Genomic DNA, 60,948 nt, shown 5'->3' with positions numbered 1-60,948 from the left:
TAGCTAAATGTGTTGACAGTGGACATCCGTTTACATGCATGTTTCAAAGCTGCCGCACACATTTGTTAAGCGCTGCTCATTTGTGTTGGATAAATATTTATAGGAGCTGTGCAATAATTATGAGCCCCAGGTCAAAAAATGCTTGACCCCCCTGGCCTGCCAAAAATTGCTCCCCACCCCTCGGCCTGCAAAAAAATCTTTGCCCCCCCCCCTTGCACTTTTTAATACCAAATTTTTGGTCTAGATATATATTGTGAATGCAGCAAGCAGGACATTTTGCATATTTTTAAAACACTTAAAAGCGTTTTCGTACAGTTTTCTGAAGTCTATTAGAGCGTTTTTAATTAAAAGAACCTCCTTGAATATCCGTCTCAGCTTGAATCATTTGTGCCCAGGTTTGTGCCCAAAATTACTTGCCACCCCCTCTCGGCTTGGCAAAAATTGCTTTTCGCCCTCCCCCCTTTCAGCTGGCCAAAAAATTCTTGCCCCCAATTTTGGGAATTTTACCCTCCACTAGGGCTCATAATTGTTGCACAGCCCCTTTATTGACCAACTATTTATTTTTTTAATTGGGAGGAATAAGATTTGGTGGTGTGCGCCCTACCCTCAATAAGTGACGGGCTGTTTGTAGCAGGTTGTAGCTGCTTCCAGTGCCGAATTCGGAAACTCTGTCCTGCTTTGCATTGCCATTGCTTTTTCACAAGTTTGCAGCAAAATGTTGAAAATAGCAGCACTGCACTAAAAAAAAAGGTACGTACCTATAAAGTAATTAAGTTAATCATGACATGTTTAGTTGCCATGCATGCATGGGATCATGATCAGACCCCAGGCAGGGCACTAAATCCAGTAATCAGTATTCAGTAAGCTTAACTATAACTTAACTATAATCAAATGCAGCAAACATTTGACGAGCGCGACTACCGCGATGTTGCAAATTCGGAGCTATCAACGCGTACGCGAACAGTTCATTCATAAATATTTACTCGGCAACAGCAGATTGCCTCAGCAGCCAATCAGAGACAAGTGCGTTCAACGCAGTAAATACGCGATGTATACTTAAAATACGCGCTCGTCAAAGGTTTGCTGAATTTGATTATAGTAACACTGCGTATATTGACATCTGTTTAACATGAAACATCACAATATGTGGGCTCATTTGGCTCCATCTCCAAGGATGTAGCTGAGGAACTGTCTAATAGACTAATTGGCTCATGTCATGGACTTATAAAAACCCCAAATAAACTGTGACCTTTGTATGGATTAAACCAGTTTACCGCCTCTTAGAACCCGATAGACGGTGACCAACACTATGGACCACAATAGCCTAATCTCAATGGCATAGTCCAATAACCTCAAATAAACAATCATAGTGCAAAATTTGACCTAAGTTGCAGAGTATGAGTTTTTGTACCCTAAGTTTCAAAGTCATTCAATGAATGCACAAATGTACTGGGGTTAAAGAACCGTGTGCCTATTTTGACTATACAATGTAAACAAGAGCAAGGCCATCAGCAGGTAGTACTGATAATGATAATTGCACGCGAATTAAATCTGAATATGCAATTAAAAAACCGCTTATTTTGTAAACAGATAATACTCTGTGATTATTTATGGAAGAACGTTAATGGAAATCATTGAAATAATTAATATAGTAAACATACATTTTGTTTTGTCAACAATGAAAATCCATTCACAAATAAAGTTTTTAGGAGATTATTTGACAATTCAATTAATTTGCTTTCAACATAAAAATTCTTGAGAATTTCCTGTAGTATGTCATTGGTGGTAACAACATTTCCCACCCGGTTAGCTGTGCATGTGCTACACACAAATTTTTTTACTAGCAATAGCCTTCCAAGTACTTGTCAATGTAAAATTGTGAAACATGAATTGCATCCATGGCGTTGTCTGTTCCTTTGGTTAACATAAGCGTACATCCCGGGTGGGGGGATAACCACCCCATATTTTGCCAGGGGGGAGCTTACTTATTTGTGTCTTCTATACTATTCATATACCCCTGCTTAACGAAATTCAACAATATTCAATATCCAAAGCAATATCCTCACTACAATAGGCCTCAAAACAGAACTCCCCACCCCACATAATCATAAATTGACACTTAAAGCTTCATTCCCATTTATTTCATCCAAAAGCGGTCCTGTCATACAACTTCCCCAATCAAACACATTTCTCTTGCATTTGATCATCTTCTACTCTTCTCTAGAAAAATCATTATAATACCAAATCTACACACCATGGAATTCACCATATCACCAGGCCGTTGCAACTCATATATGGCTCAAAATAAGCTAAGGTGTCATAAAAGTGTAACACACAATTATTTTTCCAGCTCTTTTCTTTTGGTCTCCAACCAGGTTTAAATTATAGTATGCACATATATCGTTCATAATACACTAAAAGAAAGATAAGTTATAGACCATTTACTTCACAAATTTAATTTTCTAGCCCTTGCGTAGGTTATATTTGACAGACACAATTTTGATGATTTTCTGAAATAAAATAAAAATTTATAAAGTATTACATAAGGTATTTTGTGGTTATTTAGGTGTAGGACCTACAGCAACTGATTGTGGAAAAAAAGGTGTCCAAATATTACAATAAGGAGGAGAAAGGGTTATAAATAAAATATGTGTGTCTGTCAAGCCACAACAGACGCAAGATGTCTGTCAAATGTAACATACAGAATAATAATTTGGCAAAAACAGTAGTTCAAGATGGGAAATTGAATAAAGATCACATGCAGTTTATAAATCACATGTTTTAAAACACTTTTATAAACTCTAAACTATCATCATAATGTGAACATCAAGTGATTTTTAATTTTTTAAGCGTATTGCGTATGTTACTTTTGACAGACACATACAAATCTAGCGTATGTTACTTTGCGTACAAATGTTTGACAGACAACACTTAACAATGGATTGTGTCATCAAAAAGCTTCTCCTCACAAAGTGATAGTGCCACAAAGCTAGGTGGAGCTAAATGCTATGTCATGTAGCATAATTAGCTGTATCACCCTAGTTTAGCAGGAATTACAGCACCGTCTTGCGTATGTTACTATTTGACAGACATTTCAAGAAACATTTTAAAATTGTTATATGTTCAAAAAAGATGGCAGCCACTTACAAATTGATTATAATATGGAGAAATGAAGTTATTTACAATAGATTTACCCTTTAGTTTATGCTTCAAGTCTTTGTTTATAAAAAACTGAGGGACTTCAAAATCAATCAAAAGTTTGACAGACAATAGTAACATACATAAAGGCAAACTTTTAAATCCTTTTTTGATCTGTTAACTTATAATTCATAATGCCTCTTTCTGTTTTTTTGATTGGTTTACTGCACCATTTTGGGAAACAGGTCACATGAATTTCTATAAGGATCCATAAAAAAATTAAAAGCTGTTGAAAAAAGGCGTCTCTTGGCATGTTACAAATAAAAGTGTAAAATAGGCATTTTTACAGCTATTTTTTTTTTTATTATTATTTAGAGTGAAAGGATTTTACTTAAATTGTGTATGCTATGTCTTTACTACCTAAACTTGCCACTAAACTAGCAAATATTCCATTTCTATAATTATTATTTTTAAAAAAAGATGTCAAAATATATGGCTATAATATGACACCTTAGCATATTTTGAGCCATATACCAGCGCAATGCAAAAAGGTGGCGACACCGTCGGCTTCCCCCATGTATTACCCGCCAGCGCCATTGATAAGTCACGGCGCTGCCATTAATATTGAATATTGCTACAATTCATTTGTTTATGTTTCTTATATTCTTTCTTTTATAACTATGACCATTTATACATGTACTTTAAATATTAACTGTCATGACTGTATCCGTTTGTTTGGTAAATTTTCATGAAATATTGATAAATTGAAGAATTTGTAATTAAATCCTGGGCGTCGCCATTTTAGAAAAGTGAAGAAAAATGCTGCTGCCACCACGACAGTACTAAAAGCTACCTAAAAAAATATGCGTAGTGCTGTGGAGACTTACGTTAACATGACATCACGAATATGCTAATTAAAGAAAAATGCTGCTGCCATCTACGTCCACATGTTGCAAGTGTTGATGTCGCTGACCTCACATCGACGATCGGAGTTGCAATTCCATCGCACTTCGTGCTCTATTCTTCTTCCATGATATCACGTCCAAGCTCACATTGGGCCCAATTCCTTTTTAAAAGGAATTTTTATTAATTTTCTGTTGCAAATCTGGATGATAGTTCAGTCGGGGTTAAGCTCTCGATAGGGCGACCTCGCTCAGCTCAACCAGGTGACCTCGCCGAACAGGGCGAAAATGTAATATGGTAATATACAGGTTTAACCCTCACTTAAAGCCATAATGTACGATCTTATAATATGAAATTGGTAAATTTTTGATTTTTTTGCACATTTTGTAATGTTTACACATGTTACAACTTGCACCTAAATGGAATCGGCCAAATTTGTTGTCTTCGTAAGACAACAGAAGAAAGTTCGACATAAAGTCATAATTTTTTTATTATGACTTTATGTCCTCCCATAGAACTATAAAATTAGACTCGTTAAATCTATTCAACTGGACTCACGGTTTTGAGAGGCAATGGTTTCACACCTTATCCTAGGTGCATCTTCAGGCCGTCTTCAGCTGGTCTTTGTTTATCTTCACCCAGGTATCGTCGACAGTGTTGGAGGACTCGGGACTCGGACTCGGACTCGAGGCCGGACTCGAGTCCTTTTTTCAAAGGACTCGGACTCGGACTCGGAAGCTAAGGACTTGGACTCGGACTCGGACTCGGACCCTGAGGACTCGGGGACTCGGCTTCGAGCCCTCCTCGAGTCCGGCAAAATAGGGTCTTTTTAGGTCTTTTATTTTCATTCATTGTAAACTTCTTATGCTTGATCAATGATCACATCACATGATTATAATTTAAGTAATTTTGAATGCAAATAAATTCAGTTTGTAAATAAAAGTACTACCAAAAAGCAAGAATGCTTTCAGTTATATCTTTAATTGGTTAAATGGATTTTAATCATAAAAACCTGAAAAGTTTGAAAAAGCCTGAAAAAGTGCAAGAAATGAGGCTAAAAAGGCCAAAAAAGGACTGAAATTAAAAAAAAGTACGGAAATTTGGACCACAAAAAAGCAGGAAAATGATCATGCCTGATTTAAGGTTTGTAAATTGGGATCCCCAAAATATGGCATGTGCAAAGGGGGGTGCAAAGATTTTTGGCAGGGTGGGGGGGGGGGGCAAGAGATTTTTGGCAGGACGAGAGGGGATAAGCATTTTTTTCAATTTCACCCCTCCCCGGGCTCCGCATAATTATTGCACGGCTCCAAAACAATACCTGGCATGCTAGGTATGACTTGCAAATTATATATTTACAAGAATATAATATAGAACTAAAATTCTGGTTAAGTATAGGCCTTCGTTGATAAAGTATCGGTGAAAACACTGGGGCTTGAATTTGATACATAAGGACTCGGACTCGGACTCGAACATTGAGGACTCGGACTGGGACTCGGACTCGGACATCAGAAATTGGCAGGGACTCGGACTCGGACACCAAGGACTCGGACTCGGACTCGGATGATGAGGACTCGACTACAACACTGATCGTCGACGTAACGATACCAGTGCGTCGGTGGCGTACCGGTGAATGAATCTATATAAGGCTGTGCGTTCAAATTGTTCCATAAACAGATTCACCACAATTGGAGATACTGGCGAACCCATCGCGCAACCATGGCGCTGTCTATAAAATTTGCCATCATAGACAAAATATGTAGTGTTCAAGCACAGTTCCAGTAATCCGTACACCCAAAAGACAAGCCACCCAAAGACAAACAGAGCAATATTGTCTATGCTATTGAATGCAAGGTCAACAATTGCCAGGACTTGTACATTGGTGAAACAAAACAGACCTTGGCTAAGCGTATGTACCAACACAGACGTGCCAGCACCAGTTGTGGGGATTCTGCAGTATACGCATTTCGACAGCACGAATCACACCTTCGACAACAAGGACGTTGTGATCTTAGACAGGGAGCGCAGGTGGTATGAAAGAGGAGTAAAAGAAGTGATCTTTGTCAAGAAAGAACAGCCTTCACTCAACAGGGGAGGCGGCCTGCGTCACAACTTGGCGGGGGCCTACAATTCCGTTATTAAGAACATTCCAAAGAAGTTTGGCTCTAAATCTACGACCTCTGGCAACACCATCTCGCCACTGGTCAGTGACCAATTGCCGATAGACCAACAGACGGCCTGAAGATGCACCTAGGATAAGGTGTGAAACCGTTGCCTCTCAAAACCGTGAGTCCAGTTGAATAGATTTAACGAGTCTAATTTTATATTTGATTATACCTGGATGAATGACAACCTTCACAAACGCTCCCATAGAACTGCATGTTAAATGGCCAAAGTAGTGTAAGATGTCCCTGGCCGACCTATTTTTCGCGTGGTGCCGCGGTGCCTGTATGACGTCACCACACTCAAGGCTATTTTGAACCTAGAATTTCCCATATTGCATAATGACCAGCCTTTTGCGTCAGTGTTATTTTTAGAAATCATGATTTCATCCTGGAATTTCCCAATATCTTATAGGCCCTACATGTAACGCATCATGACCTACGGGATGCGCAATTCATTTATTCACCATGGAACCCGCCCTCGAGACTCGGCACGCATGAAACAAAGTACTAATACGACTATATGAGTATATTTTTCGGTATATTTTATTCAGTATTATCAATTAACTTGTAGTAAACTGTGCTTCATTGAAGTAAGACATGCTTATTTTGCTCTGAGCTTATCTTGTTTGCTACTGAGTTCTATTTGAACTTGCCTTCAGTTTTTGACTTGAATTTGTTTTTAAATTACAGCATGTGACCCATTCCATGTCAACTCCAGGGATGTGCACGCAGCACCTCTTCAATTTTTCTTTTTCTGTGTGGTGGTAGATATTGATGAGAAAGTAAAATCCTGAATAATAGAGCTTCATACTCCATTTCGTTTTCCCGTGGCATCAATTTGAAATTTAGGGGGGTCAGCGTAAAAATACAACTCTGCATGAGAATGCAAAACAACGTTGGAGGTCCATAAATGTATAAAGAAACCATTTACAACTTTGAAAACTATGTATTCTGGGGTACTTATTTGTGTAGAATTCAAATCTGGCATCAGAAAACTTGTAACTCCTTTACTTTAAAAGATATAGGGGGCCCTCAAAATGCAACCGTCCATCCAGGACCAACTTTGGGGGTCAAAACTCCAAAAGTAAAAATAATTTTTTAGTCCATTTTTTGCCAGTCAGAGCCCTTTGGTAGGACATTACTCTTATCAATATTGAGCCTATTAGAATACTTTTAGCTGAGATATTACCCATACAAAACCCCAATTGTACATTTTTGTACATTTTGACCCCCCTGAAAACCAATGTCAGACATTTTGCCCTGATGCCATCAACTTCAGGTATGTTGAAGATATGTCCTTGGACAACATTTCTAAGAGATATTGGCTTTGGGACTCGATGGCTTCAACACATCAGTAAGGTTTGCATTCTCCATAGAGTTGTACACATTTTTGATTTACATGGAAAAATGAAATGAGTATGAAGCTCAAATTTGGGAATTTACTTTGTCATCAATATCTACCACCACACAGAAAAAGAAAAAATTGAAGAGGTGCTGCTATGTGCACATCCCTGGAGTTGTCATCAATATCAAAAAAAAAAATGGAATGGGCCATGTAGTTTTGTTGTTTGCTTTTATATTTTGTTGTCTGTCCCTGAAGAAGAGCAGTTTATCTGCTCGAAGCGTCGGTTGTTTTTGTCCGTTTAGTGTTTGACTGCTATGTACACAGTGATTTTCATCACTTCCAGTGTACTGTTTTCCTGACACTTTTGTGGGCTCTGGAATTGACATTTTTGGCCATCGAACTTTGCTTATTTTGTGCCTACTCTGGATGTTTGGTTTAGCGTGTCTGTTTATATGCACAGTGATTTTCATCACATGTTCTAGTGCAGTTTTGTATTACCATTGATCCTTGTTGTTTTTGCAGGTTTAGCACTTTTGTGAGCCTTGGAACTGGTAATTTTTGGCTATCGAACTTTGCTTACTTCCTATGCCTACATTTGCTGGTTTTGCCCCCCCTGCATAATTAATAGTCTGTATTTTACTTGTTTCCCCACATCAAGTTGGTGTACCTTGCTCGTTTTCCTTTCTGTTGTTTATATTCAAGGTATCCTCTTGTATCATTTATTGATCCTTGATGTGTTTTGTGTCCTCGTCCGTTGGATTCACCATTACCCACTTTTTTGTTTAAACACTTTATTTACATATTGTCAAAGATATGCAAGAAAAAAACCAGCTTTTTTTGTTTAATATATTATGAAGTCTCTATGTCTTTGAATTATTCGTCGCTATCTCCGCTCGTGTCTTCCATGTTTTCATCCTCCTCCTCCTCATCATCATCGTACTGGAACAGACCATCGAATTTGGATCGATATTTAGCCATCACTCTTTTGATAGCTTTGTTAATATCCACGCCTTTTGCCCTTTTGTCTTCAAGTTCATCCGTGATTTCTTGATACAAGTCATCATCTTTCAAATGTGCAAAACTCCACAAAAATGTGGTAAAATGGTTGAAAAAGATACGTTTTACAGCCCACAGGATCTTCATGTAGGCTTTTTCCTTAGCCTGCTCTTGGTCCAAGCCCTCGGCAATGTATTTTCATATTTTTCAGCTCTCATTTCTTCAGCGGCTTCCATGGCTTGTGCGTACCATTCTCGATAGGTAGCGTTGTCTTCCAGTTCATCGCTTGTCTCTTCATCCGATGACGACTCCTCAGATTCAGAATCATCTACTTCAGAATCTTCGGATTCGGGGTTGTCATTTACTCGTGAATCATCCGAGTCCATATCATCTACTTCTGAACTGTCGACGCTGCGTAACGCATTTTAGACACACTGGGTATGCAGCGTCGATAGTGCGTCAAAGAGCGTTGCACACTTAATAACGCATTCAAAAGCGTTACCCAGCGTTAAGGGGGCACTGAACAGTAAGCGTCGCCATTGAAAATACATGCGCCGAGGGCCTAAAAGAACGAGCTATTGCCAAGTCCGTGCAATAGATGGGGTTATTTGAACTGTTTGGTGATGGAGCAACACTCTTTAAATTTAATATATCTTTTTTGCACATAGATCGACAGTGTCAGTTTTTCACAAATTTCACTTTTTAACTCAACCCGTATTTTGTAAGCGTTTCACCTCTCAAAATCGGGTTCTTGACGATTGCATTGTGGGATATCTTACATCACGAAACAAAATTCAAGTGATTTTTTCGCATTCATGGGCAACAAGAACATGTCAGCTTTAACATAACACCCTACAATGATGTCATACATGTACATTTTGGTGGAAATCATTATATTTGGCCTAAATTTTGTGTTTTTAAGGTACTATACAGGCGTTACACTTCCGGTCGCGGAAGGTTACTGTTCAGTGCCCCCTTTGAAGAGCCAATATTTTTTCACAAAAGTGAAAAAATACTATTTTTAAAAAGAATGAAGTGTTTCATGATGAATGCTTTTTATTTGAGCTCTTTTACGACTATCATTTTCCGAGTTATGACCTTTCTTGTGAAATGTTCTTTGTCCAAAACTTTTTGAAAATACGCATAATATTCACTAACCTAAATGCCCAGGGATGGGTTTCTTGTTCAATTTCATCTTAAACAAAAAATGGATGTAAAGGCTATATTCCTCATCAAAAGTCATCAAAACCCTAGGACATTTTCGTTTCTGATACCAGAAAATGTATTGAGAGTGTCTTTTTGTGTAGCATGTCGCTTTATTTGTGATAAAATTACGAAAAACAACTAATATTTTAAGTCAAAACAATCAAAGCATGCATGTTATGATATAAGCACTTTCGGGGGTCAACAGCTAAAAGCGTGTTCTATAAGTTCAGCGAGCATGTATTTTTATTTTGTGTTGTGTACCATGATTTTAATCAGTTTCTATAGCAGGTGCAGGTTGCCAGTATCATTCATAGATGCAAATTACACAGCATTGATCTGATGATGAGATCCACTGGATGCACTTAAAAAATTAGCACTTCAGTCGATAGTCCGTACCCATGATGATGCGTCCGCGTCAACACGTGGCCTTTTACCGTGAGATATACGCAAGCGACAAGATACCCGATGATGAACAATTCCTACCAACTTTCTACCTTAAAATGATGTGATAATGTAAACTTTTCATGATACGGATGTCCGTTTTCCATAACCGGGATCGCCTATCAAAATTGCATGCATGCAGCTCAAAGTGGCACGTATGTACGATAGACACTGCGAAATTCTTGCTCATTATTCATATCTCAAGTACTTAGATATTATTATACACTCCATCTTCATTATAATTCCTTTTAATTTATAAAGTTTTAAAATCCCGTGCAACATTAAAAAGTCGTGAAATCTACTTGATTGTGGAACAGTGTGATTTCAGCCTTAAAATGTCGCTTAAAGTTGGAAAATTCATACGCAGGCCCCGTATTAACGAAAACAGGCTTTCTGAAATTCCTACTAGCCAGATCCCAGTAGTAAAATGTTTTTATGGACGTCATCTTCATATATGTACCTTCTTATTTACAGTGTATTAATATTCCCTGCAACATTTAAAAGTCAAGAAATCTACTTGATTTCGCAACAGTCTGATTTCGGCCTGAAATCGTCGGGATACCGGGAAATATACAAATTGCTCGTTCAGTACATGATATGGCATAATAATTATGTTATACCGGCGCACCGTATGTGTTATAGGGTTAGAGTTAGGGTTAGGGTTGAGGTTAGGGTTAGGGTTAAGGTTAGGAGTAGGAGTAGGATTATGGGCCTATCTAGACATAGGATCATGCATGGTTATGATTAGGGGCTAGGGTTAGGATATAGGATGGATTAAGGTATGATCAGGGTTATGATCGTGGTTATAGTGTTGACCAGGGCCGGCTTAGGATTAGGGTTAGGATCATCGATTAGGGTTAGGATCAAGGCTAGGGTTAAAGGGCCTAGGGTTAAGGTAAGCAAGTGGTGCACAGAGCTGCGGAGTAGGCCTATTCAGAATTATGCCGATTTATTGGTTAAAAAGTGCTTTACAGGTGGTTATTTTAATCAGCCTAGGTGATGTTGGTGTAGGCCTATGGTTTAAGGGTCATGCAAATCAGATTTAATTTTAAAGCTAGGGTTATCATGTTAGAGTTAGATTCGCTTTGTGGCCAAAAACTCACCGAAGGACTAAAGGCCCTGTATACAAGCTTTAATAGGACTATATTTGTCGTTTTGTTTGTTATAATGTATGCAAAAACCATTCTCTAAGCAGCCGATGGACACAACATGTAGGCTTTGCATTTTGAAGCATCTTTTAAGCTTTTATCCGACCGACACACGTACTCATAGCCAGCCGCCATGATTTCTAATGCATCAAAACTTGACTCGGTTGCATGACTGGCTGCAAAGTTTTGATCAAATAATACGCACATCATACCTATCATATAGCTAAATAGCCTCTAAATTTCACCAAAGCACTTCCAACAAACACAGAAAATCACACAGAAAACAAACAAATTAATTACCGATCAAAATGAATGAAAGAAACACGTTTAAATGATCACAATACTGGCAAAAATAACGTGAATTTCGGGCAAGACTGATCTGGTACCCATATGCATCACGGCATCCAATTTACCTTTATAATACGTTAAGTGAAAAGATAACGAACATCAGCAAGTGCTGTTATAAGGGGGCACTGAACAGTAAGCGTCGCCATTGAAAATACATGCACCGAGGGCCTAAAAGAACGAGCTATTGCCAAGTCCGTGCAATAGATGGGGTTATTTGAACTGTTTGGTGATGGAGCAACACTCTTTAAATTTAATATATCTTTTTTTGCACATAGATCGACAGTGTCAGTTTTTCACAAATTTCACTTTTTTACTCAACCCGTATTTTGTAAGCGTTTCACCTCTCAAAATCGGGTTCTTGACGCATTGCATTGTGGGATATCTTACACATCACGAAACAAAATTCAAGTGATTTTTTTCGCATTCATGGGCAACAAGAACATGTCAGCTTTAACATAATACCCTACAATGATGTCATACGTACATTTTGGTGGAAATACGCACATATTTGGCCTAAATTTTGTGTTTTTAAGGTACTATACAGACGTTACACTTCCGGTCGCGGAAGGTTACTGTTCAGTGCCCCCTTAAGAGTGCGTCTAAAAGCGTTGCGCAGCGTCAATAGTGCGTCCAAAAGCGTTGTGCGCAGCGTCAATAGTGCATCCAAAATGCGTTTTAGCCTCGCTTGAATCATGGGTTAATTTATACTAATGTCAGTCAATTTTCTCGCCATTTGTACACAATCCTTCAATGGGTGAACATGAATGTTCTTGCTGCTAAACCTCATTGGTGTTCCCTATGTGATAGAGGGTTTACTCGCAATTATGATCTAAAACGACATGAGAAAAATGTACATCCTGAAGAAGATTCTGAGCAGGAGGAAGACAATTCAGAAGTAGATGATATGGACTCGGATGATTCACGAGTAAATGACAACCCCGAATCAGAAGATTCTGAAGTAGATGATTCTGAATCTGAGGAGTCGTCATCGGATGAAGAGACAAGCGATGAACTGGAAGACAACGCTACCTATCGAGAATGGTACGCACAAGCCATGGAAGCCGCTGAAGAAATGAGAGCTGAAAAATATGAAAAATACATTGCCGAGGGCTTGGACCAAGAGCAGGCTAAGGAAAAAGCCTACATGAAGATCCTGTGGGCTGTAAAACGTATCTTTTTCAACCATTTTACCACATTTTTGTGGAGTTTTGCACATTTGAAAGATGATGACTTGTATCAAGAAATCACGGATGAACTTGAAGACAAAAGGGCAAAAGGCGTGGATATTAACAAAGCTATCAAAAGAGTGATGGCTAAATATCGATCCAAATTCGATGGTCTGTTCCAGTACGATGATGATGAGGAGGAGGAGGATGAAAACATGGAAGACACGAGCGGAGATAGCGACGAATAATTCAAAGACATAGAGACTTCATAATATATTAAACAAAAAAGCTGTGTTTTTTTCTTGCATATCTTTGACAATATGTAAATAAAGTGTTTAAACAAGTTAATTGATAATACTGAATAAAATATACCGAAAAATATACTTGTATAATCGTATTAGTACTTTGTTTCATGCGTGCCGAGTCTCGAGGGCGGGTTCCATGGTCAATAAATGAATTGCGCATCCCGTAGGTCATGATGCGTTACATGTAGGGCCTATAAGATATTGGGAAATTCCAGGATGAAATCATGATTTCTAAAAATAACACTGACGCAAAAGGCTGGTCATTATGCAATATGGGAAATTCTAGGTTCAAAATAGCCTTGAGTGTGGTGACGTCATACAGGCACCGCGGCACCACACGAAAAATAGGTCGGCCAGGGACATCTTACACTACTGGCCAAAATAACCAGTGGCCGGGATTTCTTTCACTTTACCTGGTTGTTTCAGCTTAAAATGGACAGTAACCCTTACCGGCAGTTATTACTAATATTATTTCAACATTTGAACAAAGAATAACAATTAAAATTTGATGGAAATCGTACATTAAGACTTTAAGGTGGCTGTGTACTCTCAGACATGCAAACATAAAAATTTAAAGTGAAGGATAGTCAAAAACCTGTATTTACATGTATAAATGACAGCAAAATTAAATAACTCGTCAAATTCAGAGTATAAATTGTTCTTGAATCTTTAATGTCTTGAATGCTTGACCAGATGAGAACATAAGATATTAACTACAATACCCATGATAACAACATAGTTCTCCAAGTTATAATTTACATGTACATTTATAAACTAGTTAATTTTGTTAGCCAAATCCAAAATTTATTACTCAAGGAACTACAACAACAACAACAACAACAAAAATTTATAAAGCGCCAATATACAAAAAAGTCAATTGTTCAAAGGCACTGAAAGGCAGACACAACTAGAGTCAACAGACGCTGAATACAAGCCGCAATTTGACCCCTATAACTTGACCCCTGGGTTACGGATGGGGTCAACTGCTCTTACACTGTGCTTAGGATGTCATAAGAAATATTCCTGGTGAATTTCAGCTTAATCGGAACTTATACATGGATTTTGATTTTTGAAAATTTTGATTGACCTTTTGACCCCTTTAATGACCTTTGACCTCAATGTAAAAAAAACCTTATGTACACCGACAAAATGCATTGTTCCAATTTTAATTAAAAATTCTAACATGTTCAGTTCTTGAGATAAAAATTCTTGAAGTTATTCAGCTAAAAACAGGAAGTGACCCTTAATGACCTTTGACCCCCAAAATAAAAAATACCATGCATACATCAGGGAACACTAATTCATGTATGTTGGTTATATTATTCTGGTCTGTTTACATTTTGAGATAAAATTTTTTGAACATTTTGGTTTTTGACCGAAGTAACCCCTTAATGACCTTTGACCCCAAACCTGTAGGCATCCTAAAGACCCTGGCTAGTAGCAATGCATGTGTGCTAATGGCGACTCTCTGCTATATATTTTGTAAAGACAGTGATTTTTTGAATATTTTTAGCTTTCAGACCGGAAATGACCCCCTTAATGACCTTTGACCTCAATTCTTTTTAGGAAGTTTTAAGCACTGCCACATGTTGATTCATATGCATGAGTCACATGATCATTGCATGAAATTTGTGGAAGGAGTAGCATTTTTGTGAAATCACACTTTTGACCATTATAGCTAGGTCAAAGGTCACAGCAAGGTCAAAGTCAAATGGAAGGTTTGGCCTAGTCCAGTGGTCATTTGGCTCAAGTATGGTTGAAATCTGTTGAAGCATAAGAGAGCTAGGGCTAAACGTGGCAATTCACGCAAAATGTCACGAGGTTGCCAGAAGAAGAAAGAAGAAGAAAGAATTGAGAAGAGACAGAACAAGCCGACATCCGTCGTCGGCTTGTAAGAATTCAAGTCTGATAGGCTTGTTGGAACAGATGGCATTTTAGCAGCTTTTTGAAAATGCCAACTGAGCTTTAACCATCTTGTCTGATGGCTTGATCACAGGTGAACTGGTCCACTGCTTTTCCTGCGAAACTTGGTTACTAAATAACTAACGATGCATCCTCGTTACCCTGAAGTGATGTTGATTTTAGCAGTGGGTCATAATACATGATCTAAAAAGTACCGTATGCACCCTTGTCTCAGTTGAATGAGTTTCTTTTTAACATAAAAAAAAAAATAGGGTTAGTAGGTATTTTTTTTAACTTTTAAAACTGTAAATTGCATTTGATAAAGGCCTTTGTTTCTTCTTTTTTTTAAATTAAATTTTTTTTAAATGTTTTTGCAAGAAAAAAGTCGGGGTCAGGGCCTACTTTTAGTGTCGGTCAGGTTACGTAATTAAACAATTAAGCCTTGAACTTTTGTTTGCGCAAAATGTTCACATTATTTTTTTCTGATTTTCAAGGAAGGTTTCTGTGATTTCTTTTAAGGATCGATCATTTAGCTTCTCCCGACCGTAGAACAGTTTTGGGGTTTATTGTCCCCTAAATAAAAAACTTCGCACACATTTTTTTTAAAAGCTCATTATGCTAAACCTCTTGAATGCACTTAAAAGAAATATTAAAACAGTTCAATGCAATTAAGTATTATAAAATGTTACATGTGTAATAGAACAAACAGTATAAAAAGTACAAATTCTAGTATGAAGAAATTCCAACTAAAAATCAAATTTTAAACACAAAAATTGCAATAAATATGAAAATACAATCATTTAAAGGCCCTTTCAGTGATTTCACAGGAACATTAAAAAAAAATGGAAATTTGTCAGAGTTGCTTAGAAATAAAGAATAAGTCTACAGAATTTCATTAAACCACTTTTCCCTGAATACATCGACAAATTAGTCAAAAAACAGAAGTTTTAGAAAGGTTTTCTATTTCAACTCGAATCGACTCGAGAAAATCGAGATTTTCAGTACAGTGCGCCACCAATCGACTGGAAAAACTTCCTAGTCCAGTGTTTCTAACACGGGGAAGTAGAGTCTAAATTGATTTAAAACAGACGCTTAATTTTTGTAGTAGAAAACAAAATAAGCAATTAAAGGTCACCGAGGCAAACTAACGGTCAATTCAAATATGAAAAACAGTTAAAATTGTGTATTTTGTTTAAAATAGTAGCTACTGATGTAATAAGTAGTAGAAACAATACATAGCAGCGTGTTGGTGCGTGGAGAGTGAGCTTCTTTCGATCTCGAGTCGGACTTTTTGTACTGTCAGTATCAAAAGTCCAGAATCATGCAAATGCTTTATTTTGTCTAAAATACACGGCTTTCGACCGAACCACTAGCAGGCTATGTTAGCACATCTATGCCAATTACAAAGGTACCAAAATCTGAATTTTGATGATTTTTACGATCGTCGGATGAGCAAATCACTGAATGGGCCTTTAAAAGTACCGTAATATAAAATTACACATTTGACAACATCAAATATTACAATACCAAAAGTGATGGAGGGTATCATTTTGGCATGATTTTACTGGGAAAATTGTGCACAAAATTCATCAATTACATGTACATGTTTATACTGAAATTAGGTTTAAGGGGTACTACACCCTGGGCAATTTTGTGCCTATTTTTGCATTTTCTCAAAAATTATAGCGCATTGGTGACAAGTAAGATATGTATATTATAGGGGCAAGGACTACAACTACTGCACTGAAAATTCAGCAACTCCCAGGGCAAGAAGTTATTGATTTATTGATCAAATATTGGTTTTCCCTCATTTTTGACTGTAACTCCACAACTGTTGTTTGTGCTGAAATAAAGTTTCCAGTGCAGTAGTTGTAGTCCTTGGCCCTATAATATACATATCTTACTTGTCACCAATGCACTGTAATATTTGAGAAAAATGCAAAAATAGGCACAAAATTGGGCAGGGGTGTAGTACCCCCTTAATTGTTCCAATTTGTAATTTTACACTATTTTATAGTAGCCCCTAAATAAGGGTGTTTATCGGGCTTTAAGTAAGATTTCACAGGGCAAATTTCAGGTCGATTTCTGTCCGGTAGATGGGGCTGCCAAGCCTTTTTGTTTGTTGGTTTGTTTGTTTTATTTCTTCTTTAACCTGGGACACTCAATCAATTGAAAACACAATTAATCATCTGTTCTTCCTTGAGGCCCAGGGATCAATACAACATTTACATAATTATTCAAAAAGAATTTTAAAAATACTATATATACATTTAAGTATGGTACACAATATTAAAATTGCAAAAATTACCTACAGTAAAAGCTGTCTGGGGGTACACTGCCTCCTCTGCCCCACCCACCCACCCCACCCCTCAATACGCTACTGATCACATATATGCAAAACAAGTTGACTGACAAGGGCTTTACTGGAGAGGAGAGGTTGCGTGTAGCAGGACCTCACTCTCAGTGACTTAGGAGACATCCTCAGGCAACTTACTATAGGTAACAGTGACCCCCCTCTCGATACACTACTGATCACATACGCAAACAAGTTGACTGACAAGGGTTCTGCTGGAGAGGAGAGGTTGCGTGTACCAGGACCTCACTCTCAGCGACTTAGGAGACATCCTCAGACAACTTACTATAGGTAACAGTGACCCACCTTTCGATACACTACTGATCACATACGCCAACAAGTTGACTGACAAGGGTTCTGCTGGAGAGGAGAGGTTGCGTGTACCAGGACCTCACTCTCAGCAACTTAGGAGACATCCTCAGACAACTTACTTTAGGTAACAGTGAACCCCCCTCTATACGCTATTGATCACATACGCAAAACAAGTTGACTGACAAGGGTTCTGCTGGAGAGGAGCGGTTGCGTGTACCAGGACCTCACTCTCAGCGACTTAGGAGACATCCTCAGGCAACTTACTTTAGGTAACAGTGAACCCCCCTCGATATGCTACTGATCACATACGCAAAACAAGTTGACTGACAAGGGCTCTGCTGGAGAGGAGGAGAGGTTGCGTGTACTAGGACCTCACTCTCAGACATCCTCAGGCAACTTAACTTAAACAGTGATGGTGCCAGATTTTTTTTTTTTTTGGGGGGGCAAAGTGAATTTCAGGGGAGCAAAAATCAACCAATTTTGTGTGAATATTGCCACAAAAATGTAGGCGTTTTACTGGGGGGGGGGGGCATCTGGGGGGGGCAAGAGTTTTGACGGGGGACATCCCGCATGGTGCTGCCACTGAACTTAAGCTATAAAGGACTTGTTGTTTGTACCAGTATCTTTGAGTAGAGTGACATCCCGCTATCTCTAAGGTTCGCTATCTCTAAGATTCGCTATCTCTAAGGTTCGCTATCTCTAAGGTTCGCTATCTCTAAGATTCGCTATCTCTAAGGTTCGCTATCTCTAAGGTTCGTTATCTCTAAGGTTCGCTATCACTAACGTGTTAAGTCTATGGAGATCAGAATCCCGCTATCTCTAATAGAAAAAAGGGTTCGCTATACCTAAAAAAAGTCCGCTACTTCTAAGGTTCGATATCGCTAATTTAGAATAAGGTTCGCTAGTTCTAAGGTTCGATATCACTAATTTTAAATAAGGTTCGATATCACTAATTTAAAATAAGGTTCGCTATCACCAATTTTGAATAAGGTCAGCTATCACTAATTTATTGAAGGTTCGCTATCTTTAAGGTTCGCTATCACTAATTGCAATAAAGGTCCGCTATACCTAAGGTTCGCTATCACTAATTTTGTTTAAGGTTTGCTATCCCTAATTAATTCAGCCGCTATCTCTAAGGTTCGCTATCACTAATTTCGATTAGGGTTCAAGCTATACCTAAGGTTAGTTATCACTAATCTTAAATAAGGTCCACTATCTCTAATTTTAAATAAGGTCCAATATCTCTAATTTTAAATAAGGTCCACTATCTCTAATTTCAAATAAGGACCGCTATCTAAATTAGAGATAGCGAACCTTATTTTAAATTAGTGATATCGAACCTTAGAAATCCCGAACCTTATTCAGAATTAGTGACATCGAACCTTAGGTATAGTGGACCTTTTTCGTAATTAGTGATAACGAACCTTAGGGCTAGCGAACCTTAGAGATAGTGGTCCTTAGAGATAGCGAACCGTCGCCTGAGTTTTCACTCAGGTTTTCAATATTATCGTACTATGAAACATGCCCACATTGGATTATGAGCAGACTTTAGAGTCATTCACATAGCAAATGATTTGTTTGCATAGACGAGTACCCTATCAATACATGCCACCAGTAGTTTATCGTTTGCAATGGTCACACTTCGTGGTCTATTTCTAACAGTAATAGATCCTATGTATTTAGCGGACATAGAGAAGCATGAGATCTCATGAGTGTTACCCAAATCACTGTTACACACCAATATGATGTCATTATAGCAGTACACTCCATAAGAATTCCAGAATGACAGTTGTCCTTTATGCACATATCAAATGCAGCCCGGCCCCTGGGGACCCGGGGATGGTCCGGGACTTGACCCCATGTGACCCGGGATTTGACTCAAAATGTGTCCCGGGGAGCCGGGTGTTGGCCGGGACTGGTATAAGACTTGACGTCGGCCAAAACCCCGGAAATTGGGCTGGGACTTTACCCGGGAGGGCCGGGATTATGTCGTAACTTACCCGGGGTTTTCCAACCAGTAAAATGGGCTGTGAACATGGCCGAGGTTTGCTATTAAGCAAAGTATAATCCACTGAGTCGCCACATTAATGTTAGTGTTCATGTAAATCCATTCCAAAAACAAAATCTTGGCTGTTGTTTCCAAATTTTGCAGTAGGCCATGTATCTGCTATTTAGCGGGGCTCTAAAGTTATCATGTTTAACCAGACCACACTGGCTTCTTGACATGCACGTGCAAACGAGAGCCCGCGCTATACGCTTATTTATGTATTGGGTTTTTTTTTATGTTATTGTTTTAAAGTTTTAACCACCCGTCGATGGTAAAGTTTTAAATTATTAGGCCTACACTCAAAAACAAAACTGACCGTGATAATAAAAGAATCCATGATACTTTTGTGACATCTGCGATCGACTGCTACATGGCCATAATACTTAACAGAAGACTATACTACAGGTAATGTACATGTACTTTATAAATTCTCGAGCTGTATTTTTCTTCTTATAAAAATAATTAAAGGTGTATGATATAAAAATTGAATTCAATGTCTTGTGTTAATCCCGGGGTGTTAATATACAGATTTTCAAAACTAATATATTTCCATGTTGGCGCGTTTAACAACATCATTAATCAAAAATCGTTGAAAGGATGTTTTAAATAATATCCCAAATGGCAACATCGTGAAACAAAATATTAATAACTTGCGCCAAAAGTTTGATAGATGGTCATTTGATTTTAAACAAGGTAGGCCTATTTGGATGGGGTATGAGCCTTTACAGAATAGCCTCATTATCATTGAAGTTGCATTTTGGATTGACATCAAAAAGGCCTATAATATTAAGTGGGAACGTCGGGTGACTGGGGTCCGACTATGCAACGTAAAATTCCTTCGACCGGTGTAAAAAAAAAAAAAAAAGGGTCGCTAGACATAATAGACGTTATTCCGAAAGTGGAAACAGTAGGCCTATAGCAGTCTGACATTTGAATGTGAGACACACTTCAATATAGTTCGAATATGAAAAACACTCAAGTCCGAATCTGAAACATGGATCTACTTTCCTTCTAACTTACTTTACGTGTGTTCATAATCGGACTTACGCTGCGTCGGATTAAGCAGCGTTTTTGCTAAACCATTAATGCTCTCAGCCTATATTATTTGTCTTTCTCAGTTCCTTACATACTCAGCAACATTTTAGTCTTAAATGGGCATCCAGTTGGGTTCATTAGTGTCCACTGAAAACCCACCCAATGATACACCAAAATCACTGAAATGTACCCCAAAACTGTGGCAAAATAGAGGGGTATATCAAATTGTTTGATTCCATGCTATGTAAACTGTGCACGCCGAGGCCCGTGCGTTGATACTCAAACAATAAAACAAGTAGGCCTAGACCTATACATATAGGAAGGAAAGAAAAGAATTACGCTGCTCTGCGCTAGTGACGAGAATCTAGGTAGCCTAAATTCGTTTATCGTTTTTTTGATGTTCCGCAACAAGGTGAGTATTTGCAATGGAACACAAATATAGGCCTATATTTGAAGCGTTTTAATCCACCCAGCATGTCCAGAGCTCCGCAGTCCATTGAAGACATAGGCTACCTGCCGAGTTTTGAGCCCGCATGACAAGATTGTCGCGATAATAAAACCATGTTAAGATCCAGACCTATATCCGATGCTCAGGGCCGGGAACTTGGGCGAGGAATACCCGGGTTCGTGATCGGTTTGCATCGGATTTTCGCCCGGGGCGGGAGTGGCTGAGAGTTTTGTTCGGTGGGTCCGGGACTGGCCAGGTGTTTACGCGGGACTTGAACTTTTAAACCCAAAATCCACGGCCCACGACCCGGCCATCCCCGGGTCCCCAGGGGCCGGGGTTGCATTTGATATACATTAGTGGTAAGAGTATGCAACACTTGTCCTGTGTTGTCTACTATCTGTACTGCATTACCAAAATCACTGATGACAATTGTGTCATGTGTTGTAGCAGCCAAGTACCAGGGGGAAATGTTTACCTCGATACTGGCAATGTGAGATCCATCTTGTCTATGTTTGCTGATATACATAGGGCTAGTATTCATTTGACCTACCAGCAGGTGACCATTGCTATCTATTGTCAGACCATGCAGCTCTGTGTTCCAAAAGTCACAGGGTTTGTTATCAGGAGACATGGTTAACCATCTACCTTTGTACACACATTGTGCATTATACATCAACACATATTTATTACAAGTCACAAAGATAATACCATCAGCATTGACAACGACATTATAAGAATAGGGTTTACTTCAGGATTCATCCCTTGCTTGAGTTCCAGATGGGATTTGTATAACCCTTCATTACTATAGATACATACATTGAGGGAGGACATTACTGCAATGTCCGCATTGGGACACACTGCAATATCTTTTGCTACCTTCAGCTTCCCAGGACCATCTTGATGACCAAACTCATTCTCAAGCTCCCAGGGTCCAGCAATGAATTGAGAGTGTTCAGCAGATGCCAGCTAAGAGAGAAGGGAGAAAGGAGTAAATAAAGGAATGAATAAAAAAAAAAAAAAAAAAAAAAAAAATTATAAAAAATAAATAAATAAGTAAATAAATAAAACCAATTCACTATCATAGTTTTCTGTTTGTGAACAATCAATACATTTATTTTGTATTGTGTGAACTATGTTCGGTGGGAGACATGTATACTCCAGAATCAGATTCCAGTCAAATACGGTGCTAATGTTTTGGGATTAAAAGAATATTATCCTGTTTTGTCAAATAAAACATAGCTCAATCATAATCCTTTATTTATATAAACTGGTAATTAAAGTGAAATTTTAGCATGTGGTCATTTTTTGGAAATAAAGGCCAAAAACATGCATTCTATGGTGTCTTTTGTATGCTGTAACAATGTCTAATATCAGTCTATGCATTCTCATTTTTAACAAACATATTTTATTTTCTATTTTATAACCAATTATCAAAAATTAACATAAAATAGTATTGTAACAGATTTTAATCTTGAGTATTTGCCATTACTCTTATGTTGGTTTCATACTCTTGCCGTTTGCTGCTGGGGGCATAATAGACTCTTTATCATGCCACTTTCACTTTCCTACAAGCAGAGCAGCATGCCGCTGAGCGACAACAGCATGACTCTGAAAGCCAATGTTGCCACTCAGCTCCTCCTCTGTGCTCCATCCACCAGCTGAGTACACATGCCGTTTAGTTCCAGGCTGAGGGCTAGAAAACTACTCCCAGGGAGGAGGTTCGGTCAACCAAACAACTCAAGCAATGATCATGCAAGGACAATTTTAAAATAAATATTGGGGCGACTATCATATTAGCATTTTATAACTGACTGATTTACTGATAAGAGGACAAACCTGAAGAAAGATGGAGCCAAACATATAATCACATTTTACCTTCATGTGATCCTGTCTTGTCATCATTCCTTGTCCTTTAAATTTCTTCTCAACTTTTTTCTCTTTCCGTCGTTTATTTCCCGTTGTTGGTTTCCCTTTTGTACCCTGTTTCTTCTCTTTCTTCCATTTCTTTCCAGTCGTTGGTTTCCCTTTTGTTCCCTGTCTGTTCCCCTTCTTCTTTCCATCTGATTTCATTCCTAAAAATTGAGAGAATAAAAAATAGTAAACACAGGTCTACATGCATGTACGTAGTATTGGTTTGAAAGAACAGCAGCAGCTGGTAACGTTATATCTTCTGGACTTTCTCAAAATTTGGTGAGGGAGGCCCGTAGTATTTGATCATTTATTTATTACGTATTTACTATTCATTTCTGTGTAAATGGCTTTGTCAACACATCAAAATGGGGAGGCCCCTAACATTTTTGTTATTTCTCCAAAGCGCTACCCCTAGCTTGAAGAAAGTTTTGGCAATGTGTTTATATAAATGATAACCGGGAACTTCCTAACATGTCTTTTCATCACAACAATTTTAGAAACAAAGTAACAGCAAACTAGAAAAATAACAAAAGATTTGAAAATCTCCAAAAATCGGTGAGGGCGTGGATGATATGGATCATGTTATTTATTTTACTTGGCCTTAGTAGGTTCTTGTTACTGCACACATCTCGCCAACAAAGTCCCAACTTACACATGCGGAAATCCACAAAAGCACATCTGTCAAGAAATACGCTACAAGCGGTTTGCATAGGTGGTGTGCCTTGATTGAGAAATCTATCCTCAATCCAAGGGGGTCACTGATAACTGACAAAACGTACAAAATGTATCATTCGATCAGAACTATTGAAGCATGACACCATGTAAAGCAATGGAGATTCGAAAGTAAACAATGCCCATCACGACTGCTATAGCGCCCGAAAAAGTTGCTCAAATAACATATTGGCGAATTGTTAGCTTGGTTAATCTCTTAAAAAATAGCAAACTTTGCTCTGAAGATACAAAATAAGTCATGAAAATAAATTTCAATAACATTATACTTCACAAAGAATTGTTTTATTGCGTTTGCAAATTGGCGACGATAATTTCCCCCCCTTTATTACGAGACAAAACTCAAAGTCTATGCTTCAAATTTAAAAACTGAAATAACTGAAACAAACCCAGGTTAATTCTGCAAATACCTCATTTGTCTGGATAGCTAAAACTTTGTAGCCATGGTGACTCCTTGAATGAAAATGATGTAATTTTGCACTCTAGCACCAAAAGCAACATTTTCAATGGGTTTAGGTGCAACTTTTGAATAGGCATCTTTTTTCATTCAAAGGGTCACCATGGCAAGTTGGCAACAAATTGGGCTATTAAGACAAATGAGGCATCAAAATTTGCAAAACAAAACTGGGTTTCCTGTTGCTATTTCAGTTTTAAAATTTGATGCATATATTTTGAGTTATTATCTCAGGGGAGTAATTACTTTTTGGTAGATGTTTAGTTCCATGCTGTATCTTTATCCACACAGTAGATAAAGAGCTGTTTGTATGCTATATCAATCCTTGATGTTATGAATCCCATCTATTATTACGAGCTGAGGACTGTTACATACTAGTAAGATATAACAAAAAGCAAATGAGACAAGATATTTTAGTCTTAATAGAAAGAGCGAATCATTCCCTATTATAAACAAAATCTTACTTATTCTCTTTAACGCTGATATGCCAGTAGAAGTACTTGGTATTTCACGGATGTCAGTTGTCACACTAGCACTGGAGCTGCTGGCGTCAGTGGATGTAATTGCCGGCGTAGCCTTATTGGCTCTTGGTTTGGTTGTTGATGTGATCATCTCCTCACTAGTGAACCATGATGGTTGTTTGGATTCCCTTTTGGGTCTATCCATTATAATTTATTCCACTAGAACTAGGAGATTCTGCTAACGATGACAGCGGACAGATACAGAACAAAGAAATCATAAGTCAACGGATTGTGGACAACTAATGAAAAAAGTAACTGATTGATTCAACCAAAAATCATATGACTCAGTCAAATATTGATCAACAATATAAAGTCTGTGATACAGGTCATAAATTGTTGACTCATATTGATATGAATTTACCATTATGTATTGTACAATATTGTGTACTTTGTACTCTATACTGGTGTTGTAAGATTGCCAGGCATTTTTGTGTTACCTTTATTTTTGCACTTTACTCTAATTAGCTACTACCAAAATAACAACCCAGGAATATCCCCAGGGAGGAACATATTCTTTTGTGTGTAGGTTCATTTTATAAAGCTTATAATGTAAGCGTAATTAAAAAAAAAAAAAAGGATTTATAGGCGCTACCGCCCCAAAAGCAACACATTTTGATGTATAGTCCAATTTTTTCACATTTTCCGCCCTTTTATCTTTACTAATTCGTTTTGCCGCCCCTTCTTCTTCCGCCGCCCCTCTTTTTCCCGCCCCTTCTTCTTCCCATCGCCCCTTCGATTTTGCCGCCCCCTGCTTTGACCCCGGGGGGCTGGTGCCCCCAAAGCCCCCCAAAATACGCGCATGTGAGTGATAAGTCAATCAATTTATTATCTGATGGGGGCACTGGGACTGATTGATAGGGCACCGTCGGTCATTTTGGTATCTGATCTGGGGCATGTGAGTGAGTGATAAGTCAATCAATTGATTATCTGATGGGGGCACTGGGACTGATTGATAGGGCACCGTTGGTCATTTTGGTATCTGATCTGGGGCATGTGAGTGAGTGATAAGTCAAACAATTGATTATCTGATGGGGGCACTGGGACTACTAGTAATTGATATTGAGAGGGCACTGGTCATAAACACAGCCAAAAAAGAAAGTCTCCAGTAGTTCCATCCCCCTGTCTCATTACTTATTTTGAAGTCTGCGCAAACTGTTTAGAACTTGAACTCAATAAATCTCCCGGTAAAGAACTTTACAACAACGCCGAAATGTGTGTAGGCCTAACAGCTACACATACAACCCGACATGTTATACCCCATTTGAAATTCCCGCAGTCACAAACAGTCACGCTTTATCGATTAACCTGCCGGCCTATTCAGGCGACGTAATTCTTGGCACACACGCTAGCTCCGCCGCGTGATACAACTCCCTATGTCATTTTAAAAATTGCACAAATTTCCAAAGAACGGTTCCCCCCAGCGGTTCCCATGCTCACGATGATTAAACTTTTGATATCAAATTTGGTATCAATCTTCGAAGGAGAGTGTATAGAAAATTATTATAAATTATTTTGCCATAAACGCATCAGAATCTGATTAAATGGGGATGGAACTACTGGAGACCTATGGCGTTACTTTTCGTCGTTCAGTATTCCATAGTGGCGTATAGGTCCGATCGCGTGACGCCACTATGACATACGATGTTTTTCATTTTGCCGATATTTCATAATTATAAATGTGTATAAAAAGTGGCGTATGGTCAATAGAGGCCGTCAGCCTTTCGCCATCTTGTGGGTACAAATGATACGCGTGATTCTGCGTCGGACACTACGTGCAGGGCGCAGCTTGCCACGCAGCTGTTATCACGCATCACCACGGTGATTTTGCTGTTCACGCATGGAGATCGAGCGACCATCATGGCGTGTACCCACAAGATGGCGGCATATGACGCCACGCTGACGGCCTCTATCGCCACTATGGAATACAAAAATGTCACTTTGTAACTATCGCCACATTTAATTAATTAATTAATTACTAATTAATTAGCTAATTATGACTGATGAGACTTGGAAAAAATGAAAGAGAACATCATTAAAAACATATGTGCCAATTTTCAAAAAAATGACCAAAAATCACTATACGCCACTTGGCACTATGGAATACAGCCGACGAATTGTAGAAAGATGTAAGATTTGCAAATGAAAATGATTTGACAATTTGAAATGCTTTCTCTTTTCTATGATTTCAGATGCACGGCCAGTCAGGATAATTATATATTGCTTGATTGTACACAGACTGGATTAATGCACCAAGTTTGATCAATTACCACGGATCTCTGGAAGATTTTTATTGTATTCTGTGAACTTCACATATTAAGTAGCATTTTACAGCCAAAGGTGGCACTCTAGACAGGTGGTATCAAGATACGTAGAGAGTTTCATTAAGAATGACTTAATGCAGAGGATATGGCTGACTTTCATAAACTTGGGTACAGAATTTCTGCACAGCTGATATATCGATGTTACATATTTTTGTTTCTTGAACACTGATAGAAAAAGGAATCCATGCTAGTTCAGTCACTATACTATTCAGCAAATTCCTTCAGCGGTGTCCGACTGCTCTGATTATTGCGTAAATCGGATTAGGTCATGCAATGCTACGCAGCTTGACCAGTGAATGAGGTGCTGATTTGATGATGAAGTGATTCAATTAGCCAATCAAAACCCCACTTCTATATATGCCATAAACTGCGCCAAATTGGCAGACCGCTGAAGAACCGTGCTGAAAACTATATAGATTTAACACAATGAATTCTACCTGCTAATTGGCTACAAGAAGGCTATGATATATTGAGCCAATAAGAGACATGGTAAGATGCAGTTGTACAGGTGAAAAGGATTGAGCTTAAATATTTTAGAAGCTGCATTTTGATTGGTCACTCACATGAATTAATCATATAATTAACCAATTAAAAATGTTGTAAGAAAAGGTATATCACATTATTAACCAATGAACAATACTGTTAGAAAGATATATTACATATTTAACCAATAAGGAATGCTGTTAGAAAGCCTACAGGGTAAAAAGTTCATGTCAAGATGCCCACTCAGGAAAAAAGTACTACGCTACTACAATGCCAGTATTGTCCAAAAGCGTTCTCACAAAAGAGCTTTCTACAAATGCATGAATGGGGTCATGAATTAAACCAATCTTATCAGTGTAAAAGTTGTGAGAAAATTTTTGCAAGAAAAAACACCTTAATCGCCCATGTCAGAAGTTGTCAACAGAAGTATGCAGATTGTGCAGAAGAAATTTTAGAAAGCGATGAAGAGAAGCCCGGAGATTGTGCAGAAGAAACTTTAGAAAGCGCTGAAGAGGAGCCGGGAGATCTTGCAGAAGAAACTGTAGAAAGCGATGAAGAAAAGCCAGCAGATAGTGCAGAAGAAACTTTCGAAAGCGACATTGTTACAGATGACAAAGGCTTTAAATCAGCAATACATGTGGGAAAGAGTGTGAAAGCAAACAATGTCAAGAATAAAAGACATGTCAAAGAAAATCTGTACAAGAGAGTGACAACCAAAGATGTCAAGAGGAAGAGATTTCTCAAAACCAATGTCAAAGAAAGACCATTTCAATGTGATGTTTGTCATAAGCGGTTTCTAAACAGGCATCATCTACAAGATCATGTTGCTATTCATGCAGAAGTTAAGGCTTTCCACTGTGAGACATGTCAGAGGGAGTTTGCCTGCGAGGCATATCTTAATAAACATGTTCAAAATTTGCATTCCAAAAAGAAGCAAAACAAGAAACCAGAGCGCACCAAAGATACTTTGAAAATTCCAATCAAGACAGAAAAGAAAGAAGAAACTTCCAAAGCTAAAGTTTGCAGATTGAATCACCCAAAGAATGATAGTGTCAGGTGTCCTACTTGCAAGGATGAATTTTCATCACAGCATCTGTTGGAAAGACATCTCAAATCTCATGCCAAAGAAAGACCATTTCAGTGTGATATATGTCAAAAACAGTTTAAACAAAAGCATCACCTGGAAGACCATGTTGCTATACATTCAGAGGAAAAGGCTTTCCATTGTGAGACATGTCAGAGGGAGTTTGCCTGCGAGGCATATCTTAATAAGCATATTAAAAATTTGCATTCTAAGAAGCAAGTGAAGAAACAGAATCACACAGAAGATACTTCAAAAGACCAGATGAAAACTTACAATCAAGGAGTTACTTCCCAACACAAGCAGAAGAAATCGAATGACGCTGATAATACATCAGAAATTCAGATCAAAACTTATGATCAAGGAGACATTTCCAACAGTGAAGTCTGTGAAGACGTATTTGAATCAGAGAGCAGTTGGGAAATTTTCCATTCGCAGCAGGTATTGGAAAAACACCTTCAAACTCACATCAAGGAAAGGTTACATGAATGCGATGTTTGTCACAAATGGTTTATGCAAAAGCATCATCTGCAAGGTCATCTTGCTGTCCACGCTGAGAAAAAAGCATTCCAATGTGAGCACTGTGAAAGAGACTTCTCATGCAAGGCTTATCTTAATAAACATATGAAAGCAATGCATGCTCAAGGAATACAAACAAATGATGAACATATGAAAGCGATGAATGCCAAAGAAAAACAAACAAATGTGGATCACCCTGAAGAAACTTTAGGAGATCAAGTTGAAAGTCTCCCCAAAGATAGACCATTTCAGTGTCATATTTGTCTGAAACGATTTATCCGAAAGGACCATCTGAAAGAGCACCAAGTTGTTCATCCAAAGCAAAATGTGTTCCGTTTCAAATGCAACGTTTGTCAGCTAGGTTTTGTACGAGAATATCGTCTCAGAATACACCGATTACGTCACACGGGACAAAAACCGTACCAGTGCAAGTTTTGTAATAAATGTTTTTTGATGAAGAGTTATGTTACAAAGCATATATTAAAGAATCACTCCACCAACAAGATGTTTCAATGTGACATTTGCCAGAAAACTTTTGCCAGATTGGGTTTCTTGAATTATCACATTAAAACCATCCACAGGAGAGATTATCAATGTGAATTATGCGGCAAATGTTACGCAACAAATCGCAGGCTGAAGTATCATGTATCAAGAACGCATGCAAACTTGAAGCCTTTTAAGTGTAAGATTTGTAACATAAGTTACGCCACCAAATATTCACTTATAAAACACAATGTCTTAATACACAATAAAGACTCTTCATATCAGTGCTGTGGAAAAGTATATTCATCCAAGCAGTTTCTGAAAGCTCACTTGGTAACTCATAGCAAAGGAAAAGCATTCCAGTGTAGGCTTTGTCTTCGAAATTTTCTCTCCACGTATACACTCAAAGCTCATGTTAGGACGCACACACAAGAAAAGTCATTCCAGTGCAAATATTGTCAGCGTTACTTTGCACGGAAAAGTCAGCTTCGCCATCACATGTTTCTACACACGAGAAAGGGATTATTTGGTTGTGGACTTTGTCAAAGAAAGTTTGCGACCAGTTTCCGTCTTCTAAACCATGTGTCATGGACTCATGTCAAAGGTCAACTTTACGAGTGTGGGTATTGCAAGGAAAGTTTTGCATTGCGGAACTTACTGAACGCCCACATCCAATCAGTTCATAGAAAGGAGTGCTTCTTACACAGTATAAACTACAGAAGACAAACAACTATTAGATACAAGCTTAGACTTTTACATCAAGTATACGGTATTCATGTTAATTATACCGTATCGTTGCCGTACACCTGCCAGTACTGTAACAAAAGATTCCGCTTTGCCAGCGTTTTATCAAACCACGTAAGAACTCATCATACGCATGAGAAGCCATTCGCTTGCAAGATTTGCAACGGGCGTTTCACGCGTAAACAACACCTGCAGTTTCATGTGATAAGGGCTCATACCGAATCCACGCCAGTGGATTGTACGCAGTGCAGCAAACGTTTTCGCAACAGTCTGGATCTAAAGCGGCACACGAGATTGCACCATTCGGGGAAAACTTTTGTGCAATGTGAGCAATGCCAACAGAGTTTTCCAAACAATTTTAATCTCCAACAGCACGTAAAATCAGGCCACAATCCAAGTGAATTATTTCAATGTGAATTCTGCGGGAAGTGTCTTAAGTCTATGAGTTCTGTACGGGATCACCAAATTGCGCATAAGAATAAATATAGGTGCAACGTGTGCAAGGAAAAATTTGAATTACAGCATGAGCTCAAAGAGCATACAGCAATTCACATAATGGCTGTCCACCCGTTCCAGTGTAAGTTTTGTTTCTATTGTTATACCACACACACATCTCTTCAACAACACTTGTGTAGGAACCACAAAAATAGATTGCTTGTTCAGTGATTAATTCAGTTTTCACACTTACGGCATGTTGGATCATAGTCATTCAATTCCAAAAAGATCAATTTTCTTGTCTAGATTAGGGGATTGATGAAAAGTTCCACCTTGTAGATTTGAATGGGTGCCAAATGCAAAACATGCACTTAATGTATTGTGGTTCATGAGAGATGTGTCATTGTATGAAGATGTTTTGTTTCCACACTCTGCACTACACATGCACGTATTTGGGGGGGCTTTGGGGGCACCAGCCCCCCGGGGTAAAAGCAGGGGGTGGCCAAAATGAAGGGGCATCGGAAGAAGGGGCGGCAAAAACATGGGCAGCAAAAATGAAGGGGGCGGCAAAAAGAATTAGTAAATAAAAAAGGGCGGAAAAATTTGAAAAAAATTTGAAGCATAAAAATTTTGAAAAAATGGCACTCTTTCAAACAACGTAGAAAAAAATTGGGTCAACCTTTTCGGGGTTGGGGCGGCACGGTACGCCACTGCTACATCATAACACAAGAAACACAAGTAACCACAACAATTGTCACCAAAGGTCATTACTATTCACAGCATACCACAATTTGACCATTCACAACAGTCAGTAACTACAGCTGGTATAAGGGGTCAAAAATTGCTCAGATTTTTGTAAAAGATGTAGCAAATTGTTTGTTTACCAAAAGGAATTTAGAAACATAATTGTTTGCAATATCTACAATGTAAAGTTACTAAGACAGAAGATAACAAAGGTCAAACACCATAATTGCCATTTGATCCTGTTCAGGTTATTGACATATATTTGTCTCCGTAACTCATCAACAAGACATCAGAGCTAATGTTAACTATTATGTTTCTGAATTCCTTTGGTAGACGAACAATTTACTTAAGATTTAATTCACACATATTGGTGCAACTTAATTTTTGACCCCCCATACAAACTGGAAATTGACCCCTGATCAATTGCGACACAAACTTCTGAGCTATAGTAGTCCAGTCAATCAAACAAATTTGTGGTGTCACCCACCACTAATTGCAACAGAATATTTTTCACTTTTATACATTTTAGAGATGTCCCCTGAACATCATACCAAAAATATACCAAAATATACTTGGTGGAAAGGTAGTTTTTGGCGGGAAAAGGCCATACAGGGGTCAATTTTCAAAATTCCTTCAATCTTTTTAAAAACTATACCAAAGCATTCATCTAGCCTTAAGGATTCAGAAAAAGTATAGTTTGTCGTATCTGTGATGTACCATTCTCAAGTTATAAGCAAAAGGTCAAAGGTCAAATTTTGGGCTACACGTGGGTCAACTTTGAAAAAATGCTCCGATCTCCTTAAAATGGCCTCAATGTGTTAGTCCTTTAAAAACACTCCAAAATAAGAATAGTTTGCAATATCTGGGATGTTTCGTTACCTAGGTAGCAGGGTAAAAGAGGTTATTTAGAGAATAAATGATAGGATTTTGTCTTTTGCCTATCCAATATCGTGTCATAATGGATGGGCTGGCCAATATTTTTATCGTAGTGGATAACGGCTGCGCCGGCATCCACTACTAATCTTTTATTCTCATTATTCAGTTTTAATGTAATTTTTGCGAGAAAAACTGCCTTTTTCATACAAAAATAAAGTTACTTTTGTGAGGACATCCCGTTGTTTTAAATGAAGCGAAACCATCACGAACATCTAAGCCGCCAAATCGCGTTTTAGTTCTCGCACGTGTATTACGCGAACGCATTATCGCGCGATCATTGAGGAGCAACACGCGTGCCGCAGTTGCGTGGCGGCGCGCGCCCTGACTAATATCACTATCAACTATTGTGAGATATTATACACCAGAAAACCAATCAAATTACGTGAATTCTTTACAAGACGCACCCATTGAATAAGAATGACCATTGAACTCTATTGACCCCGACCTAGTTTTTGATGTTACGCATGTTAAAACAACCTGAACAGTGCAAATATTCTTTAAATGAATTATGTTTGCAAAACGATCAATTTGAGACGATTTTGGTTAAAATCAGACAATTTTTAGTTTTTTGACCTCTGTTGAACCCAACATTTGACCTTTGACCTTTTCGGTTATAACTCCAGAACCGTACATCACAGATATGGCAAACTATATTTTTTCTGAATCCTTATGACTAGAGGAATAGTTTGGTATAGTTTTTAAAATGATTGGAGCGATTTTGAAATTTGACCCCTGTATGACCTTTTCCCGCCAAAAACTACCTTTCCACCAAGTATATTTTAGTATACTTTTTGTATGCTGTTCAGGGGATATCTCTGACATTCATAGCAGTGAAAAAAATTCTGTTGCAATTAGTGGTGCATGGTGAGTCAAAACCCACTTTGACTGGACTATAGGTCGTATTGAGACAAAGAAAAACAAACATTTGTGATTCTAACATTCTCTGTTTATGGTACGGTTCAATGGATACAGTGTATCAAAATGATTGGTACCCCTCACTTTCCAGTGATTATGGACAAGACCCCAGGGACAAGACTACCATAAAAGGTCATAAAACTATTATTCTTAGTCAGTGGGAGTGGTCTATTATTAGACACATAATCTGATTGGACAATCGCATGATTTTTGGTGTCGTCTATCAGGCTGTAGACAACCCCACGTCATCATGCGTCTTGATAATGCGTAACTCACGTGTAGAGGTGCGCGTATGTATTGCGTTGTATGCGTAGACGCAGTGCGGAATAATCGCACTCGCTAGCAGTACCCGCTACAAAAGATGTGAAGTTGTAAACAAGTTTCGTTCATTTTAGAAAAGGGGGAGTTTTTATGACGGTAACAATAATTTTTGCTTTAAAAAATAGTTTACAGTTATTAAAATAATAATTAACTGACTAAGAATGAGAATAAACGATAAGAATGTTTGTTTGTACTATTCTCTACTGTGTGATAGACGACAGGCAGGTCCAATATTTTTTATTGTAGTGCTTGGCATCCACTACTCAAAATATTGGACCTGCCTGTCGTCTATCACACGGTAGAGGATAGGCAAAATAAAAAATTCTATCGTTATTCTCTAAATAAATCATGGGCAGTAGCGTAGCCAGCGGGGGGTGGGGGGGCAGAGGGCCCCTGACAAAAATGAAAGAAAAAAGTGCCCCTCTGGCAAAAAATAAAAGGGAAAATCAGGAGGGCAAAGGAAAAGAAAAGGGCAAGAGCCCTTTTCTGCGAAATTCAGCCGAAAATGCACAATTTTTCCACGCTACGCGCGCATATTGCAAAGATTAAGCACTTTCCATGCGGATAATGGGCGAAAATAGTGTAAAATACCAATTTTTGGCGCGCTACACGCGCACATCGTCCCAATAAAGCCTTTTGTCTCTATGTATTGTATGATGCAAATGTAATTTTTTCGTCTGTGCCCCAAAAATTTTATTTTGCCCCCCCTGACCAAAAAAGCTGGCTACGCCCCTGATCCTGGGCATTGAAGAAGATTCAATGTTGCATTTGAAGCAGCAGGCTTGTCAATAAACAACAAAACCTAGTGGGTACCAATCATTTTGATATAGCCTGTAACCATGTGAAGCAGCAGGCTTGTCAATAAACAACAAAACCTAGTGGGTACCAATCATTTTGATATAGCCTGTAACCATGTGAAGCAGCAGGCTTGTCAATAAACAACAAAACCTAGTGGGTACCAATCATTTTGATATAGCCTGTAACCATGTGAAGCAGCAGGCTTGTCAATAAACAGCAAAACCTAGTGGGTACCAATCATTTTGATATAGCCTGTAACCATGAAAAAAATTTATCTCCAAAATTTCAGATGATTCGGGCATTGAATTTCTGAGTTGCACATAATTGCATGTACTATATCCCACAGGTCATTGTGTTTTCATCATGGACTAAATAGATAAAAACTGCAAACAATCAAAGTCTCGGCATCACCCGATAATGAGGGCTGATTGTTCCATGAAATGCAACTGGCAAAATAGCTACACACACACTGTGTATGTATTTTTACGGTCTTTTGCGTAAATGCGAAGACACACAATGCTCTATCGCGAAGGCATGCAACGCTGGCTCGATTGTTAGTCACCACAATTGAACAATCAACCCTCATGATTATGCAAGAATTCACAGCATACAATGTACGGTGACTTTGACTGTTGGAATAGTCTGTATTAATTAGTCTGTGGTTGTAATTTTGGCTGTTGACAGCCCCAAAATTAGGGATTCAATCATGTTTCACCGTTGTTCATCACCGTTTAACAACGATGCGGCCGCGTCGTCAGCGTGGTTTACTTCACGAGGGCAGCTTTAGCTTCAGCTTTAGCGAAGTAAACCACGCAGACGCGCCGGACGCGAGTTGTTAAACGGTGATGAACAACGGTGAAACATGATTGATCCCTTTCAACAACGAAAAGAAGCTAAATATAAGCGTATACGCTACAGTAAAAGTGTGGGTTCATCACGGTTTAACAACGGTTGGCTCCTGTACAAAGGTTATAGGAAGAGTTGTTGAATACATATTGAATGATGTCTTTACAAACAAATGAGGCTGTGGATCACAAAGTCCCCAATAAGATAGTGAATGCATTGACTTGTGTCATGTGTAACATGTGAAGTTGTTGAATTAGTAAAGAGTTTGATCTAAATGAGAAAGAAAATGTATGGAGAAGTTGTTCAATCAGAAAATCTAAATAAGAAAGGGTGGAAGTATTCTGTATTTTAAACCATTTCACTGTAAAGAAGAATCACACATCGCACACTAGCACAATTAAACATGAAATTACAATGTAAACATAACTTGCATAGGCAGATAAACCAGTGGAAAAACTTCTGACATACCTTGAACCCCAGATCTCTCGCTTATGGTAATTTCATGTTTAATTGTGCTAGTGTGTGATGCATGATTCTTCTTTCCCCTGTATATTGATATATTAAGAATAACAATTAAGCATCATTAATTTGATCTTGTTTGCTAGTTTGTAATGTTTGAATGTTTCCATATCCCAGTGTATGATGCGTAAGCCCCTTCCCTTGTTCATTTCAGTGTAGTCAAGTTAGAGGTTTGAAACTCAATCAAACTATTTTAATAGTTTCAAAATTGCTCTTGCGTGCGTTATGACTAATGATAAGTTTGCACTATGTAATGTATGAAGATTGTTAGGTCAATAAAATTATTAATTGCAAAATGAATAAATGATAGATCATAAGTTTGCACTATGAAGATTGATGAGTTGTTCTGTGTGTAAAAATAAAAGGTTGGGCTATTCCAGTTGAAATTCATACACCCCCTATGGAAGACATGACTGTAACCCCTTCCATAGGGAGTGTAGATTTCAAATGGAGCCACTTGAGGTAACCCCATTTGAAATTCACACTCTGTGTGTAGAAGATTGAAATCATATCTTCCATAGGGCGTATATGGATTTTAACTGGAAAAGCCCATTTTGTAGCCCCGGGTTTGTAGCAGACCACTGAATGGGTGACTCCATTTGAAATTCACACTCCCTATGTAGGATATTAAGATCATATCTTCCATAGGGGGTGTATGGATTTTAATTGGAAGAGTTTAATGAAACAATGACTGTGATCATTTCAACAACACATGGCAGTTCAGGGCCGTAGCAAGCGGGGCGGCCGGGGATGCCATGGCCGCCCCACTTCTTGAGAAATTTGTTATGTTTTTCTTTGTATCTTTATTTCAATTTGGGCATATATTTGTAATTTGGCCGTCCCACATTTGTGATGGCCGCCCCACATTATTCAACCTTGCTACGGCCCTGTGGCAGTTGTCTTTAAGGGAGTACTACACCCCTAGCCAATTTTATGCCTATTTTGCATTTTCTCAAAAAATTATAGCACATTGGTGACAAGTAAGATATGTATATTATAGGGGCAAGGACTACAACTACTGCACTGAAAATTCAGCAACTCAAGTCAAGTAGTTATTGATTTATTGATCAAATATTGGTTTTCCCTCATTTTTGACTGTAACTCCACAACTGTTGTCTGGGCTGAAATAAAATTTCCAGTGCAGTAGTTGTAGTCCTTGCCCCTATAATATACATATTTTACTTGTCACCAATGTACTATAATTTTTGAGAAAAATGCAAAAAGAGACACAAAATTGGGCAGGGGTGTAGTACCCCCCTTAAAAATAAAAAAATAGATTATATAATATAATGTATCTTTTTAAATGAATTTGGTAATTTTTTTTTTTTTTCAAACCTGTTTTTGTGGCATATTTGTAATGTGTACACATGTTCAAGCTTGCACCAAATTGGAATCGGCCAAATTTGTTATGTTTTGAATTAAAGACCGCTGGTACATTACATGACAGGCCTTGGCGAGAAAAAAAAATGGGGTGAACAATAGACATTTTTGTGTACAAGCATAGTGAAGTACATATTGGTCCAATCTGCCATTTTCAATGCCACATAAATAGTGTATCAATGTGCGTTAAAAAATTGTGGAAAGAGTAAAAAAAAATTCTGAAAACATTTAACCTTCTCCCTCCTCCTTAGGAAATGAGGAAATACATTTTTGAATCAACAAATTTTCTGCAAAATTTCACCTTCTCCCTGTTCCTGAGGAAATAAATTTCACCTTCTCCTTGTTCCTGAGGAAATAAATTTCACCTTCTCCCTGTTCCTGAGGAAATAAATTTCACCTTCTCCCTGTTCCTGAGGAAATAAATTTCACCTTCTCCCTGTTCCTGAGGAAATAAATTTCACCTTCTCCCTGTTCCTGAGGAAATAAATTTCCTAACTGCATGTTGGGTTTATATGAGGTACAATCAGGTTCATGTTGACATTTTGAGGCAAGTTTGTGACTGAAAGATATGCTGGCAGGTTGGTCCAGAAACATGTGACACTTTTCAAGAAAATGCCATGACCAGCGGCATGGGGTTAGGGGTGTCTCTTGAAATACTTGAACGAAATTGACCAAAATGTTGTGATGATCCTCCCTTGGAATTCAGGATCTTGAGGTATAATTATCATCATAGTCCACATCCTGGGAGGGGGCATGCATGCAATTGGGCAATATCTTAAACAAAACTTTCATTTACAAAACATAAATCATCATCAGTAGGCTGCGGAGCTACAAGCTTTCTCCAACTGTTGCGATCTTGGGCAAACAAAACAATTTTGTTTGGCTGCAGCATCCGTTCAGTATCTCCCAGGAGGTGCTGTACATACTGCAAGTACAGTGTTCGCGGCCGTCCCGGTTTCCTCTTCCCATGTGGTGGAATATAAAGGGCATATTCTTTCACAGGCTCGTCATCTTCAAGACGCAGTATATGGCCGAGAAATTTGAGTTGATGAATCTTGACTCTGGCAACGAGTGGAGTGGTGTTGGTCAGATTGTAGATGGTTTCATTTGGGATCCGATCCACACGCTTGATGTTTAACATGATTCTGTAGCAAGATGTTGCAAAGGCATTGATCTTGTTTTCCATGTCCTTGGTGATTACCCATGACTCGCACCCATACAGAAGGATAGTGACACAAGTTGTCTCAAACAGCTTGATTTTTGTTTCGATTAGTATAGCACCCTTGAATATAGGGTATACATAACACATGTACCCACAAAATACTGCAAAAGCAATTTAAACTATAAATGTGACACAATCTTTGAAAGTTGACCATTTCAAAGCAGCATACATAGGCTACATCTAACAACACTTTTGTACTCAGAAATCAAAACACTCTGGAGTCATACTATTCAAATATCAGCAAAAGCAGTATTACCAGTACATTGGATTTATTGAATAACTTGCATAAATGCAGTGAGGTGCCAATTGCAAGAAGTAGCTTTGGGACCACAAGCCTTATGGAGTTTCTGCAAATTCAGATACATCATAACTATCCACCACAAACCCTCAAATTTTGTTTTGCATTATGTCATAAGCTTTAAGGGGGTACTACACCCCTGGGCAATTTTGTGCCTATTTTTGCATTTTTCTCAAAAATGATTGCGCATTGGTGACAAGTAAGATATGTATATTATAGGGGCAAGGACTACAACTACTGTACTGAAAATTCAGCAATTCAAGGCAAGTAGTTATTGATTAATTGATCAAATATTGGTTTTTTTTGTGCTGAAATAAAATTTCCAGTGCAGTAGTTGTAGTCCTCGCTCCTATATACAAATCTTACTTGCCACCAATGCGCTACAATTTTTGAGAAAAATGCAAAAATAGGCACAAAATTGGGCAGGGGTGTAGTATACATAATACATGTATTATTTGACTTTATATATCCAGAAGTGGAGTTATTTATTTATTTCATTCTTATTTAACCTGGGTTGACCTTTTATACACTAGCATTGTTCTCCAAGGGTGCCCAGGTGGCAAAAGGCCAACATTAAAATCAGGCCCGTCGGAACCGCTACGGCCGGTACGGCCATGGCCGTACCACTTTTCAGACAAAAAAAAAAAGAGTAAAGGAGAGAAGAGAAGAGAAAGAGGAAAAAGGAGAAAAAAAGAAGAGAAAAGGGAGAAAAGGAGAAGGGAAAAGGTTAAATTGCACGTTAGTAGGCCCATGCCTAAATCGCAGTCGGGTCAATCTATAGCCTATAGGCCTAGGTTTGTGATATTTTGCTTGAAGGCGGGTCCTCTGCCCAAAATTACCCGTCACATTGTCACCAAAGTCAGTAGGCCTATTAAGACGGACTCCGTGCTGACTTCAATTCAACATCGATCCATGCATGCTTTATTTGCGAATGAGTCTTAGGCCTATAAAGTGTCAGTGTAACATTTATAATTTTACAAATTGAGTTCAGGAGTTTTTTGTTTTAAAAAGCAATGATAGTGTAAAAATGATGCACCAAATGGCTTCAATTGGACCTTCATTTTGCAAAATTGCCAAAACTTCTCAGGGGGTACATCCCCCTCAGACACCCCCTGCCTATACAAATAACTGCCCGTTTTCGTGTCTGTATTTAACACCCACCACTTGATGTCTAAACCAATAATTCATAAAATAACAGTGAAAAAAATGGCCTTCAATTGGCTTGTCATTTCGTAAATTTGATATTTTCGGCTTTTTCAAACTAATGCACAATAATAATGCCAAAATGGTCCACCAAATGGCTTCAATTTGGTCTTCATTTTGCAAAAGTTTCTCACTTCTGAGGGGGGCACATCCCTGCGTGCGCAACTTGATGTTTACATGTAAAGCAATACCGGGTAATTTATAATAGGTCAAAACTTGTCCACGAATGGCTTCAATTGATGGGCCGTCTTTTCGCAAATTTTCGGCCCCACAATAATAGTGCAAAAATAGTCCACCAAATGACTTCAATTAGGTCTTCATTTTGCATCATTTTCTCACTTCTGACACCCGTGTACGCAACTTGTATGGGTACATAATTATAAAGCAATAATTCAGACAATAAAAGTTAAAACTTGTCCACAAATGGCTTCAATTGGATGGGCCGTCTGTTTGCAAATTTTAGGCTTTTCCAAACTAAAATTTTACACAATAATAGTGACAAAATGGTCCACCAATTGGCTTCAATTCGGTCTTCATTTTCCTAAAATTTCTAACTTCTCAGGGGGGCACATCCCCCCTCAGACACCCCCCCCACGTCGCGCAAGCATTTTTTTTTCGAAAATTGGGCTTTCAAATTTACTATCATGTGTACTGCAATCGAAGTCTTATCATGAACTGGTAACATGTTTTATGGTTGATCATTTTTATTTTGAATGTCCTAGTTTTGAAGTTTAGTCCTATTAACTTACCGTTGAAATTCTACTTTTCATTTTCCAAAGTGCTTGAGCTTCCAGGGGCTTCGCCCTTGAACCCCATGAGGGGCTCCGCCCTTCAAACCCCTGGCTGGGGTTTCACCCCCAGACCCCAAAGTGGGCGTACCACTTTTAATTTGCTTCCGACGGGCCTGATTAAAATACACAAGATACTACATACTGTAGGAACAATAATATACACAGTCAAAAACTAGCACACAGATTAAGAAAGGTAATGGTTTCCATGCACATTTTGTGTTGTAACTCAAAATTAAATTTGCTGACTTCACAAGAGGTTTGTGGTGACAGTCAGAATTATATTTTAGACGATCAACCATCCGTCAGTGCCAGTGGCGTAACTAGGGTTGGTAGCGCCCAGGGCAAGAAACTAATATGGCGCCCCTACCCCCCCAGAATATCTTATTCTTATATAAATTCTTGAAACAATTGCGCGCACAAAATGTTGGACAAATAAGGCCTTCCACTAATTAATTTTGGTTACTAAAAGTTGAATATCGGTCTTAAAAATGTTCTTTCAATTGAAGCGGCACAGAATCGATGCTGAATTGGCCAATTTGGCAACCCCTAAGGTTGGTGCCGGGGCATGTTGTCCCCCCTTGCCCCCCCCCATGTTTCGCCACTGTTCAGTGCCACCCCCAGTTTGTCAAAATAGTCTGGAGCGAGACAGGACCTCTGCATGTAGGTGCTGCATTGGGCTATTCCAGTTGAAATCTATAAACCCTGTATGGAATCATGACCTACTCAATCTTCCACAGAGGAAGCATGAATTTCAAAAGTAGACAAATGGGCTATTCCATTTAAAATCCACACTACTCCTGTCGAAGACTTCCACAGGGGGGAGTATGAATATTAAATGAAATGAACACATTAGCCAGCTCCATTTCAAACTCACCCTCCCTCTGTGGAAGATTCAGGTCGAATCTTTCTCAGAGGGTGTATGAAATGCAAATGGAATTGCCTAATGTGTTCATTTCATTTGAAATTCATACTCCCCCTGTGGAAGGTATTGCCAAAATCTTCCACAGGCGGAGTGTGGATATTATATGGAATAGCCCAATTTGTCATTTGCTCCCAACCACATGTATTACAGTATTACAGTATTACAGCCTACACATACAACCAATCTTATGGAGAGCTGAGAGGGGCAAGCAATTTTTGGCACACATTTACAGGGCACCTTTTTACATGTAATGCACTCTAAAAAGGCTACACTACAGGAAAACACTACAGAAGCAATCAAATATATTTGTTGTTGGGCAGGAAAAACCTATCATTGGGCCCTAAACATGTTTAAAGCAAAACCTCCTAAGTAACCTCTTGGCAGTTTTGTTTTAAACATGTTCAGGGACCATTTAAAGTTTGCAAATTGGGAACCCATAAATTTGGCATATGAAAAGGGGGGACAAATTTTTTGAGCAGACCGGGGGGTGGGGGTAGCAATTTGTTGGCAGACCAAGGGGGAGCAATTTTTTTTTTGGCATGCCATTTGAAAATTATACCCCTGGGAGGCTCATAACACTGCCCAACACAGTTTTTGGTGACTTTGGTTTGAGAGTTGTTTTTAGGTAATTTTGGGTCGCCGATTTCAAATATAGCATTAGTTTTTGCATATCACGTCAAATTTTCACTCTATGACTATAAATCATGTAGAAATATACAAGATTCCATGTGTTTCAGAGCTCCATTATGTGGTGCAAAGCATCATGGGAAGGTATGATTGTCTGCTATTTTAAAAGCTTAAAAGCTGTATTTATCAGTCATCATGTATCATGTACAATATTTTAAGACAAACATGGCAAAAAAAAAAGTATAACTCATCCTGTCCTTGCTTATTAAACATATGTGTTCTAAATAGTAATTCATGAAATTTCACCATTTGTCATAGAAAAAAACTTGACCTGATAGGGAAAAACTGATGCCATATTTGAAATCAGCGACCCCAAATTAGTTAAAAACAACTCTTAAATCCAAGTCACCAGAAAAAAAGTTAAATTTTGTTGGCCAGTGTAATTATTGCACAGCCCCTAATCTCTTTCAACATACCGTAAAAGTGGAAATTTTTGCGCTACATTTATTTTCACACAAAATTTTTACAGCAAAAATAACAATGCGCAAATATATTGCTTTTGTGTATAGGCCAATGTTAGGATACTTAGAATCATGAATTTAAAAACAAAGGAAACAGTTCAAAATTGGCAAAGCGCAACAAATTTATCGCACGAAAATTTCCACTTTTACCATCACATGCCAAAATAACTCATACTAGGATCCATAACATGCTCATCTATCCGGCACAATTCTTTAACCCCAATACATTTGCATACTAATTGAATGACCTTTGAAAATTTGGGTATAAAAACTCATACTCAGCAACTTGAGGTCAAATTTTACACTATGATTAATTGAGGTTATTGAACTATGCCATTGGGATGAGGCCATTGTGTCATCAAATTGTCTGGTTATGGGCCTTCAGCAAATGACTATTATATTGTGGACGTGTCTTAAAAGAACTTTGACAAAACCCACATACATGTGGTCGCTTATCAGAGTGCTTGCAATTCACATGAAATCGCAGGTTGCTCTGAGATTTGAACTTGCTCGGACACAACTTGCAAGGATAGGGTCTTTCATCGCTATGGGTGGCCATATGTTGTTGTAAAGCAGCATTAGTCACACAAGTCTTTGAACATATTGTGCACGGGTAAAGTTTTGCATGTCTACGTAAGTGTTGTGTATAAGAATCTCGAGTCGGGTAGCGTTTGTGACAGTGATCACATTGAAATGCGTGGGAGGTGATATGAATATTCATATGTTCTTTGAGCAGACTTTCCGATTCAACTTTGACCTTGCAGACATTACACTGGTGTTCCCTCTTATGTAAAGTTTAACGTGATATTGTAATGAATGCTTAGATGCGAGGAACTTCCGCATATTTCACACTGAAATATCTCACCGTTATGTGAATTCATATGCTGCTGAAGCGAATCTACATCCCGATATAATTTATGGCACAACTCACACTTGACCTGCACATTGCTAGTGTGATAGCGTTTAATGTGACGTTGTAGTTCTCCATTGGTATGTAATTTTTTGTCGCACTGTGTGCACGTGATTTTTGGCGGGGCCCTCGTGTGAACTCTTTTAGTGTGAGCCCTCTTGTGATACTTATTGGCAAAATGCTTATGACAAAAATCACATGAAAATGTCTTCTCGCCTGAATGAGTCATCATGTGTTGTCTAAGATGCCCTTTTGAAGCATATCTTTTTTGACAGACGATGCAGGCGTGGTTCAATGGTGCCTTCTGCTTCACAAGTTTAATCTGCAGACAGTAATCCAAATTTTTCACCATACATTTCCAACTTGTCTTCTGCTTGAAGCTTTTAACCGACTTCCTACCATTATGAACTGTTAGGATGTGAGCTTTCAGTAGATTACTAAGCACAAACTGTTTCTTGCACATCTTACACCCATAGCATTTGTCTCTGATATGACTCCATGACATGTGGTTTGACAACCCTTCCCTCGTTATAAATGTTCTCTGACAGAGCACACAACATAAAATATCTTCATTGCTATGTTGAAGCATGTGCTGGTCCAGTTGGCTTTTCTGTGCACAGCGTACCTGACAGTACTGGCATCGTAAGACCTTTCCTTTGCTATGCCCTCTACAGTGTGTCAAAAGCGCAAACTTTGACAGAAAACGCCTACAACACATTGCGCATCTCATTAATTTATTACCTTTATTATGAGTGGTTAAGTGAGCTTTCAAAAACTGCTTTGATGTTAGCTCTTTTCCACAGCATCGGAAAGATGCGTTTATGTAGTGAACATTTGCATTGTGTCTTGTGAGTGAGGACCTCACTGTGTAACTCAAGTTACAAATATGACATTTGTAGGGCTTCTGTTTACTACCATGATGCGCTTTCATATGGTAACCAAGGTTTGTACTATGTGCAAATCGTTTGTCACACAGCTCGCAATGGTGTTTTTTCGTGTGAAATTTCATATGGATGTTAAGAAATTTTTGTTTTGCAAACGGTTTCTGGCAGATTTCGCAGGAAAATGGCGTCTTATCCGGGTGCATCCGTGAAACATGCTGCCAGAGGTAGGTCTTCGCCAGAAAATGTTTCTTACATATCTCGCACTGATGCCGTGTACGCGGCTTGTGGAGTAACTCGTGGTTCTTCAGGCCACGTTTACGTGCGAAGCTTTTGAGACACATCTTACATTTGAATGGCTTTTCGTTGCCGTGATTCATGACGTGGTCTTTCAGGTGATCTTTACGATGAAACGCTTTCTGACAAATGTCGCATTTGTACGGTTTCTCGTTAGTGTGACGTAATCGAATGTGATAGATTACAGCCTGCCGCGAACTAAATAGTTTATGGCAATATGTACAAAACAAGCCTCTCTCTTTGGCAATGCACCAAGGAGGAACCACCACACACGCCGCATGTCTTCTCCATCTTCTAAATCCTAATTTGCCATGCACTGAACCTACATGCGCCCTCATTAGGCTAGCAAGCGCAAACCGTTTCTCGCAATATTTACACTGATAGCATCTGTCTTTGACATGATGCCATGAAATATGCTTTCGAAGACACGTCTTAGTTAGAAATGGTTTTGGACAAAATTTACAACTTAATAGCACCTTGGTAGTATGGAGAAGCAAGTGTTGATCACGTTGACTTTTTCTTACAAACCATTTGTGACAATGCTTACATTGTAACCTCTTAGAGTGGTCCCTGACATGAGCATTCAGCATTCGCTTCTGGCTAAAACTGTCCTCACAAATCTTGCATTGGAAGGATATCCCTTTGCGATGATTTCTGACAATGTGAGCTTTCGTACGCTGTGCTTTTGTGAAAGTTTTGCCGCAGTATACACATGGAAATGTGACTTTATTCTTGGCGTGGGTTAACAGGTGATTTTGAAGCGTATAATTATTGGCATAGCATACATTACAAACATCACATTTAAAGGGTTTCTCCTTGCCGTGAACTCTGGACATGTGGTATCGTAGACTTGGTTTTGTTTTTAACGATTTCCCACACACGTTGCATTGGAATTTTATTTGATTATCACCATCGTGCACCATAGTAACATGCGTTTTAAGAGACAACTTATTAGCTAAGAATTTGTGACATATCTCGCACCTGAAACGCTTCTGGTCAGTGCAGATCACTTGTAGTCTCTCATTGGCATGTACTCTTGATTGGTGGCGCTCTAGACTTGCTTGCGTTTTCAATGATTTACCACATATGGTGCATAATGCCTTCTTTGCAGTGTGCACCTTGACGAATTTCTTTTTCTCATTGGCATGAACTCTTGATTGGTGGCGCTCAAGACTTGCTTGCGTTTTCAATGATTTACCACATATGGTGCATAACACCTTCTTTGCAATGTTCACCTCAATGAATTCCTTTGCATCATCTGATTTCCTCTTGGCATCATGGGTTATATCATCACTGTGTGCATTACAAACATGTTGGTGATATTCCAGTCTGTCTTGTGTTTTGATTGACTTCCCACATACAGTACATATCCCGGGTGTACGTAATACCGTATGTGTAGTCTGTGTCTCAGTGATTGTCTTGCGGGCATTATGGACAACTTGGCTTTCGTACATATTAGTACGTCTAATAACAATGTTCTTTGCGTCATCTGATTTCTTTGCACTACGAGTTACGACATGGTTTTCACAACTTTCGATTGGTTGAACCAAATCATCGCTGTCCCAATCAGAATCACTCTCTGCTTCATATCTAACATTGGGTACGCTTTTGGAACTTGGAGAAGCGATTTTGCGTTCATACATATTTGTACGTCTGAAAATAATTTTCTTTGCATCATCAGATTTCTTCTTGGTACTATGAGTTAGGGCACTGCTATCAAAACTTTTCTTTGCGTCATCAGATTTCATCTTGGTACTATGGGTTAGGGCACTGCTATCAAAACTTTTCTTTGAGTGATCAGATTTCTTCTTGGTACTATGGGTTAAGGCACTGCTATCAAAACTTTTCTTTGGTTCAACCAACTCTTCATAAATTTCAACATCATCGGAAGAAGTCTGCTCTTCAGGTATCTTTTCTTTAGATCTATCGGAAGAAGTCTGCTCTTCAGGTATCTTTGTTTTAGGCCTTCTCACATGTTCTTCATTTACCTTCTTTTCGAGCCTTCTGACATGGTCTTTGAAAATAATTTTCTTTGCATCATCTGATTTCTTCTTTGGTTCAATCAACTCTTCATAAATTTCAGCTTTGGAAGAAGTCTGCTCTTCCTTTGTTTTAGACCTCACATGCTCTTCCTGTACCTCCTTTTCGCACCTACTGATACGGTCTTTGGGGGTCTTCATGTGACATTGTCTGACATGGATTTTGATGTTGTCCATTTCATTAAAATGTTTCTTGCAATGTTGGCATTGATATGATTTTTGTGTCCGTGGTGTAGTCTTCTTTGTTACTTTCATTTCAGTTTTTCCTTCATTTATTTCATGGGTCCATTCATGCATTTTAAGGTAGTCTGTCTGAGTGAATGTGTGTGGACAATAACAACATTTTAGTATCTTATCGCTACTTTGTGCATTAAGCATGTACCTCTTAATGTGGTCTTCCAAATCCATTTTAACCCTATGAGAACTACCTGCCGATTGGTTGAAATAAATATTGTGTCCAATTTTCAACCAATCAAGGAGGGTAGTAATAAGATCATCTGGAAATGCAAGTTTGACCATAAATAGTTTAAAGCCTAGTCATAATTGGCAATTAAAATGAGCATTTCAAGTTATCAACCAATCAGAAATGCTGTTAGGTGACCAGTAGTGTCCTGAGTCCTGACGTGGAATATGTTTCCTTTGCAGGCTGCAAAAAGACAGTGTGCAGCAACGTCATAGTCAGCTGTGTAAAAGAGTTTGCTGTTGGATATATGCTTCAAATAAATTGTTTGAAGTGTCTACGATAATATGGCACTTCCCGATTCAAGGTTTTATGTCCTCTAATTCATCCCCAATGATGAGAAAGGAAGGCAATCTCCTCATACTCGAGTCACTTACAAAGTACAACTGAGGATTCATACCATGTCCAATTTTAGGGAAATGAGGCTAGGCGAATTTATGTATGGCGTAGGGTGGTGTGGCTGACATACATGTAGCAGTACATGTTGTATCTAGTAGACTCTCCAAAAGACTGGTCATATAGTTTAGATGACAATATTGCAGTCCCTGTAATGTAGTAGACTTTCCATAGACTTGTCATAAATCTGAAATAAGGGACAACAGTATGGAAAAATTAATTTAAGTATGATTTCATATCAAATGCAAAATGACCCCATGCAAAGATGAAAAAGAAGACAAAGATGCTATACCTAGCACCCCCCTCTCAACAATTAAATAATATTGTATTACGGTATAGAATGTTTTACAGCACATTATCAAAAATGTTTTTGAATGTTATTAAAACGTGTTAAAACACTTTAGCTCAGTTCAATCTACAGGGTGTCCTAATAAACCAGAACCCTTTTTAAGCAGTTAAGTTAGCTCACTCGATAAGGCGTTCGACTATGGTCTGAGAGATTGCGGGTTCGAACCCTGGCGAACCCACATGGAAAAAATTGAATTAGCTTGAAATTCCCCTGGACAAGGAACTTACTGCTAATTAGGGAGCTGATCCTGGTTGCAAAGTTTATTTGTGGAATGTCTAGGATGTGCGCTCTTGAAGCAGCCAAGTCCCTGATTTGTTGTTAAATGGTTTATGGAATGATGTGGGGCCGTAATGGTCAGCGACAACCTGTCAAGTGTGCTGAGGGTTGTGGATCAACGTCTAAGCATTGTGCCTGTGCGTAGCGCACTGTAAATCACTGCGAGGTCGTATGACGCGTATTTCAAAATAGGATTTTTGGTCATGGTCAATAACTCAAGTTCCTTGTACATGTAAGTAGACTGTATGAAAGGTGTGAATTCAAATTTGCTTTCAAACCGCATCATTTTATATCAAATTAAAGCCCTTGATTTAAGAAATCCAAAACTGAAAACCATTTTGTCATAGCACTTTCCATAACAAAGTTACATCTTGTCAAAGATTGACTTTCATCCAAAACATTCAGCCAACATTTGATGAATCAATTGCAAAACAAGGCGGTTCTCGAACCACGAGTCTCGCCTGCTTTCGTGATCGCCTGCTTTTACGATTACTTTTGGTAGAAGTAAATGAACCTGCAACAACCCATGGCGATTTGCCTGTTCAATTTGAGCTTGATTGGAGCAATATTGGAATTTGACCTTTGATCCCTAAATTTTGGTGGGTCTCGGCTGGGCACAATTACCTGGCTGATGGTGACTGTACCCACCAAGTCTCATGCCCATCCAACAATTTCTACTAATTTGACCTCAGATGACCCCTACTGTCCCCAAAATGACCTTCCAAAAATTGGGCTCTAAATGTTGACTGTACCAATCAAGTTTCATGCCCATACAACAGTTTTTAGTCATTTGACTTCAGATGACCTCTGAGTGACCTCAGGTGACCTTGCAATGACTGTCCAAAAATTTGGCTCTAAATGATGACTGTACCCACCAAGTTTCATGCCCCTGTGACAGTTTTTAGAAATTTGACCACAGATGACCCATGGGTGACCTCAGATGTCTCTGAAATGACCTTCCAAAAATTTGACTTTAAATGTTGACTGTAACCACCAGGTGTCATGCCCATGGATGACCTTCGAAGAACAAAAGCACATCAGACGTAGCCAACGGACATGTCTCTTTTTTGCTCCAATATTTTTGTCAAATTTTCCATCCTTTACTACCTAGCGATATTTCACTGTTTTGAAGTGTGGACTACCAACAGAGGAGAAGATTTTTGATTTTTCGTCCTGGAATACTTCGAAATTTGTGCTTCAATATGCTCCACCACCGGCGTCCAGGGTGTTATTTGCATTTTTATTTATTATATTAAGTCATATTTTACCAGGGTAGCCCAGTCAGTGCATAGCACATGATATACAGAACATTATACACAATATAAAACTAGTTATGAAAGGTGAATTCAAATTCAAATAGCAGCTTTTTGCAGTGGCGTAACCAGCGGGGAGCAGGGGGGGCTGGAGCCCCTCCCATTTTGAACCCTTGCCCCCTGTTTGCCCCCCCCCAAATGAAAAAGTTAAAGTAGGCCTACTTGTGAGAGTTATTAAAATAACCTCATATCTGATCATTTTAACCTTAAAAAATACACATTTTTGCACATTTATTCCACTTTTTTACCATATGTCACCAGTTTAGCTTCAATATGCCAAAAATGTTCGCGCGCTTTGCCAAAAGGTGCTGGATTCCTGCCCCCTCATTATGTTTGCCCCGCTTGCCCCCCAAATGAAAATGTCTAGAGTTATGCCACTGGCTTTTTTATTCTATGTGGAATTGCTATCAAAATCCCTCTAAAATTCCATGTGCGAGTGTCTCATCACCATAAAAAATCATATATTTGGGTCAAGTGAAGTACGGGAGATTGGGGTTACCGGTATGTAGTTGAAACATTTTTCACAAAATCGTCTTTTTAACGCAAACCGATTTCTTTCAAGAAATGCTAACCATATCAGTATAAAGATACACATACATGCTACAAATACAGCCGTAAACTTTATTGGACCTGCTTATGGGCTTACACCACTAAATAATCGTCCCATTGAAATACACGGAAAATACAAGAAAGTAAGTTTGTTTTTCTACCCCATGTAACAACATTTTTAATATTTTGATCGAATCAACGTCTTAAATAAAGATTAAACTTTTATTTAAATTTGATTTTTTGGGACAAGTTGAGACAAGCTTAAGAGATACGAACTCCTGAACAGCGCCATCCCAAATTTCAGCCGACACTCTCGCCTCCTTACCAGTTCCAGCCATGATATTGTTCCGAGGGCCTATTGCCCATGTACATTCGATTCGGAACATTTTCTGAACAGATTTGTAATGTTGAGCTCCTATTCTATCGTTTTTATCAAAACAACCAAGAGTCACTCAAATTTGGTTCCCTTGGGACGCCGATATATTTCGCCAATTAAAGGTTCAGTGATTATTTTCAAAACGGTTATAATTGAGTTTGGATCTTATAATTACATTTTGCATCAAAATAATTCCAAAGATGTTTCATTTTTTCTGCACCGAGATAATCAAAAGTGACCACTTCTATGATATTGTGGCCAAAATAGCTTAATTTCAATAGCCTGGTCTTAAATTGTCAATTCGACGGGAACATGTGTTTTGAAGCAAATTTCTCGTGCGTTTAAGAATAAAATCGCGTATTTGTAGGCGGAAATAGAAAACAGATCTTTTTTCTTTGCAAAGACATCAGTTTCAGACAAAAATCTCAACTTTTTGGCACTTAAAATCAGGTATTAATCATGTCCATATCCTATAAAAATGTGTCTTCGGATGGCGCACACCACTAAATAATCGTCCCATTGAAATACACGGGTAGATACAAGAAAGTAAGTTTGTTTTTCTACCCCATGTAACAACATTTTTAATATTTTGATTGAATCAACGTCTTAAATAAAGATTAAACTTTTATTTAAATTGGATTTTTTGGGACAAGTTGAGACAAGCTTAAGAGATACAAACTCCTGAACAGCGCCATCCTGAATTTCACCCGACACTCTCGCCTCCTTACCAGTTCCGGCCATGATATTGTTCCGAGGGCCTATTGCCCATGTACATTCGATTCGGAACATTTTCTGAACAGATTTGTAATGTTGAGTTCCTATTCTATCGTTTTTATCAAAACAACCAAGAGTCACTCAAATTTGGTTCCCTTGGGACTGACGATATATTTCGTGATAGGCGCTATTTTTTACCGAACTATGAAGGGTTACACCAAATGCGGAAGGATTTAGTGTAGCGCACTCTTATGTCATGATTTGCTTGTTGTATTTAAAGTTGTTTTCTTTAAACTTCCGTGGCCCGGGTACGCGCTGGTGAATTGCGATCGCGTAGAAGTGACAAGGTCTCTTACTACGCGCCGCGCCGAAGACCAATGGGTCAGCCAGCTTGTTGTCAAGTGCATTGATCAGCCAATCAGCGTGATTGTTTATTGCTTTTGTGTTTACGCTCGTGTACGTGATACGCACAGGCATGACCACGGAAGTTTAAAGAAAACAACTTCACAAAACGCCAAAACGCCACGGGGGGGGTCCATTAGTTCACCACGTAAACTTGTATGGCTCAAAATTCGGACCGCTCGCCATTAAGTTTACTGCTTTCTGTGTTTTGAAATTCGTTGACATTTTAACGATCCCCGACAAGTTGAGACAAGCTTAAGAGATACGAACTCCTGAACAGCGCCATCCCGAATTTCAGCCGACACTCTCGCCTCCTTACCAGTTCCAGCCATGATATTGTTCCGAGGGCCTATTGCCCATGTACATTCGATTCGGAACATTTTCTGAACAGATTTGTAATGTTGAGCTCCTATTCTATCGTTTTTATCAAAACAACCAAGAGTCACTCAAATTTGGTTCCCTTGGGACGCCGATATATTTCGCCAATTAAAGGTTCAGTGATTATTTTCAAAACGGTTATAATTGAGTTTGGATCTTATAATTACATTTTGCATCAAAATAATTCCAAAGATGTTTCATTTTTTCTGCACCGAGATAATCAAAAGTGACCACTTCTATGATATTGTGGCCAAAATAGCTCAATTTCAATAGCCCGGCCTTAAATTGTCAATTCGACGGGAACGTGTGTTTTGAAGCAAATTTCTTGTGCGTTTAAGAATAAAATCGCGTATTTGTAGGCGGAAATAGAAAACAGATCTTTTTTCTTTGCAAAGACATCAGTTTCAGACAAAAATCTCAACTTTTTGGCACTTAAAATCAGGTATTAATCATGTCCATAGCCTATATAAATGAGTTTTGAAGGCGCACACCACTAAATAATCGTCCCATTGAAATACACGGAAAATACAAGAAAGTAAGTTTGTTTTTCTACCCCATGTAACAACATTTTTAATATTTTGATTGAATCAACGTCTTAAATAAAGATTAAACTTTTATTTAAATTGGATTTTTTGGGACAAGTTGAGACAAGCTTAAGAGATACAAACTCCTGAACAGCGCCATGTTCTTCACCGAAAGTGATTATATTTGAACATTACACTAATTTAAGACAGTTAATATTTGTTTTATATCACTCATGCATAAATTCTATTACTAAAATACTATTTATGGTAGGAAATACATTTTTTTATCAACATAACGCCATGTTTTGTCGTGATATACTTCACATTTTGGGGTCCACCCATAACTAAATCGGCGAGTCCAAGAGTCCAGCGCTTACGACTTGGCGCAGGCGCACTACGGCAGAGCACATGATGGTAAAGACTATCACACGGAGAGGGTGATAGTAAAAATGATTAATGGAAATCAACCAATGAACTGTCTTGAATTTATGTATGAATGATATAATATACAAATATTAACTGTCTATGACTATGAGTGTGATGGTCGAAATATAATCACTCGGTGAAAGATGGATTGTTCCATTCCACGAGCCGCTCGTGGAATGGAACAATCCATCTTTCACCGAGTGATTATATTTCGACCATTACACGAATTTAAGACAGTTAATATTTGTTTTATATCACTCATGCATAAATTTTATTACTAAAATACTATTTAAGGTAGGAAATACATTTATTCATCAACATAACACCATGTTTTGCGGTGATATACTTCGCATTTTGGGACCCACCCCATAACCCCGGCCCATAACTAAATCGGCGAGTCCAAGAGTCAGCGCACGGCTTGGCGCAGGCCATTGGCGTACGCAGGGGGGGTGTTACGGGTGGGAAACACCCCCCTTGAGTCTGTCCAAAAAAATAAAAATGGGGGAGAAAAGGCAAAGAAAGATATGAGAGAGAGAAGAGAAAGAGAGAGGAGGGGGGGGGGGAGAGGAGAGGAGGGAGATGAGCAAGGCATAGGGGCCATATTATCACAATTATCATAGGCCTATAGATGCATTAACTACCCCCCCCCACACACAAATTTTTCTCACCCCTATACCCGGTATTGGCTGGCAACGTACGTACATGTGTCGAATGTTAACACCCCCCCCCACATCATCAAACCTCTACGTAAAGGTTTTAATTGTTAATTGACATGGATATAGGGCCTACATGTTAACACCAACACCTCTCCACATCGTCACACCCAATTGAGTTCGGGTCCTTTTTTTCTGTTTTAAGCAATGATTTAAATAGTGTAAAAATTATGCACTAAATGGCTTCAATCGGACCTTCATTTTGCAATTTTTTCCAACTTCTGCAGCAGGGAAAACTCTTGTTCACGAAAGGCTTCATGGACCGTTATTTCTCCAATTTTCGGCTTTTTCAAACTAAAATTTTACACACTAATAGTGCCAAAATGGTCCACCAAATCGCTTCAATTAGGTCTTCATTTTGCAAAAGTTTCTTAATTCTGAGGGGGGCACATCCCCCTCAGACACCCCCCTGCGTAGGCTGGATAAACAAGCAGCCATTTTTGTTTCTGCTTTCGACATTTACCAATTTGTGTTTAACACAATTTATAGGTCTACAACTGTAGGGAAAACTTGTTCACAAAAGGTTTCATGGATCGTCAATTCACAAATTTTCGGCTTTTTCAAATTAAAATTTTACACATTAATAGTGCCAAAATTGTCTGCCAAATCGCTTCAATTAGGTCTTCATTTTCCAAAAATTTTAATTCGGAGGGGGCACATCCCCCTCAGACACCCCTCTGCGTCGCATAAGCTTGACGGGATGACCTTGACGCAGCCATTTCTTTATTTTGGTTTTTTTTTATCATCACACCCCCCTTGGGCCTTGAAAAATTCCTGCGTACGCGCATGGCGCACTACGGCAAAGCACATGATGGTAAAGACTATCACACGGAGTGGGTGATGGTAAAAATGGCAAATGGTAATCAACCAATGAACTGTCTAGAATTTATGTATGAGTGATATAATATCAGTTTGTGAATGAGGACATCGTATAAGTTCCTTGTACTACATGATTAGGCCGAGTCCATAATGTTTTTGATCTAATTTTAACAGAAGATTTCATGAATCAAGGATTGCCAACCAGTCTACCTTTAGATGGCTGCCTTGTAGCTTACCTTACACTGGGTCTAGACTAAATTACGTTTGCTAATTTCATGTATTCAGGGAAGATTTTGAGAGATACACCCAATGACAGGGTTTCCAAATTTTGCATCTGGCAAATATGTTACAAAAAGCCCGTCGCCCGATAGGTTCAGGGCGCACACCACCAATTCAGCGTCCCATTGAAACACACGTGAAAACACGCCTTTTCTATGCGCGAATTTAGGCCTTTTCGGCAACAAATTGACTACAAAAGTACTACCAATCGATTGCAAATCGATGAAATTTTAATATATGTTTCAATGTACGGGTAGTCTTGTGATTAATTTTCGAGATATAGGCGCTTAAACAGCACCATGACCATTTTCGACCCCTTCTATACCCTGAAAACCCGTTTCTGGCCATTTTTCAATCCGCGGGCCTACTTTATTCAAAAATTGTGTTTTGCAACTTTTTGGGCGATCCAAGTTCATGTATAGGAGAGCTTATAGGTCTCAATCTTTTATTTAAGCTATAACATGCTTCTCTTTTTGATTACAAATCCACAGAGAGGTCCAAACTACCTCAAAAATGATTCTGTTTTTACCGGAACTCATTAGGAGCTATTAGGGTTACACAAATGGCGCATTGATTTGGTGGTGTGCGCACCACTAATTAATGAAATGTATGTCTGACTAACAGCCGCATCACAGTATAACACCCCAACATAGGCCTACCCCAGGGCACAGAAAAAATAATAACTGACTGACCGACCGACCGACCGTCACCGACCGACCGACCGACCGACCGACCGACCTTATATGCGCAGGCCGGTGTGTAATAACATCATTGATGGAGCTAGTGATATTGAGATTCTGTCTGATGGAATTGTTGCGGATTTTAAGAGCTATTTTCTTACAAGATGAGGCGCGCGACTGGTAGATTCTTACTTTCAGCGATCTGGTGATGTCATGGTTAGACCAGATGGCATATTTCAATGTACTGTAACGGGACCGAGCGGCTGGTGCTGATGTTATACGTGGTTATCAACTGGTTTAAGGGGTGGGTAGGCCAGAGCCGGAATCTGGCGGCGCACTGAGGCGTTGTGATGGACCAACTGGAAAGGGGACACGGTGACAACTCTCAGAGGTTCCTTTTATGATTACTGCTTTATTTCTCCACCATACTTTACTCAGTTAACAGAGATCACACTTAGTGATAATCTTTACTCCTTACGTTGTCTTGCTCCTTACATAATCTTACAACAATCACCACATCACAGTTAATCCCAATTTACTTCATTTTGGAATACTCGGCTACACTACACTAGCCCATAATGGAACCTGGATGGACTGGACTTGAGGTTTGACTACAACTCAGTCAACCAAGAAATGCTCATGCTCACAATATAGTCCAACCTTGAACTATATTCAAAACTTAAGTTTAAAGTTGCATTTGGAATTGAAGCCACAAGATTGAAACTTTGAAACTTGTGAGCTCTTGAGAGAATTGAAACTCTACGTCAGTATACAGGTGAATTGCGTAAACTTGGATACTGAAACTCGGATTGAAACTCTTTTGAAAGAAACCGCCAATAATTGAAAGAAACTTGGATTGAACTCTTTTGAATCTCGGAATGAAACTGTATAAAGACAAAAATAAATAAATATTTGCTTAGTTTCTACACATAAAATATAACATGACATTGCAACATACATGACCGGAGTGACTCACTGAATAATCTGACAGGTGACCCTTTTTTATAAAACATCTCGCCAACTCCCCATGAAAAGAACTCATAAAGGTCAATTTGGTATGAGACTATCACGACGCCAATTGACAAAGTATATCGAGGAACTCCTTTATCCGTGATACTCGCCAATAATAACTCCCAACTGACAAAACCATTCAGCATAAGCACACTCATGGTCATTATCGAACATTATACATTATTTGTTGCAAGATCACACATAATATATTAAAAGACATGAGATAATCAATTATTACGAATACTTGCTACTGGTGCACCGAGTGAAAATGATAATGATATCTAATTCTCGGCTATCATTTATCACATCACATAAAAATAATACAAATGAGCAAATTTTGGGTTCATGTGTGTATTTCCCACAACATGACAGTTTATGACCAACTCGCCCCATAACTCCTCAAAGAAAATCAAAACTCGCCAACACATAACTCTCTTGGCATGTGCGAACTTTAGATGCTGCAATTTGCAGCAATTGACAGAAAAGTGCACATAATATTCATAGCAGGGATTCATTCTTATAACATACAATTTTAACAAAGCATGCAAAGTATTTTGTGCTACATGTATAATATATCAAAACATTATGGACGAAGTTAACCTTCTTTTGGAAAATATTAATACTAACTAGTGAAGGCCTACTGGGCTCACAAAATAAATAATGCTTTAGTAACTTCCAAATAGAGGACCTACATATTTGGTTGAAAATAAAAGAAATAAATGATAACTCGTCTGAACTCGACTTATACCTCGACTTCACAAACTCACATTTTGGAATGATATCTTTGGTAAAACAAGAAATCCCAATATAAAAATGTACCTATGTATTTGGTCCTGAATTAGGTACACAGATTGGTAGCACACATTATTAAGAACACATATTTTATATCTGACTCACTTTATGTGATCAGTTGTTGTACACATGATTATATATAGAAAAAGCTGGTAACTTTATGTAACCAGACACACATTTAGCATATAAAATGGACGGGTTTCAATATAAAAATATGACGCATAGACACACATAATTATGATACACAATAAAATGTGCATAATCAGCACCATATAAATATATGACACTCGAGTCAGGTACCACCTTAATTTCTAGCACATCACTGTAGCACCACATGCCTATAGGCCTATGCGTACATGTCAACTAGGCCTTACTTTCAGAAAAAGCACCAATATTTCCTTTGCAACTCCTTGGTTCACATTCATCCTTAACTCGCTTCGTCTTTACACTACAAAAATAGACAAATGTTGTTCCTTTACCACGCCCACCACCATGTTCATATCCAAACAATTGCAAATGGAATACGGTAATCCAAAATGTTATGATTTAGATACTGTCTCATTCACGCCAACCTACAACCCAATGAAACAATAATATTCCTTCTTTGGTACACACATTTAAATCTGGATTATGACTACAGTTCGCTTGCATCGCATCATGAGCTATAATAAATAATGGCATCTCTGCTCAAACATGATACCATTTCGCATAACTGACATCTATACGCCTGCACATAAGTTCATGTAACATGATAAATGCATAATATGAAACACAGCGCTATCACCTATTTACTAGAACTTCACATGATTGAAATATAAACATCATTGACATGAAACTAATTAATTTCTTTTAATCCGAAATTAATATTGGTAAGACATACACTTCTTTTGGCAATTTTGGTCACTTGAATTGACATAACAACATACAGAAAAGTAATTAACTAATTAATTATGAATATCCAAATAATCCAGGTCAACAACATCTTGGTCTATTTTTAGACATTATTTACAATGGCCTTATGCTTTACACGGCAACTATACTTGTACATGCACAATTTATAAAATGTTAAATCTCACACTGAAACCTGGTTAGAAAATGGCTCATTTACGGCCAATGCACTCGAGTTTCATCCAAACAAGGTTATTATTCAACTGAATACATATTATCGACATCCTTTATCCATAAGCAGCACGCCTACATGATCCAAAAAGGGAATTTTGGGAAGATTTCTAGCTCCGCCTGCTAAATTTCATAGCAAAGAATGACTATCGCCTTTATACATGTAAATCTGAATACCAAAATTGCTCGCATAAAATCCTATTTTACACCGCCAAAACGCTATCCAAAACACTCGCCTCAGGTCCCACTGGATTCCATACATATTACATTTTTAAGATTCATAATCAAAATTTACTATTACCTGGAAACCTCCCGTTTCTACCTCGATTTCTGTCTGTAAATACACGCAAAAATATTGTTTCGCAACCCTTCAAAATTCCACACCATAACAAATCTCGATTATCAGCCAACTGCGCAGTCGCCGACATGTGTGATTACTGTAAAGTGCGCCATCGCGGTGACTTTAGACGGGTCAGACAGGATTTGTCTTCTCCCTTTTTTATGACATTTGTGACAATTTCGAACCCCCGCTACACAGCCCCCTCCCAACATTTTGACACTATGACAAAACAAAATGTGATTTTTGAAACCAACAGCGGGGTTCGAAATTTCCTTACTCTACACATGATATACAATTGATAAATACTCTTACTCTACACACAAAAACATGGTAATACATTCCTTTTGAGTTAATAAAAGTTCAAATTGTCCTTCATTTCTTCGACACCGGGAATTGGTATTCTTGCACGCCTTTCCTTCTCCAGTGGATAGTTAGTCTCAAAATCTCATCGTCATCGTTGCCACTCCTCCCTTCACCTTCCTTGACATCCTTTATGTTTCTCGCCAACATTCCTTCTGCCTCGTCAATTACTATCGGATTCCGGTACTTCCTTTCGCACTCCTCCATTAGCTTCCTTTCTGCATCCTTCTCGTCACGCTCCTTGATCTTCCTTTCCGCCTCCTTCAGCCTCCACTCCAATTGCTGTCTCTCTCGCTCCTTTCTCTCGTCCTCCCTTTGCTTGGTTGTTTCTCTCTCCTGTTGCTTAGCTTGCTCCCTCTGATCCTTTATCTCCTTCTGAGCTCGTCGTAGCTTCCTCTTTAACACATCCAGTCCGTCTTCTCTCTCCCGGCTCCGTCTCCTTGGCACTTTTTTTTCCTTTCTTCTTAACATGTCCTCCGTTCTTCACGTTCTCTTTGCTCATTCCTCTCACTGGACAGCCTCTTGCAAAATGGCCCACTTTTCCACAACTATAGCACGCTCCGGAATTCATCCTGGAATTTTGACACAGAACAAAAGAATTTCGGGGACAAAACAAAACAAGTCAAGGTTAGTAGATCCTTACTCCAACATGGTGATATATAATACACTTACTCCCGCCGTCCTTGGTCACCTCCCAATCATGTCTAGTTAATCAATGGTATCCACACTCCGTCTCCTTCCACCCGGTCTCCCTTCTTCATAATCTTAGCCTCTCCTGACACCACTGGAGCTGTAGCCACTTCCTTCTCCTCTGGCCGCTGTTCTATACTTTCATCCCAGGACTTCTCGGTTTCATCCCACGGCGTTACCTCCTTGATTCTTAGCTCCTCTAACTCTGCCCGAAGACTTTGTATTTCTCGTCGCATTCCCTCAATTTCGCCTTCCTCCTCCTTCTCCACACTGTTTAGCGCTCGCCTCCGCATATCCTGGATCCATATTTTCTCCCTCCGTTTCATTTCCTCTCGCAGACTCGCCAAACTGTTCGCCTTCGCTGTCTCCCACATCAGCTCAATTTCATGCTGGTAGTCGGCCTTGTTGGCGGCCCAAGTCGCTGCTCCATACTCTAGTCCCTCTCTCAACTTCGCCGCTTCCTGCTGCATCGCGGTGACCCTTTCCATGATCTCCACCTCCCCTTTCTTCATCTCCTCATAGCTACGTTCCAGATCCTTGGCCACTCTTCTCTCTGGTAATCTCCTAGTCACACTCGCTTCACGCCACCCAGGCATCCTCAGTCTCGCCGCTTCTCTATCTTCCCGCTCCTTCTTCTGAAAATCTCGCCTCATCCGCTGCTCATAGGTCTCCTGCATGATATCACGATTTACTGTCAATTCGCCACTATCGTCCTCGCTCCACAATGCACTAGATCTCCTACCCCTTCCACGGCCAGATGCCATTTCAATACTCCTTGTTGTCTCTCTCAACCAACTGGAAGAAAAGAAAAAACACAACAAATATTTTGGTTACCCTTTTCTGTATACCACAACTCGCAATATCCTTATACTTAGC

The 60,948-nt window shown here is 38.8% G+C and overlaps 2 protein-coding genes across 2 annotated transcripts; both read right to left on the bottom strand.

The window, feature by feature from the left end:
* Positions 1-21,614: 21,614 nt before the first annotated feature.
* On the bottom strand, positions 21,615-25,091 carry LOC140172546 (uncharacterized). The gene is made up of 3 exons (XM_072195693.1): positions 24,814-25,091; positions 23,131-23,327; positions 21,615-22,221 (listed from the first exon to the last, which is right to left on the bottom strand). The coding sequence occupies exons 1-3, from the start codon at positions 25,013-25,015 to the stop codon at positions 21,949-21,951; spliced, it is 672 nt and encodes a 223-aa protein (XP_072051794.1). The 5' UTR covers positions 25,016-25,091; the 3' UTR covers positions 21,615-21,948.
* A 17,316-nt stretch (positions 25,092-42,407) lies between these two features.
* Positions 42,408-55,123, bottom strand: LOC140145392 (uncharacterized). Its single transcript, XM_072167126.1, has 2 exons — positions 55,038-55,123; positions 42,408-48,149 (listed from the first exon to the last, which is right to left on the bottom strand). Exon 2 carries the CDS (start codon positions 47,623-47,625, stop codon positions 43,765-43,767), a length of 3,861 nt encoding a protein of 1,286 aa, XP_072023227.1. The 5' UTR covers positions 47,626-48,149; positions 55,038-55,123; the 3' UTR covers positions 42,408-43,764.
* Positions 55,124-60,948: the final 5,825 nt, after the last annotated feature.

Source organism: Amphiura filiformis, chromosome 2, assembly GCF_039555335.1.
Source record: "Amphiura filiformis chromosome 2, Afil_fr2py, whole genome shotgun sequence".
In the NCBI taxonomy this organism is placed as follows: Eukaryota; Metazoa; Echinodermata; class Ophiuroidea; order Amphilepidida; family Amphiuridae; genus Amphiura; species Amphiura filiformis.
This window is presented reverse-complemented; position numbering and strand designations above follow the sequence as displayed.

Excerpts from the sequence above, each read along its gene's own strand:
- LOC140172546 (XM_072195693.1), bottom strand. The coding sequence starts at position 25,015 with ATGGATAGACCCAAAAGGGAATCCAAACAACCATCATGGTTCACTAGT. Across the intron at positions 23,328-24,813 it reads ATCAGCGTTAAAGAGAATAA|GAATGAAATCAGATGGAAAG; the intron begins GTAAGATTTTGT and ends CTCAATTTTTAG. Across the intron at positions 22,222-23,130 it reads CAAGACAGGATCACATGAAG|CTGGCATCTGCTGAACACTC; the intron begins GTAAAATGTGAT and ends CTTCTCTCTTAG.
- LOC140145392 (XM_072167126.1), bottom strand. The coding sequence starts at position 47,625 with ATGGTCAAACTTGCATTTCCAGATGATCTTATTACTACCCTCCTTGAT.